The sequence below is a fragment of the Pristis pectinata genome, chromosome 10, assembly GCF_009764475.1.
Source record: "Pristis pectinata isolate sPriPec2 chromosome 10, sPriPec2.1.pri, whole genome shotgun sequence".
NCBI classification, from domain to species: domain Eukaryota; kingdom Metazoa; phylum Chordata; class Chondrichthyes; order Rhinopristiformes; family Pristidae; genus Pristis; species Pristis pectinata.
This window is the reverse complement of record NC_067414.1, coordinates 47,330,707-47,396,697: the sequence shown is the minus strand read 5'-3', so window position 1 is coordinate 47,396,697 and position 65,991 is coordinate 47,330,707. Positions and strand designations below refer to the sequence as shown.

Genomic DNA, 65,991 nt, shown 5'->3' with positions numbered 1-65,991 from the left:
TCGACTGTTTCCAATTCCCTGATCCTAACCGTTTACATTTACCATGGATGTACAATCCCTCTACACCCCCATCTCACATCAGGAGCATCTGAGGATCCTCTACTTCATCCTTGAACAGAGGCCTAACCAATTCCCCTCCACCAATGCACTCATTCACTGAGTTGAACTGATCCTCACATTGAGCAACTTCTTCAACAGATGTGGCAATGGGCTCTACTGATACCTGCCTTTTTGTGGGATACGTGGAACAGTCCTACTTGGGCCCCCTCCCCCAACTCTTTTTCTGGTACATTGATGATTGCAATGGTGCTGCACCTCACCTCACAGCCCCTCAGCTTCCAGCTGGGCACAATGCAATGTGCAGGATGCAATATTAAATTCAATTTTGGATAACCTCCTCTTCCTTTCTGTTTGTATTATAAGTGGCCATTTCTACCTAACATTATTTTGATTAATTTTTTCCTTTTCTTGTATAGTCTGGCCTGCTGGGCACGTCCCACAGCCTTACAATAACCAACACATTACACACACAAAAAGCTGAATCTGATCTTAACTGCTCTTTAACTGCCACATTATGTCATTTGACCTTACCCTATCAAAGATATTCCCTTTGTTCCACCCTTCTTCCACTACCTAAAATAAACTTGTTTCCTCTCAGTTATAAAAGTGACCTGGACTCGAAATGTTAACTGTTTCTCCATCCACAGGTGATGTCTAACCTGCTGAGTGTTTTCAGTATTCTGTGTTTTTATTCAGCATTCTCTGTTTTTATTTCAGATTTCCAACATTTGCAGTTTTTTTGATTTTCATCACAAAAATCAAATTCATTTTTATGTGCCTGCATGGTAGTAAAACTGGAATCAAATAAATCCCTGTAAGTTCAACCCCTTCACAGGGCTCCTTTTGATGTTACTGACCATGTTTGTGCTGAATTAAAGTTCCATTTGCCTCTAGCCTCAGCAGAAATTCAGTAGCAAGCGAGGTTTTGGAGTAGTGACCTCATGTTCTTGGATCCAGAATTCCCAACTCTGCAGGATGCTTTATACCCACAATGTGTCCCAGGATTTCTAATCATGCCAATCATTTTTGGCCACTGCATGATTGATTAAAAAAAAATCACAAGATACTTCATTCAATCTGTTTAGCACTGAAAAGAAAGGAAAAAAATCAGAAACATCTTTAAAGATATGGATTCACGCATTGTTACAAATTCACAGCCTCAATCACGTAGTCATATAGACACAACAATATTTAAACCTTACAACACACTGAAGTTCCATTTTAGAAAATAGTTTTGAAAACAGCTTTACTAGGCCATGATATGATTTCTAATTTTCCCTGAATTGACTACATTAGTATGCTGGTTATTTTGTGCTTCATTTCACATGCAAGTTTAAGGAAAATATCAGAATCAGATTTATTATCACTGACATATGTCGTGAAATTTGTTGTTTTGTGGCAGCAGTACAGTGCAAGATATGAAAGTTACTACAAGTTACAAAACTTAGTAATTATACAAAAAAGTCACTGCCTCAAGAATATGCCAAGCCTCATGTTTTGCACGAGATTAAACAAAGGATGGCACAATGTGCACCTCTGTGCATTGTGTAGCTGAATAACAGCAGCAGAATAAATGGATACTCTTCTTTCTCTCCCGTCTTTAATCTGAAATAGGAGAATAGACTGTCTGGTCGGGAGGTAGGATGGTGAGTAAAAGTTGAAGGTAATGAAAAAACATTAATGCTGTGATACAGAAAGTGTTGAGAGAGAGAAAAAGTGTTTCTAAACATCCACACCCTTAATATGGGAAGGGGTCAAGTAAAAATTTGGAATGGTCCACATGCATTCAAAGATCTTGTCCAAAGTGCTTGGCTTGCTGCTGCATCTGGAATTATGCAGGTCTTAAAACTGTACAGCTCATTGCTAAATGGAGCTTGGGGTGGTAACAGGAAAGCTGCCCACTTACTTCTGTGGAACAACATGCACTGAAGTTTAGATTAACCAGGGAGATGCCGATGACAGGTTGGGCATATGCTTCAAACTGAGCTCCAGGAAAGTTCTTGTGGCCATCAAGGGCACTTCAGTCCCAAATTTTACCATATCTGCTCTTTTCAGATTGTCAAGGTGACTACAAGTAGCAGCAATCATCAGGTTGTTTAACACCTTGCAAACTATCACCCCAACTCCAACCTCTTATTCCCATGCAAATTTTCAAACACTTTCTCCCTCCCAGATACATTTTTCCCTCATGTTTGAAACGTTCTAATTCCAGTCTCTTGCTTTTATTGCAGCATTGAAAATGAACAAAAAAAATTACAACTGACATAAATCAAATAATATGTCGGAAACCTGAAATTCAAACAGAAAATGCTGGAAACGTTCCCAGCACAAGTAGCATCTATGGAAAGGTTTGAGTTAATATTTCAGGAGATTTATTGATAAGGTTAAATTTTAAAAGTGGGAAGAGGCTCATCCTGAGCTAAATATTCGTTGCTCCAGATTCCAGCATCTGCAGTTTCTTGTGTCTCCTGATGAAATATGTTTCTGAGAACTAGAAACATCTCTTGGCATTTAAGAGATTGTCCACATCAGTATTTTGGGTTCACTTGCACCATTTCCAATCTAGTGCACTCTGCTCTTTACTCACAATGTGGCTTCCCTTTCCTTGGAGAAACCAAGCACATGGGGAACATCCGCAGGGGCAACCCCGAGCTCCCAGATCCCTGCTATTTTAATTCTTTACCCTACTCCCATCTACCTGACTGTGGTCTCCTGCACTATTTGAACAAGTCCCAATGCAAGTTTGAAGAACGGCATGTAATCTTCCCTCTGGACATACTGCAGCGTTCTGGACTCAATATCAAATTCAACAACTTCAATTAACTTGCTTTCTCAGTTTGGATCAGAATTGGTCAATTCTGCTCTAGGTCATCCATCCATAACAACAACAACTCAGGTTTCCTCTCACCTAACACAGCCTGAGCATTTCACAGCTTGTAAGTACTCATTTCTTGGTGTTCTCTCTAACGTCCCTCATCAATCTATCACTGAGATGCTTTGTCAACAGCTAATCACCAGGGCAACCCCATCTTCTCTTCAGAGATATTCCCTGTGTTCTATCCATCCCTTCCCCACGCTCTGTGGAACTTAAAACCAACTTGCTTTATCCTATTCCCAGTTAGGTCTTTGCTCCAAAACATTCACTCTATTTTTCTTTCCACAGATGCAACCACAATTGCTGAGTGGTTCAGCATTTTGTGTTTTTATTCCAGTGTTATAAATTGTCATAAAATGCAAGTAGCAAAAGCATTCAAGAAATCATGAGCTGATGAGATGCAAAACAGAAAATCTAACTACAAATGTTCACATATTTATTGCAGTTCTGAAACAATGTTTCTACCCTACATCAGAAGTAAACATCTGTGCAAACTAATGTGGACGAGTGGCAGAAACAACAACAAAGAAAATGGGAGAATCTGGCACAGATCAAACCCAACCACTCTCACCCAATTAAAAGATGTAGAGAAGTATCTGACAACACCACCATCTGCCTCATGCCCACTCCTTTCTCTCCACACATATAGTAAGCCTCAAACTTATGCAAGCCCATTTATTACTCCTAGTAATATAATGGGCTGTTACAACAGCTCCAATTTATCTGGCACCTTTACCACAACAAAATGAGCCAAGACACTTCATGGGAGTGGTGATACAAGGTGAGGCATAAGGTATAAATTGGGACACAGACACAAGCTTGGCAAAAAAGGTGGGCTTTAAAAGGCAGGAAGATTGTTAAAACAGAAAAGGCTAGGGAGGTAACTGTAGTGATGTAGGGTCTTGCTAGACGAAGGTACAACAACCAGTGAATAAATTTAGGATGATCAAGAAGCCAAATATCTCTGTAATGGGATGAAGGAAATTACTGAGACAGGGACAACCAAGGAGATATCAATTGATACCAAAATAACCATATTTTAATAATAAACATGGAATGAATAAATCAGTTTGCACAGTGCACTAAGATTACTAACCCAATCCAACATTGCTTTTTCTTTGTAAAGGAAAAGAAATGGATCTGTGAATAAGTATCAGACATCCCTCTCCCTTAACATAAGGGACACCAACCCTTCCACCCACTAAATCTCAGGACTCATAGTTCCTTCCCTTGCTCACCAACCACCCTCACCCCCATGTAGCCCAAACTGTACATGGCTGATAAATATTTTCATTAATTAAAGTGTTGACATTTTTAGGGTGCCATAAAAACATCAGAAACAGAAGCAGAATTTGGCCATTCTGCCTCTTTTGTCTGCTCAACCATCCAATATAATTAAAGCTGTATGTTTCTATCTTACTTTCCTGCACTAACCCCATAACACTGGATTCCCTTAATATTAAAAATCTATAGTATACATCTAAAAGTCTTGAATATATTCAGCAACTTGAGCCTCCTTGGTTAGAGAATTCCAAAGATTCACTACTCAAGGTGAAGAAACTTGAACCTTGATTCTCCCTGCACAGTCACTACCTGACTTGCTGAGTATCTCCAGTTCTTTTGTTCAAGATTTCCAGCATCCACAGATTTATTTTCTTCTTTTATCCTGATCTCTATTCAATTGTACTGAAAGTGTCTTCAGGTTTTATTCATTGTCTCTCTGCTCTGAAAAGTTTGAGATATCTCAGCCAGGACCAACATTGTCTTGTTCAGTAAAGGTTCTTAAGAATTTTGTATATTTCAATGGGATTACCTCTCATTCGAAGGCCCTGCTTACATTTCTATCTCCTCATAAGACAAATTCCCCCATCTCAGGAATCTATTTTCACCACCTTACCATCCACTTTGTGAATTTCAGCACCCTCATCACAATGAATAAAACCCGAAGATACTTTCAATACAATTGAATAGAGATCAGGATAAAAGCAGAAAATAAATCTGTGGATGCTGGAAATCTTGAATAAAAGAACTGGAAATATGGAGCAGGTCAGGTAGTGTCCGTGAAGGGAGAATCAAGGTTCAAGTTTCAGGCAGATGACCTCTATGGCCCCAAATTAAATTTAAGGCTTGTATATTTAATGACCTGTTAGTGGGTTATGACTGGTTACTTTAAATATCAATCCAATGGGTTCAATGAGAATTTCTCAACCAATGGGGAATTACCTCTGTTAAAATAAAACATATAGCCAATGATTTTCATGTACACCCATGAGGCAATGTATTTTAAAGTGTGCAAGTTCATTTTGAATACGAAGCAAATTAAAACTAATTCACCACATATCATTCATGTATTGATTGAGTTTAATCAACAGAAAATAGAATTTCACTTAAAGTGCTAACAAGCAGCATTCTTACCATCAACTGATTTGTGCATAATCACTCATACACTACTGCATTTAATCTTGAATCAAGTACTCACATCTTTGGAGTGGGATTGGAACCCATGTGTTTGACTTAGAAGTCAAAAGTGCAAAAACTGAAACAAGGCTGACATTTAATTTCCTTATTAGTAAAGAAGGCTTTCCTTCGAGATTTTGAAAGGTTTGCTACAAAAAAAAAATCAATAAATACTTGGCTTTATTCAAAGGTGAAGGATCACAAGACAAAGGAGCAGAAGTAGGCCATTAGGCCCATCGAGTCTGCTCCGCCACTTCACCATGAGCTAAACTATTCTCCCATCTAGCCCCAGTTCCTGGCCTTTTCCCCATATCCCTTGATACCCTAATTAATTAGATACCTATCAATCTCCGCCTTAAACACCCCCAATGATTGGGTCTCCACAGCTGTACATGGCAACAAATTCCAAAAATCTACGACCCTCTGGCTAAACAAATTTCTCCTCATCTCTGTTCTAAATGGGTACCCTCTAATTCTAAGACTGTGCCCTCTTGTCCTGGACTCACCCACCAGGGGAAAGAACTTAGCCACATCTACTGTCCAGTCCTTTCAACATTCAAAAAGTCTCTATGAGGTCCCCTCTCATTCTTCTGTACTCCAATGAATACAGTCCAAGAAATGACAAATGCTCCTCCTATGTCAGCCCTTTCATTCCAGGAATCATCTTCGTATATCTTCTCTGAACCCTCTCCAAAATCAGTACATCCTTTCTAAGGGGCCCAAAACAGCACACAGTACTCCAAATGAGGTCTCACCAGTGCCCCATAGAGCCTCATCAACACGTCCTTACTTTTATACGCTATTCCTCTTGAAATGAATGCCAACATAGCATTCGTTTTCTTTACCACTGAGCCAACCTGGAGGTTAACCTTTAGCGTATCCTGCATAAGGACCCCCAAGTCCCTTTGCACTTCCAAATTTTGAATTTTCTCCCCATCTTGATAATAATCTGCCCATTTAGTTCTTCTTCCAAACTGTACAACTGCACATTTCTTAACATTGTATTTCATCTGCCATCTTTTTGCCCATTCTCCTAAACAGTCCAAGTCACTCTGCAACCTTTCTGTTTCTTCAACACTTCCTGCTCCTCCACCAATCTTGGTGTCATCTGCAAACTTAGCCACAAAACTATTGATTCCATAATCTAAATCATCGATATACAGTGCAAAAAGAAGCGGCCCCAACACCGACCCCTATGAAACACCACTAGTAACCGGCAGCCAACCAGAACAGGATCCCTTTATTCCCACCCTTTGCTTTCTGCCTATCAGCCAATGCTCCACCCATTCTAATATTCTACCTGTAATTCCATGGGCACTCATCTTATTAAGCAGCCTCTTGTGCGGCACCTTATTGAAAGCCTTTTGGAAATCCAAATACACAACATCCACTGCTTCTCCCTCGTCCATCCTACTTAAGATTACCTCAAAAAATTCCAATAGGTTGGTCAGGCAGGATCTTCCCTTAAGGAAACCATGCTGACTTAGACCTATCTTGTCATGCACCTCTAGGTATTCCATAACCTCATCCTTGAGGATCGACTCCAATAACTTTCCAACCACTGATGTCAGACTAATAGGCCTGTAATTTCCCTTTTGCTGCTTCCCTCCTTTCTTAAACAGCGGAACTACATTTGCGACCTTCCATTTTTCCAGGACCATGCCAAAGTCTATTGATTCTGAAAAATCATCTCCAATGCCTCCACAATCTCTAAAGCCACCTCCTTCAGAACCCGAGGGTGCACTTCATCCGGTCCGGGAGACTTATCTGTCCTTACTCCATTCAGCTTCCCGAGCAACTTCTCTCTAGTAATCTTGACTGTACACAATTCTATTCCCCAAGACCTCTATCAGGTATATTGCTGATGTCTTCTACAGTGAAGACTAATGCAAAATACTCATTTAGGTGCTCTGCCATCTCTTTGTTACCCATTATAATTTCTCCAGCATCACTTTCAGTTGGTCCTATATCTACCTCTGTCTCTCTTTTACTCTTCATATATTTAAAAAACTCTTTGTATCCTTTTGTATGATATTTGCCAACTTCCTTTCATAATTAATCTTTTCCTTCCTAATGACTTTAAGTTTCTTTCTGTAAGTTTTTAAAAGCTTCCCAGTCTTCTGTTTTCCCACTAATTTTTGCTTCCTTGTATGCCCTCCCTTTTGCTTTTATTTTAGCCTTCTCCTCTCTCGTCAGCCACATTTGTGCCATTTTTCCATTCATAATTTTCTTCTTTCTTGGAATATACCTATCCTGCACTTTCCTCATTTCTTGTAGAAATTTCATCCATTTCTGCTTTGCTGTCCCTCCATTTAGCTTACTTTTCCAATCAATTTGGGCCAGTTCCTCTCTCATGCCACTGTAATTTCCTTTGTTCCACTGAAATATTGACACACCTGATATCAGCTTCTCCTTTTCAAATTTGAAACTGAACCCCATCATATTATGATCACTACTTCCTAATGGTTCCTTTACCTTTAGTCTCCTAATCACCTCACGTCCATTACACAGCACCCAATCCAAAACAGCCGATCCCCTGGTGGGCTCATCAACAAGCTGCTCCAAAAAGCCATCCCATAGGCATTCCAAAAACTCTCTCTCCTGAGATCCAGTACCTTCCTGACTTTCCCAATCCACTTTCATGTTAAAATCCCCCATAATTATCTTGACATTGTCTCTCTGACACATGTTCTCTATTTGCAGCTGTAACTTGTAGTCCACATCCCAGCTGCTGTTTGGGGGCCTGCATATAACTGCTATTAGAGTCCTTTTACCCTTGCCATTTCTTAACTCAGCCCACAAGGATCCTACCTCTTCTGATCCTATGTCCCTTCTTTCTAGTGATTTAATATCATTGCTTACCATCAGGGCCACACCACCCCCTCTACCTACCCGCCTATTTTTCCTATACACTGTGTACCCTTGGACATTCAGCTCCTAATCACATCCATCATTAAGCCATGACTCTGTGATGGCCACAATGTCATATCTTTTAATCTGTAGCTGTACTACAAGGTCATCCACCTTTCTCTAATGCTACATGCATTTAAGTACAGTACATTCAGATGCGTGTCTACTACCAATTTCGCTATATTTCTATTGCACAGAAAATTATCCTGTCTTTTCACCTGACTGTCCTTCTTGCCATCTTTGCTGCACGCTGTCTTTGACTTGTTTCTATTTTCCTCTCCCTCAAACCTAACACCCTGTTTTCCTTCCCCCTGCCAAATTAGATTAAACCCTCCCTAACAGCTATATTGAACATTCCTGCCAGGATATTGGTACCCATTGAGTTCAGGTGTAACTCATCCTTTTTGTATAGGTCATACCTCCCCCAAAATAGATCCCAATGATCCAAGAATTTCAAGCCCTGCCCCCTGCAGCAGTTACTCAGCCACGCATTCATCTGCCTGATTCTGCTACTCTTGCCTTCATTAGCAAGTGGCACGGGCAGTAATCCTGTAATTACTACCCTGGAGGTCATGCTTCTCAACATTCTACCTAACTCTCTGTAATCTTCCTTCAGGACCTCCTCCCTTTTTTATCTATGTCATTGGTACCAACATGTACCAAGACTTCTGGCTGCTTGCCCTCTCCCCTCAGAATACTCTGGACCCGATCTGAGACATCCCGTACCCTGGCACCATGGAAGCAACACACCATCCAGGTATCCTTATCAGGCTCGCAGAATCTCTTGTCTGCTTCCCTCACTATGGAATCCCCTATAACTACTGCATTCCTCCTTGCTCTCTAGACCACGGCACCAGGCACAGTGCCAGAATCCCAGTCACCGTGGTCTTCCTCTCCCAGGTCATCCTCTCCAACAGTATCTAAAACGATATACTGATTTCTGAGGGGGACTGCCAGAGGTGCTCTCTACTATCTCTCTATAGCTCCTGTCAATCACCTCCTCACTTTCCCTGATTAACCGAAGGTCATCAAGCTGCAGCTCCAGATCCCTAACATGGTCCCTAAGGAGCCGCATCTCAATGCGCCTGGCGCAGATGTAGTCCTCGGGGAGGCTGGAAGTCTCCCAGGGTCCCCACATCTGGCACTCCAAGAAGGATAATCATTGAAAATTTATGACAGTGGAGTCTGCCATTTAGTCTATCTTGTCTGTGCCAATCAAAAAAAGAGCTACCCAATCTAATCCCAACTTTCAGTCCTACATTGGTGGTCCTGCAGAGTTACGGTACTTCAAGTCCACAGTCAAATATTCAAATGTGATGTAGGTTTCTACCCGATCGCATATCAGGCAGCAAGTTCTAGATTCCTGCTACTCTCAGTGAAAAAAAATCTTTCCTCAAGTTCTCTCATATCCCTTCTACCAATTACTTTGAAACTGTACCCCATGACATGCTGTGGGAAATAGGTCCTTCCTATTTACTTTATCTCAAGACCCCTCAATTAAATCTTCCCTCAGCAAGGAAGCCAAATTAAATTCCATACAACACCAGTTAGGCCCCAGCTGAAATGCGAATTTTTGCATTTTGACAGATGACAAGTCCTTTACAGACAGGGTGCTGAGGAGATTGACCTCATTTGTTGTCAGGGTTGCAAGATTTTATTTGCATGGAGGGATTAGAGAAACAGAGGGCTCTTAGTAAAAAAAAAAGCAGAAACGGTTAAGGGGTAATTTGATAGTTATGTTCAAAATCATGGAAGGGATTTTACAGAGTAAAATAATGAGGAAGTGTTTTAGCAAATACCAAACAATATGGATTTAAGATAATTTAGAAGATCAGAAGTATCTTAAAGTAAACAGCTAATTGTGACCTGGAAAGTAATCTGGAAGGATGTTGGAAGTAGATTAAAGAATAAATAACAAAAACTAGAGAAAATTCCAATGTTATTGGGAAAGTGAGAATATTTAGATTACACTTTAGACAGCTAGTGCAGTCACAATGGACCAAATAACCTTTTTCCATGCATTACGTCGACCCCAACATCCAGAAAAGAGAATCTACAGTTGAAGCTACAAAAAAAAAAATCACGTTAGGGGCAAAAAAAAAAGGCACTAGATTAAAACGAAAAGAAAGAAAATCAGAATGTTGGAAAGATACAAAGGGCTAAGAATGTACACGATAAAATAAAGAAGTGCAAATTAAATAACTGAAAACAAGTAAAATGTAATAGCTTGCCAGAAAGTAAAAATAACAATTTTCTTTTAAATTTAAGTGGTGCACAAAGAACTCTTATTGCTTTATATAAAAATTTCCCCTGAAAATGCCCTATTTTAGTCCCTTTAGAATGCAGTGTGTGTGTGAAGTGCTATCTAAATACCTTATAGCACATATCTGTTTCACCTTACAAAGGCCAACACATTTCTTGCTTGTATCATAACTGACCAAGTAATGGTTATAAAACATACGAAATTTCTCACTTTGTGACGTTATGAACTGATCAGTTAAATCATACAAACACTGTGGTTGCAAATCTTTAATGCCATAGGCTAATGTCATGATGTATTCCAACTTCCAGTCAGGCTTTTTCTTCTCATTTGCTTCTGTAAGGTTCAGGTAATACTGCCAGAAATCCTGCAAGAAAAAGAATATTTCTTCACTGTGTTTTCTGGCAGACAGGTGAAAGTTTGATCTTAATAGATTTGAAAACTCTGTTTTGACGAGTTTCTCTCTCTCTCTCTCTCTCAAACACAACTCCAGTCCAACTGACTTTTTTGAATGACAGCTTTACATTCACACCTGGTAAAATATGTACTTCTCCCCCATCACCACCACACTCCCTCCCTCCAGCACCAATCAACCCCTGATGACATCCTTTTAAAGAGCTAGGGCTATCCCAGGGGTATGGCTGCAGCAACCAACATGCCAGGTATACTTTATTTATCTTTATTTTTATGGCTTTGTTAATACATCACTATCATTAAAACTTTACTGGCCCTCTGCAAATCTTTCCTCATTTAACAGCAAGCAACTCGGCTGATTTTCTACCCGAATACATACAATGTATGTTGAACTATTCAATTAAAGCATTTCTGAGCCTAGAAGCCCCAGTTTTGAATTGCAACTTCTCACTGTAATTGGCAGCAATTCAAGCTAGCTGGCCAACAGGGCTGCTCTTTACCCCTGCTGTGACTGCAGGTACTTGTGCTCAGCAATTCACCACATTGGTTCTACCTCTTGGCTAAATTTTACAGTACTCAAGGTATCAGTAAATGAGTGATAGCAGCTGCCTTCTTTGCTGTCTTGTTCTCTAACACATCCTGACCATGCTGGATTTCTCAGGTACCTCAAAGGAGAAGAGCACAGGGTAGAGCTATGAGGAGTGGAGGTGTAAAGTGAATGAAGTGTCCCTCCACCATCTCCAGCTTGTAAACTGGAAAAAGACTAAGACAGAGGCAGTAAAGTGCAAGAAGCAGGGCAACGTATAAGCATTGCCACAATGTACAAATGGTCATCTTCAATGGCCTCAACCCAATCACTGCCACTCCTCAGCAAATCAAGCAATCCATTTTACATACAGCAAGACCCAAATATTCAGGCATGGGCTTATAATGTGGCAATAATATTTGTGCCATGATGGTGCCAAGCAATAACCATCTTCAACAAGAGAGTTTCAACTTTCAATGGTATCACAATCACCGTGACCCTGACTCATCCCTCCGCTTCCAACCAATATACTGGGACTCACCATTGATCAGAAACTCTACTAGACCATTCACATAAATATGTTGGTTACAAGAGCAGGTCAGAGGCTTGATACCCTGCAGCAAATGACTCAGCCCAAAAAGTCTTCCCAGCATCTACAAGGCTCAAATCCCCTCCATTTGCTTGGATGAGTGCCAACAACTCTCAAGAAGCTTAACATCATTCATGACAAAGCAGCTCACTTAAGTGGCACCCTGTCAATCACCTGAACATTCATTCCCTCCATGATCTGCACACAATGGCTGCATTATGCACCATCTACAAGATGTACTCCAGTGATTTGCCCAGGCTAGTCCAACAGCAGCTCCCAAGCCTGCAGCCTCTACCAAGGACAAGGGCAGCAGACACACAAGGACACCGCAATCTGCAGTTTCCCTTGCAAATTGTACACCATCCTTGATGGCGCTGGAGCGTGGCAACTCATTGCAAGCTGCTCTCTGCAGATCTACTCATTACTTTTACTGTAATCGTTCTACATCCTGGAACTCCCTGCCCAACACCACTCTGAGAATACTATCATCAGAAGGACTGAAGAACTGCAGCTGTTTTAAATTTTGTTCCCCCCCCCACTACCCCACCCCCACCCCAAAGACAACTGGGGATAGGCAATAAATTTTGATGCCCAAATCCCCAAAAAATAAAACAAGAACTTTGTCATGATTCTTTTAGTTACAGCCCACACTCTCCCATGCATAGGCTAATATTTTGTAGTTTGTATGTTCCTTGATTGTTAGTTACCATTGTCATGCTTTTTACATGTCAACATGTTTTACAAGAAAGGACATGTCAGTGACTGCTACAAGTCTCCGGATGATATGCCTCTCACTGTTGAATTGTTGGAACGCCATGGAGACATGGCGTGGGGGTGGGGGAGGAGAACACATACAATGTTACTCCTATTCTTTAGTGATGGAGATTGCTGGCAGGGACAATTTTGTAGTGTTTGTGGATATTGATGCAGTTATTGAGACAAGGTATTTAAAGATGCATTGACTTGACCTTGATCATGTGCAAGTCCACCAAACTGGGGTTGCACTCCCTGAAGTCTGCCTGGAGAACCATCGGCAGCAGAAGTACAAAAGGGATGTGGGTGTCCAAATACAAGAATCACTAAAATGCAGATAGCATAGAGTTACAGAAAATAATTAGGAAGGCAAATGGAACACTGGCCTTTATTGCAAGGGGCATGGAGTACAAGAAGTGCAGAGGTTTTGATGCAACTCCACAAGGCACTGGTGAGATTGCACCTGGTGTATTGCTTACAGTTCTGATCTCCACATTTAAGGACATACTCACATTGGAGGCCGTGCAGAGAAGGTTCACTAGCTCAATTCCTGGGAAGAAAGGATTGAGGTTTGAAGACGGCTTGAGCAGTTGAGCTTGTATTCACTAGGGTATAGAATCAGGGGTAATCTTATTGAAACATATGATTCTGAGGAAAATTGACAGGGTGCATACTGAAATGTTTCCCCTATTGGGAGTATGCAGAACTAGAGGGCATAGTTTCAGAATTATATCCTGAGCCGTGGCAGGGCCTCAAAGGATATAATGCAGTGATGTGGCTGGGCTAGAGCAAGAACCACCCATGAACTTCCTCTGTAAGTCTTTGATAGCTGTCAAACTCCATCCCTAGCTTTCATAGTTGCCAAAGCTAACATCCAGAACATCAGAAAACTCTTAAAATAAAATTAAGATAAATAAATTGAAAACATAAAAAACATTCAACTAAAAATATTAAGCACACTACAAATATTTTGTCCCCATAAAAGAAACTTATCATTCTACCTTCCAGCCCTACAATTTCCATTAAAATCAGTGGGCACATGGATGTGGTGTTAGGTTTAACCATGAATCTTTCCTCAGCATCTCACATCTGTAGAAATGCTAATGGTAATTAGTTTATTATTGTCACATGTACTGAGACACAGTGAAAAGTTCTTATCTGCATATCATCCAGACAGATCGTTCCATATATTAGTACATCAAGGTAGTGATGCAGAATATAGTGCTACAGTTACAGAGAAAGTGCAGTGCAGGTAGACAAATAAAATGCAAGGACCATGAGGTAGATTGAGAGATCAAGAGTTCATCTTTATCCTACAAGAGGTCTGTTCGAGATTCGGGGTAGAAGCTGTCCTTGAGTCTGGTGGTAGGTGTTCAAGCTTTTGTATCTTCTACCGGATTGGGGTGGAGGTGGAGGAGAAGAGAGAATGACCAGAGTAGGAATGGTGTTTGACTGTTGGCTGCTTTCCAGAAACAGCAGGAAGTGTAGACTGAGTCAATGGAGGAGAGGCTGGTTTTTGTGATAGACTAAATGAAAATAGTTTCCCTCTATCTACCCCATGGAAACCAGTTATGATCTTATGCACCTCTATCAAATCTCTTCTCAACCTTCTTTGGTCTCAGAAACACCACAGTTTCTCCAACCTGACTTTGCAGCTGGAATCCCTGAACACTCTTGCAACCTCTCAAGAACCTTCACATCCTTTCTAAATTATGATGACCAGAAATCATTGCTTGCTCAAGTTGTGGCCAAACCATTTTTTGTTTTAAATAAATGGTTCAAATAACCCGCCTGTTTTAAATTTTCTCTGTCTCTCTTTGTGAAGCCCAAGATCCCATGTGCTCTCTCAGCACATCCTTTGAGATCAGTGTTAAGTTCCTCTCAACACAATTACTGCCTGACCTGTTGAGTTTTTCCAGCTTTTGCAATGTACTGTATCACAGTTACAACACTTTTTTATTTTTTTACCCTAATCTCATTCATCTTTGAATCACTTCTCCTGCAGATAGATCAGCCATGATTAACAAGTCCTTACAACTCTCTCTCAGCTGACATTACCACCATTTGTCTTGTTCAGTGTTTCTTGGTCTCCACCTACCACATTCTTCTTGTTCTATTCACTCCTCTCTCTTCTCTGCAACTTTAAGCATGTTCAATTACTAACTTTTCTCAGCTCAGATGAAAGGTCATCCAAATGAAACATTACCTCCGTTTCTCTCTCCATGGAAACTGCCTGACCTAATAAGCATTTCTAGCATCTTCTGTTTTGATGCCCTTCCAAAACTTACTTCGTCCATTTTCAGCCAAGAATGTGCTTTTGTATTATCATGCAAGAGATACTCTTGCTGGATCAGCTGATATTATGGACCTGTAAAAGCTTTTGTTTTAAGCTGAAATGTGTCATCGTACCATTGTAAGCAGAATCAGTAGAAAGTAAAATTTAGATAGTTGTGATCTTTGTACGTATTTTAGAAAAAGGGAAGTGAGTTACAAAATATTCTTAATTCAGGAAAGCGTCCCCATGGTCTGTCTGCATTATACCCTTCTCCATAATGGAACCGTTTGATTGATTCACAATGGCAAAGGAAGAGAATTATTTCTGAAGTGTAGAGCAAACACATCCAGCTGCCTCTCCTGGCCATCTGAGATTCCATTTCCAATTATGATCAGCGCAATCTGCACAGAATCAGCCAAACCAGCTCAAAAATACAGAATATCAAATGCGAGAATGTTACAGCTGAATTTAGTCACCACAGGGTTTTCTAAAATCTACAGGAAAATGGGCATATCTCCCCCCATTTGAAACAATGAGATTCTGCCAATGACACTGGTCCCTGAAGGCTCTTTAGTTGCATACATTTTCTTAAGAGCAGTGGGATGTCATAAAAAAAAATTCATATCAAGAAAATATTTATTTAACCAAGAAACTGACTTATGTACAGTGATAAAACTGAAGTGATTGAATCTCGGTTTTCACTTAAGTAAATTTCTCGTCACTTTAAATCCAGTTTCTCACATGGTACCCTCATTAAAATATCTATTGTCAAGGATAAATCCATTTTCAACCAGATTAAAATTGTATTAGGTTAACATTCAAACACAAAGTACGTATTTTAATGGGGAAACAAATCTACATTCCATTCAGCTGAAAATTATGCTGTTTCATAGAAGTTTATATTTTTATAAATGATTTTTTAAAATCAGAAGATTGAAACTGAACTCAACCAGTGCAAATTTACCAATACAGACACTATTTCCTGATTGCACTCACTTCAGAATGCCAATTCACTGATTTCCAAGTTCTTGCTGGCAGCAGACACTTACCAGCAAACTGTAATCACTTGTGTCATACTTATACAGGCGCAAGCCTGGGTTGTTGGTTACTTGCTCCAAAAATCCTCTTTGAGGGGTTACGGCAGGTGCCACAAACAAAGAGTTGATTGGATTCCCTAGTTGAGAGATGAGGAAATAAAATTTCACCACTGATTTAGCAATATTATCAGCTACATTTCTAAAATATATTCCTTCCTATCACTAGCATATTTTTATAAATTCATTTTATATAATTCATTTAAAAAAAGATAAAAATAGACATACTATAAAACGTAGAACTTATAACCAAAATATTTACATTAATTACATAAACTAATATTTTTAACTTCATCTCTGTTACCAGAAAATGCATCAGTATCACTGTCAGTTTGGCTCAGATGAAAATATTTTACTTCAGTCAGAAGGTTAAGTTTTAGTCCCACACAGGGACTGATTGTAATAACTTAATATTACATATTGGTGGAGTGTTGAGGGACTTCTGAATTCCTCAAAATGCCATCTTTCTGCCAAGACACAAAACCAAAGCCCCAGCTGACTTTTCCAGTGGACAAAATATGAAAGGAGAGTTTTCCCAATATACCACTACCATACCATAACAATCATCTCCAAAACAGACAAAAACTAATCTTTCATAACTGTTGGCAGGACCTGAATAAATTGGCTGCCATACTGGTTTATAAAAACAATAGTGACAAAACAATATGTTAATTCACTGCAAATATAGTAGTATTTAGGTAGATATTAAGGCATGAAAAATGTTACTGATGTCTACCCTTCTTTCAAGTGACATCTCCTTTGCTGGAGTGCCTCCCAGATCTTCAACAATTAATTTCTTTATGATGTTTACAAACATATACGACAGAAATATTACACAAAGAAAATGCATAAAGTAGACTTCATCCAACCAGAAAATCCCCCTTCACCAATCTCTTTCTACCTAACCCACCATATGTTGTCATTATTTTATCTTTGCCAATACAGTGGTACTTCTCTAAACATTTTACTCAGCTAAAGTGCATACCACAGTGTATGTACTTCCTAACATTCCCAATCTTTTAAAATCAAAACTCAGAACACTTTAATTTCTATCCCAGAATCTCAAAATTAAAACTTATTTTCTTAGCACTTCCTATCACTAGGAACTTCACACATTAATTGTCCTAAAATTACATCCATTGCTAGATCAAGGCCATGCTGAGGTTTGGAGCTAAGCAGTACTTCTTATCTCAGAAGTAAAGGCTGGCAAGTAGGTCGTTGGTGAACTGAGACTGCTCAATTACATCATTAATTCTGTAAATTAATAGTGATTAGAAATAACAGAATAAGGTACATTTATCTGATCCTGCAACTTGGTGAATACACAGATAGAGCCCAATGTTTCCACAGTCATTTTTACTACCGTTTTATAACTTTTAAGTTATTAAATAGATTTGGGAAAAGGCCTCGTATCTACCAATATCTGCAGCAACATATGGAGTTTACTTTCTGCACACCACCCCAATATAATTGAAATTGTACAATCCTGAGTCAATACAGCATAGATTCATTGATTTGCAAGGGGAAATTAGTCTATGAACAGAGATCTGGCCTTTTAAGATTGGCCTTTTCTCGCTGGGGTCCAGAATAGTAAAGAGTGAACTCACTGAGATGTACAGAGAGGGTTGATGGTATTAACTAACAGTATTGCTGAGAGACTGCTTCCTCTAGTTGCAGACTCTCTGGAACTAGGGGATACATTTTCAGAATTAGGGTAAATCACTTAGGACTGCAGCGAGGAGAAGCTTCTATTTTCAGAGATGGTCATCTTCAGAATCTACCTTCTGTCTCTAAAATCTGTATTAGCTCAGTCAGCTGGTAGTATGTGCAAGGCTGAGATAGTTAGAATTTTGGACACTAATGAAATCAGAAGGTGATTTTGGGATTGGGTGACAAAGTGGATGAACATGGGATCAAACTCAATTTTATTTAATGACAGAGCAGACTTGAGGATCATATTAACTACCACAGCTTCTACTTTTTCTGCCTTATGTTCTAATTGTTGAAAATCCCATCTAGTGTTTGTACGAATTCTGAGTTGTTGGTGATTATCAAACTTACCTTCGAAGTGCAAAGTGTGAAAACTGTGTCCTGAAAATACTAGCTCAGATTTTAAAATAAATTAAGTTATTCTTGGGTAACTTTGTGTTTATTTGAGCCAAATTAAGACAAAATATAATTCCTGCTAACTCACTGAAGATACAATATTGGTCAATAAACCAATGTGCATTAGAATATAAGAATAATAATGGAGGAGTAACAAAAAAAAATGATGAAAATAGGAGAGTATTCCAGCACATAATGTGAAAGGGAATCAGAAGGCATTTAAGTAACAAACAGGTAGTATGAGAAGAGGCTGACTAGGGACCAAAAAAAGGAGATCTACAAATGAAGGAATGGCAAAGATATTGAATGAGTACATTGCATTTGTCTTTACCAAGCACGATATTGCACCAAAATCATAGCAAGGAGGAGGTATTTGATATAATGGATAGACTAAATGTTGACTAATGAGTGGTACCCAAAAGGTTGGCTGCATTTAGATTAGTAAATGGCTAGAAGGAAAACAAAGTCAAAATTGAAAAACTACCAGCTGTTCCTCCATGGGAAGCATAGTGGCTGAGCAGAGTGTGGAGAAATCAGAGATTGCACAGATGTCCCAAAGCATAACAGCATATGCACGAATGTGTCCTGGCAGTAGCAGCACGGAAACACAATTGGGTTAAGGTCTGGAGTTGCAGTGAACAATTGTTTCTCAGACTGGAGGAAGTCATGCAATGGTATGTTTACACATACACAAAATGTGTGTATATGTATATATTTTTTTCTAAATGACTTGGACACACCATTTTGAAATACTCAGACGGCAAAACCTGGAAGTGTAGCAAACATTGGAGGAGAACAATGATAACCTCAAGGATAGGGGCAAGTTGGTGTAATGAGTTGACATGAAGCAGAATGCAGATAAGCCTGATTTGCTATATTTGGGTTGGAAGAATGAAGGAAGGCAATTTAATATAATGGATATAATTTTAAAGGGATGCAGGAACAGAGCAACTGGAGTATGTGTGCTCAAAAGATTGAGAAAATAGTTTAAAAAAAATAAGGAAAATATTACCTTGATCATCCAAAAGGACCATTATGCTATCCTTGTGAGTGTGGCCAAAAAATTGTCCAACAATGATATCGCTGTACTTGCGAAGAATTTGCACAAGTCTTTCATTATCCTTCTCCCTCACTGCAGTGGTACTCAGAGAATCTGGCAAATAGCCTGGAGGAACATGTGCTATGAGATAAACCTAGAAGAAAGTAAGTTAATTAATTTATGGGAATAGACTAATTGGCTAGAACTCAAATCCTTTTTGGCATAATGTATGTATTTCTTCATTTTCATTCAAACATCCTATTTACCTTCAAATATGTAAGAGGCAGTTCCAGTACAACCATTAAAACTATGGTCTTTAGAGAAGATGCTCTCTAATTATTCTTCACACATCCTCACCACTATTATTAAAATATCTGAGAAAATCCAAATTTCTGTTTGTACCTACATTGTTTTTCTGTAAAACTATTATCAGTATGACACTACAACATAAATTGAGTCTAATGCAAAACATAAGCTAATAAAAAATCAAATAATTTACGAGTCTCTGGATTTTATGCAGGGCTTCATCCAAAGTTCAGCCCTAACTTTATGGTAGTCAGAGGGTTAAAACAGTTATCACAATAGAAGAATGGGTAGTGTATATAACATAGAACAGAACAATTACAGCATAATTCAGGTCCTTCGGCCCACAAAGCTGTGCCGAACATGCCCCTACCCTAGAAATTACTAGGCTTACCCATAGCCCTCTATTTTACCCAGCTCCATATACCGATCTAATAGTCTCTTGAAAGACCCTATCGTATCAGCCTCCACCACCATTTCCAGCAGCCCATTCCACGCACTCACCATTCTCTGAGTAAAAAACTTACCCCTGACTATATCTACTCCCCAGCACCTTAAACCTATGTCCTCTTGTGGCCACCAATTCAGCCCTGGGGAAAAGCCTCTGACTATCTACCCTATCAATACCTCTCATCATCTTATACATCTCAATCAGGTCCCCCCTCATCCTCCGTCTCTCCAAGGAGAAAAGGCCGAGTTCCCTCAACCTGCTTTCATAAGGCATGCTCCGCATCCCAGGCAGCATCCTTGTAAATCTCCTCTGCACCCTCTCTATGGCTTCCACATCTTTACTGTAGTGAGGCGACCAGAATTGAGCACAGTACTCCAAGTGGGGTCTGACCAGGAACCTATATAGCTGCAACAATACCTCACGGTTCCTAAATTCAATTCCCCGATTGATGAAGGACAATACACCATATGCCTTCTTAACCACAGAGTCAACCTGCGCTGCCACCTTGAGCATCCTATGGACTCGGACCCCAAGATCCCTCTGATCCTCCACACTGCCAAGAGTCCTACCATTAAGACTATATTCCGCCAACATATTTGACCTACCAAAATGAACCACTTCACAATTATCTGGGTTGAACTGCATCCGCCACTTCTCAGCCCAACTCTGCATCCTATCTATATCCCTCTGTAACCTTACAGCCCTCCAAACTATCCACAACACCCCCAACCTTCGTGTCATCTGCAAACTTAATAACCCACCCTTCCACTTCCTCATCCAGGTCATTTATAAAAATCACAAATAGTAAGGGTCCCAGTACAGATCCCTGAGGTACACCACTAGTCACCAACCTCCACTCAGAATACGACCCCTCAACAACCACTCTTTGCCTTCTGTGGGCCAGCCAGTTCTGGATCCACACTGCAATGTCCCCTCGGATCCCATGTCTCCTCACCTTCTCCATAAGCCTCACATGGGGTACCTTATCAAACGCCTTGCTGAAATCCATATACACTACATCTACTGCTCTCCCTTCATCGATGTGCTTAGTCACTTCCTCAAAAAATTCAAATCAGGCTTCTAAAGGCAGGACTTGCCCTTAACAAAGCCCCATGCTGGCTATTCCTAATCATATTATACCTTTCCAAATGTTCATAAATCCTGCCTCTCAGGATCTTCTCCATCAGCTTACCAACCACTGAGGTAAGACTCACCAGTCTATAATTTCCTGGGCTATCCCTACTCCCCTTCTTGAATAGGGGAACAACATCCGCAACCCTCCAATCTTCCGGAACCTCTCCTGTCTGCATGGACAACACAAAGATCATTGTCAGAGGTTCCACAATCTCCTCCCTTGCCTCCCACAGCAACCTGGGGTACATCTCATCCGGTCCCGGCAACTTATCTAACTTGATGCTTTCCAAAAGTTTCAGCACCACCTCTTTTCTAATATGGTCACTGCAAGTCCCCACTACAATCACCCAGATCTTTTTCCGTGGTGAATACTGACATAAAGTATTCATTAAGTACCTCCACAATTTCTTCCGGATCCATACACACTTCCCCACTGCTGCACTTGATAGGCCCTATCCTTTTGCATCTCATCCTCTTACTCTTCACATACTTGTAGAACGCCTTGGGGTTTTCCTTGATCCTGCCCGCCTAGTCCTTCTCATGTCCCCTTCTGGCTCTCCTAATCTCTTTCTTCAGTTCCTTCCTTTCAGCCTTGTACTCGTCCAGATCTCTAACATTACCTAGCTCTCAGTACCTTTTGTATGCTTTTCTTTTCCTTTTGACTAGATTTATTATAGCCTTCATACACCATGGTTCCGTATCCTATCATGACTCCCGTCTCATTGGAACATGTCTGTTCAGAGCTCCACACAAATATCCCCTGAATATTTGCCACATATCTTCTGTACTTTTCCCAGAGAACATCTGTTCCCAATTTAATCTTCCAATTTCCTGCCTGAGAGCCTCATAATTCCCTTTACTCCAAGTAAACACCTTTCTAGCCTGTCTGTTCCTATCCCTCTCTAGTGCTAACGTAAAGAAGATAGAATTATGATCACTATCACCAAAATGTTCACCCACTGAGAGATCTGACACCTGACCAGGTTCATTTCCCAATATCAAATCAAGCACAGCCTCTCCTCTTGTAGGTCTATCTACATACTGTGTCAAGAACCCTTCCTGAACACACCTAACAAACTCCACCCCATCTAAACCCCTCACTGTCTGGAGATGCCAATCGATGTTTGGGAAATTAAAATCCCCCATCACCGCAACCCTGTTATTCTCACACCTTTCCAGGATCTGCTTCCCTTTCTGGTCCTCAATAACCCTGTCACTATTGGGCGGCCTATAAAAAACACCCAGCACCGTTATCAACCCCTTCCTATTCCTAACCTCCACCCACAGAGACTCCGTAGACAATCCCTCCACAATGTCCACTTTTTCTGTAGCCGCGACATTATCTCTGATCAACAGTGCCACTCCCCCACCTCTCTTGCCTCCCTCCCTGAAACATCTAAAACCCAGCACTTGAATCAACCATTCCAGCCCCGGAGCCATCCAAGTCTCCGTAATGGCCACCACATCATAGCTCCAAGTATCAATCCAAGCTCTAGGCTCATCCGCCTTGTTCACAACACTCCTTGTGTTAAAATAGACACATCTCAAGCCTGTCTGAACACGTCCCTTCTCTATCACCTGCCCACGGCACCCACTCCTAGCCTCCTCCACTCGAGTGCCAAACACCTCCTCCCCAGTCTCCCCAATACAAATCCCACCCTCCAACAATTCTAGCTTAAACTCTCCCCAGTAGCCTTAGCAAACCTCCCAGCCAGTATGTTGGTCCCCCTGGCATTCAAGTGCAACCCGTCCTCTTTGAACAGGTCATACCTGCCCCAAAACAGGCCCCAATGATCCAGAAAACTGAATCACTGCTCCTTACTCCAATCCCTCAGCCACACATTTAACCTCCTCCTCATGCTGTTCCTATACCCACTGTCGCTTAGCATAGGCAGTAATCCAGAAATTACTACCTTTGAGGTGATAACCTTAATATTCTTAATATTCATTTGGAGCTTGGCACATACAGTGATTAATGGTCTTAGATGTTTTCTGAGAACATTTAGGAAAATATAAGAAAGGAGATTGAAAACAACTTAATTCAAAGATTGAACTTCCAAGATTGATTGATCTCAGGATGAACCAAACTGGCAAGAGTAAAGGGATAATGCTCTAAAGTAACATACCCTCAACTTCACGAAGCAGAAGCTAAAAATTGATAAATTAGCTCACATTCTTACGATTATAGGCCTAATAAACTGGAAGCAACAAGAAAGTGATCTGGTTGTAGTGAGATAAGAAATGACGGGGACACAGTATGCTGGAATGTGGAGCAACAAACAATCAGCTGGAAGAAACACAAGCAGCACCTGTGGAGGGGGGAGGAATTGTCAATGTTTCAAGTCGAAACCCTGCATCAGGACTGAAAGTGCTACCTATCAACCCAGGCCTGGATATTGCACAGGGTTTGCTGCATCTAGTTGTGGACTGCTTCATTATCTGAAGAGTCGTAAATGGTGCTCAAAACTGTGCAATCATCAGCGAACACCTCTACTTCTGACCTTATGATTGAAGGAAGGCCATTAATGGAGCAGCTGTAGACAGCTGAGCCTATGACCGTAATCTGAGGAATTCCTACAAAGATGACCCGTGGCTGAGGTGATTGACCTCCAACCACCACCCTTTGTGTTAGGTATGATTCCAACCAGAGGGGTTGATTCTAGTTTAGCCAGGGCTCCTTGATGCCATACTTGATCCAGTGCTGACTTGCTGTCAATGCAGTTATTCTCACTTCACCTCTGGGGTTCAGCTCTTTAGTGCAAGTTTGGACTAATGGTGTAATAAGGAGAGGAGCTGAGTGACTTTGGTTGAACCCAAACTGAGCTTCTGTGAGTAGGATGTTGCTAAGCAAGTGCGGCTTGATAGCTCTATCGATTATCCCTTCCATCAGTTTGCTGATGATCGAGAGTAGACTAACAGGGCAGTAATCGACTGGGTTGGATTTGTCCTGCTTGTTGTGGACAGGACATACCTGGGCAATTTTCCACTTGTCAGGTAGTTATATCTGTACTGGAACAACTTGGCCAAGGGGACGGCATGTTCTGGAGCACGTCTTATGTACTACTACTGGAATGTTGCCAAAGTCCATTGCATTACATAATTACATCCCTCCAGCCTGAAAAGGACCCATTTATTCCAACTGTTTTCTATGTGACAGCCAGCTTTCAATCCAACACACTTCCTCCAATACCTCGGGGTCTTAACTTATGCACCCCTTTTAGAAATCTAAATACACTACAATTACAGGTTCCCCTCTATCAACTCTCCCTGTCATACTTCAAAAGAACTTGAGCAAATTTGTCAATCATGATTTACTTTTTATAAAACCACATTGACTAGGTTTGATTATATCCATCATTCGATACAGATGCTAGAGTTATAGTCTTTAAATGTAATGCAGAAGCTCTTTATGGGGGAATATAGTGAAATAGAACATGAATCCATTTGTGGTATCAAATAATCAAAGTCATCATTGGGCTATTTTGGATCAGATCTGCTCCTCAGCAAGGATTATGGTATTTTTACTTTAGCCTGACTTAACATCATGTACAATTTTGGTTACCCTGTTATAGGAAAGACGTCATTAAGCTGGAAACGTTGCCAGGACTTGAGGGCCTGAGTTATAGTGAGAGGTCAGGCAGGGTAGGAACTTATTCCTCGGAGCAATAGGAAACAGGGGGGTGACAAAGAAGCGTACAAAATCATAAGGGGCATAAGTAGGGTGAATGCATATAGCTCCCCACCCCCCCCCCCCCCACCCGCCCAAGGAGAGGGAATCAAAAACTAGAGGCCATAGGTTTAAGGTGAGAGGGCAGAGATTTAATAGGTACCTGAGAGGAACCTTCTTTACATAGAGGGTGGTACATATATGGAATGAGCTGCTAGAGGAAGTGATTGAGGTAGGTACAATAAAGATATTTAAAAGACTTTTGGACAGGCACATAAGTTGAGCCAAAGGGCCAGTTTCTGTGCTGTATTACTCTATGACTCTATGAAATTATAACTTCTAAATTGCTCTCTGCTTAGGCCAGTAAAGCATCACAGTTTTGTTTCTTAAAACACATGGCCAATTTTCAACTGCCATTAGAAAATGATATTACACCATTTATTTTAATGTAACAATATAAAAGGGGAGACAATGCAAAAAAAAACAAAACTAAAGAAATTGCAGGCATTTACAAAACAAGATATAGGAATGCAGTATTTTGGGAAGTTTATTGCTCTTTATGCCGTGAAACATCTTGTGTTGTGACTCATTCTCAAGTTAAAAGAAAAAAAAGGAAGTTCATACATGAAGGCCACCAACTTGTAGACAAAATAGGGGAGATCATGTGCATTCTGCAGCTGAAAAAGCTGGAAGAAAATACCCACTTTCCCACCAACTGATTGTACATAGATACATGTAAATGAAAAAAAAACATGCTTAATGTGTAACTTTTAAATAATAAAATTGCAAAAAAGATACACTGCCTTAGTGTCTTCTGACACTAAGTACTGTAAAAGGGTTACCAATTACACGTCATAGGTGATTTTGTATTCACAGCAACCAGACACAATGACAACACCTCAACACAACAAACGTCAATAACAGATAATGCTCAAATTCACAAATATGCTTTAACCCATTTGATTCTGAGAAGCAATGGTGCCACTAACTCTGGTGCCAGCTGAAATGTTAGGTCCCATAAATTCCAGTAACTTAATTTTCTAGAAACTATTAAAGTCTTTGAAAGGTCTAAATCAAAGAGAGTGTGGCTTATACAACAGAGTGTACGATCAGTCTTTCCACACTGTAGGTTGCAAAATTAACTGGGCTACGTCCAGCCTGCCACATTGCCTGAGATGAAAACCTCATGTCAGGCTGTCCTTATCCTTGGGGTGGGGGATGGGGGGGGTGGAGTGCAGGAGGAAAAAGAAGAGAATAGGGAGAAAGGTGAAAAGAGAAAGTAAAACAAGAGAAAAAAAGGAAGAAAAAAATGAGAAAAAAATGATAGGGAAAGAGACAGAAGGGAAAGGGATGCAGATGGAAAAATGCATCTCTCTTTCCCCCTCCCTCTCCTCCACCATTCACTCTTTCAAACCTGGACTGAACTCAGCTATCTCATTGCTCTCTCCTTCCATTTGCTTCTGTGTGCAACTCTCCAGGGTGTATTTTACTCCCAGTATCTTGATAGTGAAGATCCACAGACTCCAGGTTGAGGTGTAAATTTCAAGCTTAACTTTGAAAGCTTCACAAAGCTTGTAACCTGAACATCAGGTATTCCCATGCTTTGTGTCACTTGCAAAGTGAACATCACATGTTCACATGGACAGATAAGTTTATGAAAAGGTGCTAGGCAGTTTTCAATGTATTTTCTTAATGTCGAAGTCCCATAAAGGTGGAGCAATTGAGACACTAGATTGCACTGTACATAGTGAACTAACTTACAAAAAAAAATGTAACCTCCTAAATTACATAAAATGAAATCAAGTTAATTTTAGATTATAAAGAATTTGTTATGCTTTGCTTCAACAATTATCCTTTCTGAAGATTAAGACATTGATTTACCTTCTCTTTGTTTTGTTGAGCTTTCTTCAGTGTTTTTTCCAGCCACACATATTGCCCTGCAGGATCTGGCAGTCTCTCAGTCACTGTATTGGGACTGTAGTACAAATTTGTATTCAGGCTGATTATCCGGAGGGTCTGCTGAGTAACGTTACAACTAAATATCTGGGTGTAGAAACCACCTATAGGAAGAGGAAAGAAAACTCAGAAATGAACAGATTTTATAACTAAAGATTAAGTAACTAGTTTCCAAAAAACAATTTGATTGACAGATGCAGTATTTTTTTAAATGGCAAAGAAATAAAACGAAACTATTCTTTAACACAAGTCAGTAAAAGTTCGGGTAGGATGAACACTGTTAATGCTATTTTCTGATTAAATCAATTTGGAAGGAGTAATTATTGTGGATGAGAAAAAAAAACATTGGAATTATAAATGTAGATGAAATTAACAGAGTCATTTTCCCTTTCTTTCAAAGAAAGATTTAGACCTTAGCCCCAAGGCAGGAGGAGGTATATTTTTGAAGTTGGGAAACATTAAGAATGAATTCCTCAAACTTTCTTTTTAGCTTTGCTCATATAGGCGGCCTGAAAGTCAGAGTTCACAGCAGAGAAAGTTGTGGGGAGAGGAGAGTGGTGGTTAGGAAGTGGTAGCATCAGGTCACAGTAACAGAAACCTGGGGTCATAGGATGGTAGTTACTGGTTAGCATGCTCTTTCTACAGGAAGCAGTGAAAGGTGATGACTGTTTAACCTGAACATCTTAGCTGGGCGTTATTGATTAAACACACACATTGTTGCTCAATAAAATTGAGTCTACACCTTGCTCCCTTACAGGCTTGCAATCTGCTGCACACTCAAAACTGTAAGGTGTTCTCAAAAAGGAAGATGCACAATGTGTTCTTAAAGTGGACACAAAAACAGAATAACAAAACTACTAAGAACACTGATCAGGGAATTACTGGATGATTTGTTGGACTTGGAAGGAACACTTTTGCTCTTTCTGGTCTGCAAATAGGACTGTAAATGCACTTAACTCATGGATTTAGCAGTTTATTTTCTCTTTCAATGTTAGATTCTCCCACAACCCCTAACATACCAAGGTCTAATACTGGCTGTTAAAATGATAGCAGATCACATCCTATAAGGGGATTGAAGAACCCTTAAATGGACTTAAAAAGTGTCTCCAAATGTTATTAAAAAAGTTAACAGAAATAGCTAAAATGCCTATCTAATTAGCACAATTCAATATAATTTCATTAACTGTTGTGCTTATCTTGTACTGAAGGGAAATTAGTTGGTAAGTTTTAAGTTTTAATTCCACGTTGTAAAGAGCATGGGGGGGTGGGGGGTGGGAAGAGAGGGACTTATTAAATTTAACAAGGCTGGATATAGATTCCATCCCTAGGATGCCCACAAAGTCTATTATCATGGGATACTTTAAAGTGAATTCTAAGAAGCAGTAGTACACCAAGTGGTTTTGAGTTTATAAAACAAATATGGAATATAAATCAGAAGAGAACCAAGAATATTAAAACCCACAGGTATGGGACCCCTTTCACTATAGCTCAGCTAATTAACATTCAATATAACTTGAGTTTTGAATCAAACAATTGTATAGGAATGTGGAAATGGCTATCCTATTGATTAAACATCTGCTAATAGAACTAATGTGTTTCAGTACTGTTACACAAATAAGCCAAACACCTTCAGCCAATTCCTTAAGACATACTATTGGTGCAAATTAATTGATTTAGACAGATGCTCTGGACTGTTTGATTTCTATATACTACAACTTGAATCTATTTCATATGTACTTTATGTAAATCGCAAGGATACAAGATCAAATTATTTTTTTAATACAAGAAAATGAATATGGGCAAGTTTAAGATGCAAACTGTGAAATGTGGTTTAATTATTAATTTTTCTCTTTTCAATTTAAACATTATAAGCAACAACAATTTTACCTTGGAGTAAATCCAAAACAAAACAAAAAGCTGGATGCTCTCAGCAGCATCCATGGGATGAGAAACAGAGCTGACATTTCAGGTCAAGGATTCCTCATCAGAAATGCTGAAGAGAAAACATGTTTTGAGCTACAGAGAGAGGGAGAGGTGGAGAGAATGCCTATGATTGGGGTACAGAACACAGTTGTCAAGATAACAATTACTTTAAAAGCCATCAGTTAAGAGACACAAGGGAAAAAGAAACACAAGAGGAAAAAAAAGAAACAAATTGAAACTGAGACACAACTATATCTGCACAGAGAGAGAAAAAAGGTGGTTACCTGAAATTACCCTAACCTGAAATTAAGGCCTAGGACCTGCAACATACAGTATAAAATACAATCTTCTGGCATGCTTGGGACTTTGGTAGTGTCAGGTTTGCAGATTTTCCAGACTATTTGATATTATTTCTATTAATACCTCAACACATTTTTAATTCACTTTCTTTTAAATTCACCTGAAAACATGCACCACCAGGCTCAAGGACAGCTTCTATCCCACTGTTATAAAACTGTTAAATGAACCTCTTGTATGATAAAGATGAACTCCATCTCTCAATCTACCTTGTCGTGGCCTTTACACCTTATTTGTCTGCCTGCACTTTCTCTGTAACTGTAACACTATATTCCGCATTCTGTATTGCTTTTCCCTTTGTGCTACCTCGATGTACTTATGTTTGCAATTATCCGTCTGGATGGCACACAAAACAAAGTTTTTCACTGTATCTCAGTAAATGTGACAATAATAAACAAATTACCAATTTTAAAATGTTACAGAAAATGCCAATTGTCTAGTGAACCAGGTAATTTGAAAAGGAGTACAGGAACTAGGGCCCGGGTGAGTAGGTAGAGACGCAGCGAACATTACCTGGCAACCCAGATGCCAAATCATCAGGATTTCTGAATAGTCAGGTAGCGGATTATCGGAATTTTACTGAACCCAGTCCCTCAAGCTCATATTGGGAACCACTGAAGCAATGCAGACAGCTTAAGACAGAGTGAGAATGGGATGGAGAATTAAAGCAACAGGGAACTGGGGGCACAGGCTCACTCTTGCAGGTGTGTTCTGCAGTCTCCTGATCTACATTTGGTTTCTCCAATGTATGGTAGACCACACTGAGCACTGAATGCAACAAAATGAATTGGAATCCTTGTTCTGGCTGAGAAGCAAGTGGGTGAAAGTACAAATGCAGGAAATAGAGCAGAAGTGATTGAGACACCCATCATCTATGATAGTGGAGAAACCACAGTTAAGGACAAAGGAAATATCTTCAAGGCACTTAAATATAAACAAGAAACTCTGGAAAAGCAGGTCAGGGAACATATGTGGAAACAGTGTTAATGTTTCAGATCAAAGACCCTTCATCATAGCTGGAAAAGGGAAAAAGAAGTTAGTTTGAAGTTGCAGAGAAGGCAAGGGAGTGATGAATAGGACAAAGGGCACATCTCTGAGAGGGGGAGGACAGGATTGCCCAGGTGATCCCAACGTTTACAGAGCCATCCAGTCAGCAGGTTAATGAGGACAATTACAGAGAAAACTAAGGTCAGGTTAAAGCTGGAAACGCAGGTCAGAATTACTGCAGCAAAGGTAATGAAATTTGAGAGTTCGGAACTTGTTCTTACTTTGGACAACTTCTCCTTCATCTCCACACACTTTCTCCAAGTCAAAAGTATAGCTATGGGAACACGAAGGAACCCAAGCCGTGCGAGTCTCATCACTGGATATGTGGAACTGTCCTCATTTCAGTCCTATTCATGCCCTCTACCTCAACTTGTTTTCCTTTCTGCAAGGACTCCATTCCGTTCTTCCAGTTTCTCTATCTCCACTGAATCTGCTCTGATGACAAAACTTACAATACCAGTGCCTTTAGGATATTTTCTTGTCTCCTTTAACTATGGCTGCCCCTCCACCATAGTTGACAGGGCATTTCTTCTGTGACTGCATTGCCTGTGTTTTCTGTACTCCTGCTATCCTCCCAGCTAGAACAAAAATAGAGTTCCACTTAAATCCCACACCACCAGGTTCAGGCACAGCTACTGGTTATAGTTTTCAGGAAATATACAACCAGTTTCTTGAACCTACCTGCACAACCCTAACCCTACCTCTTGCATTATCATGGCCTTGTCTTCGATTGTGTCTTTTTTTTTAAAACACTGTCTTGTTTCTGCTGTTTTTTCTCTCTCTGGTATAATTTTATGTATAATTTATGTATAATTTATATTCTGTGTTTTCTGTACCTATGTGCCTGTGATGCTGCTGCAAGTTTTTCATTGCACTGTACTTGTGCACATAACAAAAAACTTGACTTGAATTGACTTATCCTCTTCTTCTACCCCACCAGCCTCTATATTCAACAGATAGTCCTCCATAATATGCACCACAACATGCACTTTCCACTTCCCTCTCCTCCAAAGGTGCCCTTCCCACTGCAACTCCCTGGTTCACTCTTCCATTTCTACCAACCACTCTGTTTCTCACATCACTTTCCCTGCAACCGAAGATGCTGCTACATCTGCCTCTTTTATTTCTTCCCTTTCCACTGTCTAGGGACTCAAATAGACCATCAAAGTGAAGCAGTACTTCACCTGCACTTATTATAATTTAGTGCATGCATTTGGTGCTCACAACATGCTCTCCTCAACACTGGAGGAACCAAACACCAGTTGAATGACTGCTTTGCAGAACAACTCCGTTCAGTCCACAAGAGTAACCCCAAGTTTCCCATCACTTTAATTCGCCATCCCATTTCCACACTGACCAGATGTCTATATTGCTTCATCACTGTCCAACATAAGCTTGAGGTAAAGCACCTCATCATCTGTCTGGGGATGTTGCAACCCTTGGGACCTAATATTGACGATAATATTTTCAGGTAACCAAACTTTTTTCTTTCTGTACGAGTGTGGCTGTACCCATTTCAATTTCTTTCTACTTTCTTCTTCTCTCCAAATGCAAGCTTTTAAAGCAATTCTTTTGACAATATTGGTCTGCACTCTTATTACAGACATCCCTTCTGTTGTCCCCGCTCTGTAAATTAAAACACACTTATCTTCTCACTTTTTCATTTCTGATGAGGGGTCCTTGACTGAAACAATGACTTTGTTTCACCCTCCATTAATGCTGGTTGACCAACATTCTCTACTTTTGTGAGCTGTTTTACCTTTTTGCAGAGTACTACATGCTTCAGGTGTTAACCACTGTTTCCACATGTCAGCTGCAGCACTGTAAACTTCACTCACATTAACAGGAAGCTGGTCCTAACAACAAAAAGAGATAATTGTTTAAAAATAACAGATAAACTTAAAGTCCATTTTCGAAGTAAATTCTTGTTTTATTTTCTCTTCTGTTGTTTAGCTCTTCTACTCAAACTGCCGTCCTTTGCTAGTTTATATTTCCATCAAGAAGTTACTCTTCTTCAAAGATGACTAAGTACTCAGAAGACATTGTAGCTCAATTCAATTCTATTATCAACAAATGTTCACACACCTATGCTTTTTGGCAGGACCCACTGATTAGGAATGACCTACTACAAAGCTGATATCCTCAGCCTACTGTTCCTTAGGAAAACCTGCAGATATTACTGTAAAATCAAACCAATAAATGCATGCAGAATTTTTTTTGCAGTTGCTTTGTTCTCATTCAAGCCAACAATGGTGAATGGAATATTTCCATTTCAAACACCCAGCCTCAGCATTAAGCACAACCAGCTCAGATACAATAAAGTGAAGAGGGAGCTAAGCTCTACTTTAACCAACATTCCATACCACCATTAGCCAATAAAGTGCCTGCTTGGATAATCAGCCTTGGAGGTCAGCACGCCTGATCTGCAAAACATGTGATTTTTTTTCAGTGATTAGCTTAAACCACCAGAAATAAAATGCCCTAACTTCTTTGACTAACTTCCTGATCTACACTGATGTCAGACAAGGCTTTGCATATTCGCCTTGCAATATTAACCGTATTTCAATTGTAGTTGAAACTATTGTTATACAAAATTCTCATTAACTTTTTTTTAAAAAAGTCATATGCAGAAACAGGCCCTTCAGCCCAGCGAGACTACATCAACTATCATGCACCCATTTACACTAATCCTTATTTTAAAAAATTCTCTCCACTTCCCATCAACTCTCCCCAGATTCTACCATTTACCAACACACTAAAGGGCAATTTACTGTTTCCAATTAACCTATCAACAGGCACATCTTTGGAATATGGGAGGAAACTAGAACACCCTGAGGAAACACTCAAGGCCTCAGTGAGAATATGCAAACACAGCGGTAGTGCAGCGCTTAGCATAACGCTATTACAGCACCAGCAACCCAGGTTCAGTTCCGGCCACTGTCTGTAAGGAGTTTGTACATTCTCCCCGTGTCTGCATGGGTTTCCTCTCACATTCCAAAGGCATACGGGTTAGGAAGTCATGGGCATGCTATATTGGCGCTGGAAGCACGGCGACACTTGGGGGCTGCCCTCAGAACACTCTATGCAAAAGATGTATTTCACTGTGTGTTTTGATGAACATGTGACTAATAAAGATATCTTATCTTAAACTAAATTAGACAGTACCAGAGGTCAGGATTGAACCTGCGTTTCTGGAGCTGTGAGGCACTGTGCCACCTGTTATCAGTTATTTTATCAGTGCTCCTAAAACCAAATAACTTCCCAAAAATTGGGCAATAAAATAACCATTCTTTAAAGTTGTCAATTACAAATGCAAAATCACTTGTATTTTGCTGACTTATAATAAAACAAAAAAATAAATTGAAGAAAGTCTTCTTCCCTCCTCCTCCCTCCCACCCCCACCCCCCCCCCCCCCCCCCCCCCCCCAATTTCTAATGGTATTGTTCTGACAGATTCTGGATAATGAAGAATGTTAAATTTGAACCATCTGCTTAAATTTCCTTGAATCACTGATTTGTTTTGAAAAGTGCAAATAATAGGGCTTGTGAAATCCCTTAAGCACATAAATCCACAAAATAATGCACATGCTTATGCAAACTACTACATGAAATAAACACCACGTTTCTTTCACTCTAAACATAAATTACGCTACTACCTGTGGCCAATAGTCATGGTTTCCCAACGCAGGAAAAACCTGTAGATCTTTGAAGTAGTCCAGAATAGTCTGTGTCATGTTATGGAGGATGTCAAGCACAATCTTTGTAGAGAGTTTTGCAGCTGGTACATGGGGAGGACTATCCCTGAATTAAAAGAAAACCAAATGATCGTAAACAGACATGGGAAACACTGAGCCCAATTGCTTTGCTAATCTCTCTCTATGGAAACAATTAAGATTTAATGCTCTTTCCATTAGCCAGGTACAGGAACTTTGTAGAAAAACAGAAGGTGATCATTTAGTCCATTGGTTCTATTACAGCTCTTTTGAAAATAATCCAGCTGGCCTTATTCCTTACTCGTTCTCCAGATATAAAATCTTTTCTACTGCTCAAGATGCATGGAATAGCAAAAGAGAAGTAGATGTTCAGCTTCAGCAATCATGTGCTCAGATTTGGTACTTATGGGTGAGCTGTGTTAGGGGTCATTTGGGTAGAAAAAGGAGAGAAATAAGAACATCGGAGACTATGATTCAAGGTGATGCTTGGATGGGATAAGAATGTTCCCATTTATTCAAAGTTCTTAGTCTTAGTCCCAGTCTCTCAAAATGCTATCCAAATGTTTTTTTTAAATCTGACAGTAGAATAAGTATTTAAATGTCCTGGTCTGATAAATATTTAAACCAAAACCTTGTAAAAGAACCAGTCACAGAGATGGAGAAGCTAGGCCAAAGGTTGCCATCTTTACCAAAATATAGGGGGCATCATTGCTCTAATGATAACTTTTCAATCGTTCCTGTTGCTGGAGAATTGGAAGTCTAATAATGCTTACCACTGTTTAAAAAAGATGGATAAACCAAGTTATTGCAGGTCAGTTAGCTTAACTTTGGTTGCGACTTTAATGTAGAAGGTATAACGAAGTTTGCAGAGGATGTAAGAATTGACCATACGATTGATGAGGACATGGAAAGTTTTAGAGTACAGAGATGGTCTGATCAGGTGGGCAGAAACATGGCAAATGGCACTTTATGCAGAGAAGCGAGAGATAATACATTTGGGAAGGTGGAATAAAGCAAAGAGATATACAATAAATGGGTGGATGAATATCAACTGATGGACACAAATAAAGCAACCTTGAAGTGTATGTCCACAAATGCTTAAAGGTAGCACGACAGGTAAATAACGTGGTTCCAAAAAAAAAGACAAGGGCTGCTTTCATTTATTAGTCAAGGCACAGAATACAAGATAATGGGAGGTTATGCTAGAATTGTGTGGAGTACTCATTAGGACAAACTCTTGACCTCTTCCACAGGGCAGTAAGCAGATTTCAACAGCACCTGCAGGTTTCCTTTCAAGTCACACACCATCCTGACTTTGGCTAAGCTGGGACCTGTCCACATCCAAACGCAAGGTCACTAATAAACCCACACCCAGCAGCAAGGAATCAAATAGCACACACCCTTTATCAGGTGGCCACTCCAGGAACCGTGTACAAGCATTGCATACTAACTAATGGTCTCCATGGTCTTCCCGTGACAGATCCTTCTCCAGTAACTGGTCTGTCTGGGAAGATTTGGAAAACAAAATGACTAGAATCAGAACAGACAGTGCACAATGGTACAAGAGCCTCTTACCATACAAATTTTACGGTCACCAATGTTACTGAGGCTGCCAGTGGGTCCCACTCCACAAGGACAAGAGTGATCACAGCATCAGGCCTGGATTTTGGGAATCAATATAACTTGATGGTGGTTTCTGTCACTCTTGAGAACACACTGAATGTACACGGGAACCAAGTAGTGACAACATAACAGCAAAACATTTCCAAGCCAGAATGCGTATGATGCATGACTTGGAAGAGCTTCTCGTGATGGCATACCCATAAACCTGCTGAACTTGTCCTCCTGGAAGCAAAGGTCACAGATTTCTTTGAGAAATGTTCTTCAAGAAACCTTGGTGAGTTGCAGCTGTTCATTACACCGATAATACGTACTACAGTCACAGTACTGGCAGAAGGAAAGAATTTTCAGAGTGCCAATCACATGAAGTTTTATATAACATAAAACTTACCCAGTCCATATTACAAAGGAGGGTTGAACTTTAGCATCTTTCATGAATTTAAAAGCAGATTGGATAAGATTATATGGTGAATCACACAAATAGTCTCCATAAGGTCCTGCATGCTTTGCTGGGTAACCCTTTGATGAAAAGCAAACTTTGGTAGGATCAGCTGTCAAGTGATAGGTAGGATCCAAATGCAAGTCAGTCACATGCCAGAATTCTCCTAATAGAAAATAAAAGGCAAAAAAACGCTTGTTACAGAAAGATCTGTGCTGCATAAAGTCCAATCAAACTTGGATAAGTCAAGCTATAAAAATATTTCAAGTGCAAGTTTCCTGACAGTTGCTTACTAACATTTGAATCACTGCTAGACCTTTTTGAAATGCCACTGTCAATATCTTGGTAAACATTGCACCCGAGAATCAGGGTTTTTAAATATTGATTCTGTTGCAGTTCATTCTTATCCTCCATAAATTTGCTCCTCTTGAAATTACGTCCTGTGTTTTTCCCCCCGTTCTTCTGCATTGTTCAGAATTAGCTCTAAATATCTAATAGCTGCACCTGCAGATTAAAAGTAAATTATGATTAAATCCCTTAAAATACAACCAAAAGAGAAATAACAGATGATTCAATAAGGTTGCCAAAACCATCTGAGCTCTGATTTATATCCAACTGTATGAGATTACCTGGAACAGAAGTTGGCCATTTGTCTCCTTTAGCCTGCTCTGCTATTAAACAAGATCATGGTTCATGTTGTACCTCAGATACTATTTTCCTGACCTGTCCACATATTTCTTGATTCTTGCAATATCCCCAAAGCTATTGATTTTTGTTTTGAATGCAATGACCGAGCATCCACGGTCTACCAGAGTATGGAATCCCAAATATTCACCACTAGTGCAGTGGAGAATTTTTTCTTCATTTCAATCCTAAATAGCCTACACTATAATTCCAAGCAAACTCATCACCAAACTCCAAGACCTGGGACTCAACACATCCCTTTGCATCTGGATCCTTGACTTCCTGACCAACAGACTGTAATTAGTAAGGATAGGCACAATTATTCTCAACGATGCCTCACAAGGCTGTATCCTCAGGCCCCTACTCTACTCCCTATGCACTTATGACTGTGTGGCCAGATTCTGCTCTAACTCCATCTACAAGTTTGCAGTGATACCACCGTAGTTGGTAGTATCTCAAATAACAATGAGTCAAGAGTACAGGAAGGAGGTAGAGCCTAGTGACATGGTGTCATGACAATAACCTTTCCCTCAATGTCAGCAAATCAAAAGAGCTGCTCATTGATTTCAGGAAGGGAGGTGGTGTACATGCTCCTGACTACATCAACCGTGCTGAGTTTGAGAGCTTCAAGTTCCTAGGTCTGAACATCACCTATAGCCTGTCTTGGTCCAACCACATAGATGCCACAGCCAAGAAAGCTCACCAACACCTCTACTTCCTCAGGAGACTAAAGAAATTTGGTATGTCCCCTTTGACCCTCATCAATTTTTATCAACGCATCATAGAAGGCATCCTATCTGGATGCATCATGGCTTGGTATGGCAACTGCTCTGCCCATGATCACAAGAAACTGCAGAGAGCTGTGGACACAGCTCAGCACATCATGGAAACCCCTCCGTGGACTCTGTTTATACTCCTCGCTGCCTTGGTACAGCAGCCAGCATAATTAAAACCCTACCCCTAACATTCTCTCTTCTCCCCTCTCCCATCAAGCAGAAGATACAAAAGCCTGAAAGCATGAACACCGGGCTCAAGGACAGCTTCTATCCCACTGTTATAAGACTATTGAACAGTTCCCTAGTACGCTAAGGTGGACTCTTGACCTCACAATCTACCTTGTTATAACCTTGCGCCTTATTGTCTACCTGCACTTTCTCTGTAGCTGTGACACTTTATTCTGCATTCTGTAAAGTCTTACCTTGTACTACCTCAACGCACTGTGTAATGAAGTGATCTGTACAAATGGTGTACAAAACAAGTTTTTCACTATACCCTGGTACAAGTGACAATAATAAACCAATTCCAATTCCTTATTTTGAGGCAATTAAGCTCAAAAGTAACAGTTAATATTTATGTTCAACATTGATTAAGGTGCTCAGTTACTTGACAAATGTGCACAAAAGGCACTTATTCATATAAAAAGACAAATGAGAAGATTAAAATACCCATGCTTAATGTTTGCTATACAATGGGCTTCCAGGGTTATTCATTTGCACAATCACAGAAATCAACATCAGGAAAAGTGCAAAGTTCAGAACTTCATGCAAAGTACAAAAGATAAGACCTAACTAGTCATCCTTCTTGAGTGAAAGGAGAGGAGTTGGAGTAAGTTTCTCTCAAATCTAGCTGGCTCCAAAATAACCATTATATAGAATTACAGAAAAGGTAGATGGAGATTATTTTTAAAAAAAAAGAGCGATCCAAAACTGATCATCTTCCTGCAATTGGTTTGTAGCCCTGCAGGTTGCCTCTCCAAGTACAGGCCCAAGTTCTTTTTAAATGTAATGGGGGTTGCGACCTCTAATATCATTTCAGGCAGCAAGTTCAAGACCCTTACCATCCTCAGTGAAAGAGAAAAATATTTTCACTGGCTCATTCACCTATCAATTATCAACCGATGCAGAAGATTAAGCTGCATGGGTTTCACAGTGACTTGGTAGTTTGGATTCAGAATTGGCATGCCACAGAAGACAGAGTAGTGGTGGAAGGGTGTTATTCTGGCTGGAGGTCTGTGACCAGTGGTGTTCCACAGGGAATCAGTGCTAGGGCCTCTGTTGTTTGTGATGTATATGAATGACTTGGATGAAAATGTAAATGGGTTGGTTAGTACGTTTGCAGATGACACAAAGATTGGTAGAGTTGTGAATAGGGTAGAAGGCTATCAAAGGATACAGCAGAACATAGATCAGTCACAGGTACGGGCAGTGAAGTGGCAGATGGAGGTTAATCTGAGCGTTAATCTGAGCAACAAGGGTTAATGTTAATGTATACAGTTAATGGCAGGACTCTTAACAACACTGATGTATAGAGGGATCTTGAGGTCTAAGTCCATAGCTCACTGAAAGTGGCCACACAAGTAGATTGGGTGGCAAAGAAAGCATAGAGCAGGCTTGCCTTCATTGGTCAGGCAACTGAGTATAAGAGTCAGGAAGTCATGTTGCAGCTATATAAAATTTTGGTTAGGTAGCACTTGGAGTACTGTGTCCAATTCTGGTCACCCCATTATAGGAAGGACGTGGAGGATTTGGAAAGGGTGCAGAAGAGGTTTACCAGGATGCTGCCTAGATTAGAGCACATGAGGTACAAGGAGAGCATGGACAAACTTGGGTTGTTTTCTCTGGAGCGCTGGAGACTGAGGGGAGACCAGATATAAGTTTATAAGATTCTGAGAGGTATAGATAGGGTAGGCAGTCAGAATTCTGTGTCCCAGGGTAGAAATGTCAAGTACAAGAGGACATTCATTTGGCTGGGGGGGGGGGGGGGGGGGGGAGGGGGGCAGGCACGGAGGGGAAGAGATTAAAGGAGATGTGTGGAGCAAGTTCTTTTTTTCTTACACACAGAGTGTGGTAGGTCCTGGAACAGGCTGCCAGGGGTAGTGGTAGAAGGATATATGAGGCTTTTAGATGGACACATAACTATGCAGGGAATGGAAGGATATGGATCATGTTCAGGCAGAAGAGATTTAGTTTAATTTGGCATCATGTTTGGCACAGACATCGTGGTCCGAAGGGCCTGTTCCTCTGCTGTACTGTTCTATGTTCTAAAGGAGCCTCCAACCACCTATCTCTAATTTCCAATGGCATTATTATCACCGAATACCCACCATCACTAAACATTGACCCGAAACTCAAACTAGAGCAGCATAAATATTGTGGCTACAAGAGCAGGTCAGAGACTGCAATAACCAACTCCCCTCCAGGATCCCTGACATCTATTTACCATCAGTAAGGTACACATCAGGAATGCAATGAAACATTCTTCACCTGCCTGGATGAGTGTAGCTCCAAACTTCATGCAGCTCAACACTTCCAAGGGTGGGAAGTTCAAGGGAGATATCAGAGGGAGGTTTTTTACCCAGAGAGTGGTTGGGGCATGGAATGCACTGCCTGGGGCGGTGGTGGAGGCGGGTACACTGGTCAAATTCAAGAGATTGCTAGATAAGCATATGGAGGAATTTAAAATAGAAGGATATGTGGGGGGAAGGGGGTTAGATAGTCTTAGGCGAGGTTTAAAGGTCAGCACAACATTGTGGGCCGAAGGGCCTGTATTGTGCTGTACTGTTCTATGATTCTATGATTCAACACCACTAAGCAACATAAATACTCCGTTCCTCCACAACTAGCTCACTATTTGTCACTATGCAGTGCAAGTCATCTAAAAAACAAATGGTTTCTTTGATAGCCACTCCCAAACCCATGACCCCTACCATTATGGACATTGGGTGCATTGAAATACCACTGCCTTCAAGTGCTCCTCCAAGTCACATACTATCCAGCTTCGAAATAAATCACCGCTGGACACAATCCTGGAACCCCGACCCAACAGCATTGCAGGAGAATCTTTACCATGAGGACTACAGCTGTTCAAAGTGGCAGATCAACATTATCACCTTCTCAAAGACAATTAGTGATTGGCCATAAGTACTGGGCTTGTCAATGCTGCTCACTTCTGTGAAATATAAACGAATAAAACAATGCTAGGAGCCTTCACCATGGGGACATTCAAAAGGCCCCAAAACACAAAAAAAGAACTGGTGCAATTTGTAACAAATGCAATAATTAATGCTTCTCTGTTTTTCTGTAACGTTTATACTGTCCCATCATTACTCAGAATAAAAATAGTTCAAAAGTAATTATCACTGCAGTACCACAATATAAATCATGGCTAGATTTCTTGGTTTTGTCAATTTTTAAAATATACTACTTAAGCTTACAAATAATGGCATGGTTAACTTCGATCATTGTGGAAAACTAGGGTTCATGTCAAAGGTGTACATCATGCAGTCATTCAGCAGTTTATTACTCTGATTTTGTGATAGCAACTATGCTAATGTGTTATCTATTTCAAATAACAAAACAATCAAGGCAGCTCTATCCATTCATTTTGTTGTCTATTTCCCAATTACTATCTTTAATATTTCTGTAAAAGCTCATTTGTATTTTTACAGGACACTGACACTTAATATAAAATTCATTTGTAAATTATGTTACATCCCCATTCATTTACGAGGCACGGTAGTGTAGCAGTTAGCGTAACGTTTTACAGCGCCAGCAACCTGGGTTCAATTCCGGCCACTGTCTGTATGGAGTTTGTGTCTGCTTGTGTCACAAATAGTGTCTGTTTGTGTCACCGTGTCTGCGTGGGTTTCCTCCAGGTGCTCCAGTTTTCTCCCACATTCCAAAGACATACGGGTGAAGAAGTTGTGGGCATGCTATGTTGGCACCGGAAATGTGGCGACACTTGGAGGCTGCCCCCAGAACTCTGCACAAAAGATGCATTTCACTGTGTGTTTTGATGTACATGTGACTAATAAAGATATCTTATCTTATTTTATAATTCTTCCTAAAAGCCCAAACTGTGAATGTGCCCTCCATCTTCCAGATCAGTGCACATCGTTATATTTGTTGTATCATGAAAGTACAAATTAGGAACAGAAGACCACCACCTGGCCCTGAGAGCCAGCTCTGCCATTCAATAAAATAACGACCGTTCTGATTGCAAACCTCAACTCTGCATTCCTGCCTACCCTCTGTGACCTTTCACTTCCTTATTTATCAGGAATCTCTCCACCTCTGCCTTAAAAGCATTAAAATTCTCTAGTGCCACAGCCCTTTGGGGACAAGAGTTCCAAAGGCTCACGACCCTCAGAGCGAAAAAGAAAAACACACTTTATCTTCGTCCTACACATTACACCCTGAATCTAGATTCATCCACAAAAAGTATTTTCTACACATCCACCCTGCAAACACCCATCAGGATCTTATTTGCTTCCATTAACTTCTCTCTCGCTCTTCTAAACAATAGTGGATACAATCAGAATTTCTTCAGTTTTTCCTCATAATACAACCTGCCCATTCGACACATCAGTCTTGTAAACCTCTGAACGATTTCCAGTATGTTTATATTGTTCCTTGAATAAGACCACCACTGTATACAACACTCCAGGTATGGTCCCACTAATGCCCTATATAAATGAAGCACAATTTACTATTTTTTGTATTCAACTCCGCTCACAATAAACTACAACATTCTGTTAGCTTTCCTAGTTAATTTCTGTGCCTGTTTACGAGCATTCTGCAAATCATGCATCAGGGCACCAAGATTCCTCTGCATCACAAGACTCTACAATGTCTCACCATTTAGATAAGTTTTTTTTAAATTTTCCTGTGAAAGTGGACAATTTTGCATAAGGTTTCCCTCTTACCTACCCAAGCGATCACACTGTTCCCCAAGTGTGATAATTCCATTATGTGACCTAGAGCATTGCAACACTGCAGGGGAATTTCATAGGGAACTGATATACTTCAGTTATACAGTGTGAAACTGCAAGGTCTTCAAAAAAGCTGTTTTTGTACAGTTCATAGCTGTGAGAAGCATACATAATTAAACAAACTAGACAAGTCTGCAGTCTTAACGAGCGGAAACTGCATATATACCCTCTCATATAAATAGCAAAATCATATTAGCCATACAATTGCCAATCTTTTTCACACCACTACCGTCCAATTGCTACAGTTACTAGCTTTTCCAAACTGAGAATTAATTGTTTTATTTTTATGCTGTCTTTAACCACTCCCAGGTCTTGTGCATAAGTAAATATCTAAGCAGCAACTGAGGTAGTTTAATTGCGGATTCTTTTTGTGCTTTCAATAGCAGTTGGCAACTTTTAAGACCTCAATCCATCCAAGACCATTGTTATTTTATCAAGTTACAAATAAAACCACATTTCTGCTCATCTGCTCAAAATAAAGTCTTTAGTCTGATAGTCAACTTCATACTTTACCCCTCCTATTAAAAAAGTTTCCATTTATTCTGTTAATGCTAAAGAGATCAATATTCTGCAGGATCAAAGTAGTTCACTGTGCAAACAGATGCTTGCAGCTTACGTTTCTATGCAGGCTTTTAGCTAGAGAAATACACTCATTATCATAGAAAACTTACTTTACTGGAGGCCACTCTGTCCATCACGTCGATGCCAGCTTAATCCCACCTTCAAGCTGTAGGTTCATACCACTGCAGGTCTCAACTCTTAAAGTGCACAACCCAGTAATGTGTTACTGTGATGATGGTAGATACAGAAATCTCTCACTTAAGCATCAAGTTCCAGACCCTCACCACTCACTGGATGAAAATATCTTTCCTCATCTCTCGTCTGATCCTTCTTCTTATTACCTTAAACCTATCGCCCTGGTTTTTGACCCCTCCACTAAAGGAGGGTAAGTCCTTTCCATTTTATCTAGATCTTGTGATTTTATACTACCCAATTAAGTTTCCCCTCAGCTCCTGGTGTTTCAGAGAAAACAATTCTGGTCTATCCAACTGTTCTTCGCTGCTACAATTTTCCAGCCCTGGCAACATCTTCACATCTCCCTTGCACCTTCTCTCATGCAATCACACCCTTCCTGTAATGCAGTGACCAGAACTGGACACAGTCCACAAACTAGGGTTTGACTGGTGTTGCATTCACTTCGAGGAAAATTTCCCTCCTCTTACGTTCTGTCCTCTATTAATAATGGATAGGATCCCATGTTTCTTAAACCACCTTACTATCCTTCCTTGCTGCTTGAAAGAATCACTCCAAGGTCTCTTTGCACTGTCCCTCAATATTCTGCCATTTTTACAAAAATTCCCTTGCCTTGTTGCAACTCCCCAAATGAATTACTTCACACTTCTCAGGATTAAGTTTCATTTGTCGCTTTCTGCCCAACTCACTAGTCCACCTATATCTTCCCAAATCCTTCCTTCTGTCAACAAAACACAACCAATTTTTATATCATCTGCTCAGAATGTTCAATATCAGTTCGTATCATCTGCTCAAAGTCACATCTGTGCTGATGAGAAATCAACCATCTATATGAATCTCATTTTTCCTGCCAAATAGCTATGTTGCCTTTGAAACATACAACAGTTCCTGCTTTAACCATGGCTTTTCAAAGCATTCTATGCTTCTATTCACTGTGTAAAATTTCTCGTGACTTCCCTATGTTGAGGTCACGTTCAGAATCCACAACCATATTCAGAATAGTCTTTCCATGTTCACTCTAGCAAAATCATTCATAATTTAAAAACACAAGAAAGTCATCTCTAATGTTTGCTGCACAAGAATTAGTCTGAGTATTTCATCATAACTACAGCTTCTCAAGCTTGGTTTCACCCTGGCGATACTATGTACACTCCTTTCATGGTTCACAATCAATATGCTGCACAGTTTTAGACATCTTAAAGTAAGTGTGGCAGTATCATTATAGGAGGAGTTTGACGGCATGTAAAATCTGCATTAGTAGGATGGGAAATACACATGGGAATGTGACTATAAAGGAATGCATTATTAAAAAATACAAATTTTCCAAGGGAACACTGCCCAATATTGAACTAAATTTTATGTCTTCAACATCTGGATTTACCATGTCAAATTTTCATCTGCTTTTATCTTTTTTGTTGCCATTTAGTCACTAGTTTAAAGTGGGAGAATAGCTTATTCTCCTAACACCCAGTACATAGCAATTAGCTCATTGGCACCATACTTGATAGTCTGTCATTGTGTATTTATTTCATACACAATCTGAAAGGCTGTGCTGTTGGGCAAATACACAACATATTCAAATCTTGCTGGATCAACAGGTTTCTCTTCTTTGTTAAGATGTTATATTTGCAGTGTACCCTATTTCATAAAGGTAATTAAGAACTGCAGTATTGGGGTGTGGGGGGGGGGGTAGCCCTGTGAAACATAATAATTCAAAGTAGAGCATTTTCTACATGAAATTTTTCCTATTCCCCCCGTCAATGTGTATTAAAAGATGCAGACCAAGATGAAAGTGAGATAATACCTCCACTTTATAAATCATTGGTGCAACTGACTTAGAACTGTGTCCATATACGATTCAGATATCCTGAAACATAGAAATATTGGATACAGCATCCATTGAAAGGGGATAGATGAGAGCAGTCAGAAGGATTACGCATATATAGGGCTGGATTACAAACATTAATACAAACTGAATTAATTGTCACTGAACAAGATCGAGAGAGAACTTCCTGGTTTTAAGGTTCTAAAAAGGGTCGAGATGGAGAAGCCAAAGCATTAGAATCTGGCAACATGGCCTGCACATAAAAGTTATTCTAGAAACATATCGACAAAACATTCTGCCTCATGATAATAATGACCTATTTTAAGTATATACAAATTAGATCACTTTATTTAGTAAAGTAACATTTTGGGCCAATAACAAGTTCAAATGACTAGATGATTTTAGGCCCTTTCCCAAAACAAGTGCATTTTTCCTCTGCACTGCATCCGAGTCTGCTCCAACTAATTAATGGCGACTAATTCGGATGGAATCTGTTGCAAACAATTTGATGAACAACTCAATTATTGTTGTATCGCGTAAACATAAAGAAAACTTGAGGGACCTTGGCAGTTTGTTCGTCCATCAATTCCAGTTTTAAATCGTCAGCCACTATAAGCAATCCTGAAGTCGCGTATTCACTCGTTGTTATCACCCTGATATAGATGTATTTTCCCTTTAATGTATTTCCGGATTAGCCATGTAAAGGTTTTTCCACGTTAAGAAACGAGCGCTTTCCTCCCAATGTATTCATTCACTAATAACACAAACTACAATGTATCATTTTACCCAAACTATAATGTATATTACCCGAACACAAGCTTAAGGCACCAATATTCCTAAACTAACATTGCAAAGTAGTCAGCAATTCTTTACCAAAACTAAGGTAACTTTTCATTATTTAGATTGGTTTACTCTTACTGGAGCAACGTTTTGGGGTAGAGGCAGCAAATTGCGCAACTTTAAACGCCTAACAAGCAAGTAAACACTTCTGCCACGCCTTCAGATCTCGATCACTCGGACAAGACCAACCTGCACTCCACTTACCTGCAACCCTGACCCTTGTTCTGTCCTGATCTGGTGCGGCGGCAGCAAGCACCGCTGAGTTTGCGGTGAGCAGCCACAATCCGCAAACAGTCCACAACCACCCAACTCCCCCTCCACTTTCCATCGCTACCCTACCGCGCAGCCGCAACGCACGCCAGCACGTGACCAGCGCAGATCCAGACCACGTTCGAATGCGGTCAACCAGGCAGTGCGAGACTCCTTCAGTGAAAACACAAGCAATGCAATGCAATGACCCAAGCTTGCTCAATACTGAGGAAACAGCGTTGGTATTATAAACCTCAAAAAAGGAAGCGAACTACGTCAGTTTCAGCCTTGCAGCTAAATTCATTTTAAACTAACACACCAAGATTCTATTTTGCGTTCTGAAATCAATGAGATCATTTGCTGTTGCTTGTAATGTTGAATTTAGCCCATGAAAATCCGCTAATTCATAAATGTAAAGGACTATTCTATTTCTGTAATTTGAATTTGAACTTGTACAGGTAGGATTTGTTCCCAATTCAATTGAAGTAAACTGGAACTGGCGAAATTGTAAGCACGGACGCTCTGGTTATTTTTTTCAGTTTCAACTCTTTTAAAAAGATGTTTTCGTTTTGTGCTGTCAAAAAACACACTTTACAATGAAAATGAAAGTTTAAAATGGTGATTAAATACACTAAAATAGAGCAAGTTACATATCCACTAATTAAAATTGAAAAAAAATCAACTCCCTTATAGGCTGCCAAGAAAACAACTAAGAGCTGTCCAGATACGATGTTTCTTTCCATCGTGAACTGGCTCAACAAAAAAGCTGCCCGCTAGTCAGATAAAGAAACTACGCAAGTAAATGTGAAGTGTTTATTCGTACACCTAGACACTTTGAAAACCGGAGGTGTACATCATCCACAATGTGCATTTCAGTATCGTCCGAATAACTTGTCCTTTGAAACCTATTTTCATAAATTAGCATGCCTGTTCACCTTATTTTTTGATTATCAGAGCGGAATTTCTTAATTAAGTACTGAAGCGTTAATACAACGGTTCTGCCAAAGATTTATCCAATAATAACCTCTCGTGACCCAATGGGGCCATACATTGAGCGTGAGCGTTACTGGGGTTGCAAGGACAAACTACACCCTGTTTAATCTGGTACAATTGTCATATACAATATATGCCACTTGATTGGCCTTAGGAAGGCTAGAAGCAGAGTGTTGCGAACTTTTATAATCTTCTAATGTATTTAAACACTTTAGAGTTTATCATACTTTTAGAAATGAACTAACTTCTTTGTAGTTTGAACCCATGCGCAGCAGTTGAACATTGGCGATAATTTACACAAAAATGTTTACTGGTAGCATAAGAAACACCACAACTGTCAGTTCCAGAGCAACACGTTTATTGACCGCTTCAACTTCTTCAGTCTGACTAAAACACAGGCCTTCCGCGACTAAGTTCCGTTTTATAAAAAATAAAAACGTGGATAAGTGATGTACAGGTATTAAAAAAAGCTATTCTGTTAATTTTTACAACGTATAAGCAGTATTTCGTATCCTGTTACAAAAGAGGTTCGTAGATTGGCTCCTCGCTGGAAATCCATAGAAGTCACAGTACAGTCGGAGGAAGAACAGTTCCAGATTTCAAATACTGCCATGAGCCCAATAAACTGGACCCGATTGCTCTGACAAGGGTACAGGCCTTCCCTTGGAACGTTATGCCCTCTCATAGGTACGAACCGCAACGACATCGTCAAATGTTAGAGTCTGTTTAAACATAAGCATAATTCAATCAAGACAAGCCACTCACAATTAAGGAGTACAATAGAAATGAAATATAGTTGCAGGTTAACGTACCATAATCATTTTACCATCCTTGATTTCCCTGACAAAACTAGTTTCCTTTCCATCCCATTTCTGGACATGGACAAGCTTATCACCTTCCAATGTTATCGTTGTCTGTTGACAAGAAAAATACGAATTATCGATCTGCGAACTTACCTAGTTACAATAAACAAGAAGGTGGACATCAATTGCGGTTGTTAACATAGTTATAAATATTTAACTGCAGGTTGTAGCGTAAAGATAATGTAGCACTTTGTTAAAGCAACATTTGAAACAAATTTCTGCTCACTTCCGCACCTGCTCCTAACCTGGAGATCGAGCGGAAAAGAAATCTTATTACTTGGTTCAATTATCTACAGGATCTCAACATAATCCTGAAGCAGACGCAGGCGAACAAGTGGCTAAGCCATCTCCTGCACTTACTTTGCAGTTTCGGTCATCCGGCGTGGTTTCGTCGAACTCTTCTCCTAGTTTGAAACTGATTTCGGTGTTTTTAAAGGTGCTCAGGGTCTTCAACGCCACCGTATCCTCCTCTTTGCTGATGATAATCGTCGGTTTGGTAACATTCCCGACTTGTCTAGTAGCGAAACTCACACCTGCCAAAATACAAACATTGCATGAATTTCCACTCTGTTCAAAGCGAGAGAAAGTAGCAAAGACCAACTATATACTGCCTCGCCTTGAATGAACAATTGGAAGGACTTATTTACACTGAAGAATATCAAGCATGCCTATAACTTAGTTTCTTCATGAAATATTGATCACCTGCGTTGTTTAAATATATCGTTTATTTTAAGCACACACTTCCGTCTGGACTGCCAAGTTTAAGGTTCAGTTATTTGCCGATTTGCAACGCGTTGCTTACCCAAAGCTTTCATGTATGCATCGAAATTCTCGCTTTCAACGAGCTTCCAGGTTCCAACGAAAGCATCGACCATGGTGACGGTGCCGAAGATTGGAGAAGTTGAAAGGAGAAACTTCACGTTGAGAACTAACCTTAAAAGTTGGAACTGACGGTCCCGTTAACTGCAAAACCAGTGGTCCGGCTCGGCGCGATACCCCCTAAATACAGACCCTCGGCGAGGAGGAGTCACGGGCGGAGCATGCTAAACAGCGGATGAGATAAATTGCACCCCGTCAACTGTGAGTGAACAACCAGAAAGTTTTAGAAGGTACTCAAGAAAATAAAGTGAGAACAAAAAGAGAAAAAAAACATTTAAAAAGAACTAAACACCAGAAGTGTAAATAAAAGGAAGAATGAAAGTTTTCGTTAGGTCTATGAATTATAGCGTTTGCTCACATTAATAAATCCCACTCCTACGCTTCGACAGATGTCTTCTGACTAGGAAATAAAACAAACTTTTCTGCTCTATCAAGAAAAATCTTTACTCACGAGCACCCTATTCAAATTAACGTGAGTAAATCTCAAAGACTAGGTATCTTTCCTACTTGTACTAAAATGCACACGAATAGAGATTTTTCTGGGTCGCACCGAAAAGTTTATGCTTATTTCAAATGTCATTTAAATTCAAGTTGTATCGTTGCAAATAGGCGTCCTGCATCGTAATTGTTGACCAAGGGTTTTGTTTTCTAAAGGAATATTTTAGATGGCATTTAATTCAATCAAATAATTATGTGCAGCGTTTTATATTTGCAAGGATAGAATCCGTGCGATTGTCTCCAAGGTGATTTAAAAAACAATGTAACGAATTATTTATAGCAAATTGCGATGAATCGGGTTTAGGAAAGAAATGAGTAAATCCGTGCCCAGTAGATTTGTAATGGCGAAAGCGACACCTGTTGTTCAGGATAGATAACATCACTCTCGAAGGAAACGGTCGTGCGAAATGCTAGCGTTTATCGTTCAAATGTTTGCTTCCTATTCAAATGCGCCGATACTAAAGCTACTACACAGAAATCAAAATTGAGTAGCATGTTTTTTTAAACTAATAAGAGCATGGAGTAAAATATTCTTCCTGTCAAGCATTCCTCTGGATTTTGCTTAGGTTAGATTTCGAATTGGTCTGTCCCATTTTCCTTGCCTACGCCCGTGGCAGCGCAGATTCAGTTTTGATTTTGCGAGTTGGAATCAAGGTTGGAATCAATTATTTTCCTATCAGTGCAAACTGGGAAAGAGTGGACACTTCACCAATCATCACTGGATCTATCGCACCGTATTTCTAACATTAGTTTATTTATTATTACATGGACAAGCTTCCAATATAGCAAGTGCCGAGAAGTGGAAGCTGGCCCACTAAAAGATAGTGAGTCGGGTGCAAAAGGTTTAAAAACCTCCAGCGGTTTCAACATCAGGAACAATCTGCATAATCATTTTGGACACTATCAGGATTTGAAGAAAGGACACGAAGGATGGACATCCAGCACTGATATTCACCAGAGATGGAAATTTAAAAAAAACTGCAGATGCTAAAGATCTGAAGTAAAAATATAAAATGCTGGAAACGGCAGTTCCTAGAAGCATAGTGAAAAAGAGTTAATGTTTCTGGTCGAAGACCTTTTGTTGTAATTGGGAAATTGAGAAAACAGGTTAGTTTTAAGTTGTAAAGGGGGGATGGATAGGACAAAGGGAATGTTCCTGATAGGGTGAGGCCAGGGTTGCCATAGTAATGAGATACAAATGAGGTCATCCAGTTAATGGATTAATAAGGGCAGTTAGAGAGAGGATCCAACAAGTGAACATAAAAGTTATGGAATGAAAAAAAATTAGAGAGTGAAAACAAAAGCTAAGGTACATAATGTTGTCGTGTCTCTCCTTCAAGTAATGCCAAACTTTGGTGCTTCCAAGTTGGTTAACTGTTGGCTTCAGGACAGGACTCATTTGTTGGCCCAGAGTTTACTGGTGGTTAGCATCTCCCAGCAGTCCTTGTGTGAGACCCAACCCTGCTTTTCCCTTTGACTTAACATGCAGAGCTGTAGGACATGCCCAGTAGTTCAGGCTGTGTTAAAGGAGTAAGAAAGATGGAGCCAACGTCATGGGTGGACTGGTCAGTCCTGATACAGACAGAGAAAGTGTGTTACCTGAAGTTATAGATTTTCCTATTGTGTCTGGGAGGATGCAATGTACTTACATGAAAGTTGAGGTGCTGTTCCTCCAGCTAACATTGGGCTTCATTATAACAATGCAGGGTAGGTTAGAGTGGGACTGGGATGGAGAATTAAAGTGACAGGTAACCAGAAGCTCAAGGTTGCTCCTGTGGACTGAACATGTGCTCTGCAAAGCAATCACCCACTTTGCATTTGGTTTCTTCTATGTGGAGGAAACCATGTTATGAACACCCAATGCAGTACACCAGATAAGATATCTTTATTAGTCACTGGTACATTTGAAACACGCAGTGAAATGCATCTTTGTGTAGAGTGTTCTGGGGGCAACCCGCAAGTGTTGCCATGCTTCCGGTGTCAACATAACATGCCCACAACTTCCTAACCCATATGTCTTTGGAATGTGGGAGGAAACTGGAGCACCCGGAGGAGACCCACGCTGACATGGTGAGAACGTACAAACTCCTTACAGACAGTGGCAGGAATTGAACCCGGGTCGTTGGCACTGTAATAGCGTTACACTAACTGCTACACTACCGTGTCTGCTCATAGAAGAGGTACAAATGATTCATTGCTTCATCTAGAAGGACTATTTGGGTCCATGGATCATTCCTTTGTTTACGTTCTCTTTCTCTAACTGTTCCCTCAGTTCAGTGTCTTTATATTCCTTCTCTTCCTCTAACCACCCCTATTGGCCCATTGACAAGATGATCCCAGTTACAGGTTATTCCTACAGCCACCCTGATCTTATCTTACCATCCTCTCTGCAAATTAAAACCAACTTGTTTTCTCTCTTTTCCCATTCTGAGATGGAATCTTTGACCTGAAATGTTAACTGTTTATTGCAGATTTCTGGCATCTTCAGTTTTTTGATTAAAGTGGCAGCCAACCAGAAGCTCAGGGTTGCTCCTGGGGCAGGGATTTTCATGTACTGTTGGATTCACTCTCACTGCTCTTCCAGGAATGTCAACTGTTAGGGATTATTCTGGAGTTACAAAATGAAGAATAGCAGATACTAACAAAAATGAAAATCAATCTTCAGGAAATAAAACTGGTTCATAATTTAATTTCAACTGATACTTCAAGGCCATTGAAACCAATTCTGATTCTGTACCATTGTGACTACGCAGGGGAAGACAATAATTGAATGTTCATTTTAATTGGCACTCATTGAAACCTTCATGATGAGATCAGGGAAGCCATTAAGTGGTCATCTCCTGTATTAACACACTGTTAAATGCATATTAGAGATTAGGTGTCTTTATTAGTCACATGTACATCGAAACACACAGTGAAATGCATCTTTCGCATAGAATGTTCTGGGGGCAGCCCACAAGTGTCGCCATGCTTCCGGTGCCAACATAGCATGCCCACAACTTCCTAACCTGTACGTCTTTGAAATGTGGGAGGAAACCGGAGCACCCGGAGGAGACCCATGCAGACACAGGGAGAATGTGCAAACACCTTACAGACAGTGGCTGGAATTGAACCTGGGTCGCTGGCACTGTAATAGCATTACGCTAACTGCCGCACTTCTGTTCCTGCAGAAAATTATCATCTTCACATGGTCCATCTCTGATGGCAGTCTCCGTCTCACCCCTCCCTCTTACATCAATATACTGATTATCCTCCCTCTACAATCTTAGTCCTGATGCAGTGTCTCGATCTGAAACACCAGCCATCCCTTTGCCTCCACAGATGCTGCCTAACCTGCTGAGTTCTTCCAACAGTTTATTTTTTGCACTGAAAGTCTCCAACCCACTCCCACTCTGACCTATCTGTCTGTGGCCTCCTGCACTGTTACAACAAGGCCCAATGTAAGCTTATGGAAAAGCACCTCATTTTCTGTCTGGGCACATTGCAGCTGACCTGGACTCAACATTGAATTCTACAACTACAAGTAACTCACTTTTTTTTGTCCCTATCAGAATTCGTCAGTCCATCTGTGAAATTGGCTCATTTTCCTCTCTCCTTTGGGACAGCCTGATCTATTGGGTGTGTCCTACCACTCTGCATTTTATGTTTTCGTTCTGTCTCTAACTGTCCTCACTTCATAGCTTTTATGTTTCTTTGTTAGATTCGCTCTCCTCCCCCCCCCCCCTTCCCATTAGCCCATTGACTGGGTGAGGTAATTTGACCTCGCTTTCTCAGAATATTTCCTTTGTTCTGGCCTCTTTCCTCACAGTAATTTAAAACTAAGTTTTCCCTTTGTCCCATTTCTGACAGAGAGTCTTCAACATCAAATTTAACTCTGTTTCTCTTTCCACAGGTGCTGCCTGAACTGATGAGTATTTCCAGCATAGAACTTGATATTCAATAACATGCTTATCACCAATCCCCCACTATCAATGTCCTGGGTATAACCATTGACCAGAGGTTTAACTGGATTCGCCATGTAAATGTAATTTCATGATTGGTAATACTAGAGAAACAAAGGACTGCAGATGCTGGAATCTAGATGAAAAACACGATGATGCTGGAGGAACTCAGCAGACCAGGCAGCATCCGTGGAGAAAGGCAGGTGGTCAATGTTTCAGGTCAGGACCCTTCTTCAAGACTGAAGATAGGAAAAGGGGAAGCCCAATATATAGGAGGGAAAAGCAGAGCAGTGATGGGTGAACAAAAGAGGGGAGGTGGGGTGGGCACTGGGTGGTGAAAGGTAGGTGCAGGGGAGGAGGGGAGAGCAGATCCACTGGGAGATGGGTCAAAGGTAAGGAGGAAAAAAGTGGGGTAAAAAAAGAGAAAGAGGATAGGAAAGTGAAGAAAAGGAGAGGCATGGTTGGGGGGGGAGGAGGGGGATGGAGATTACTTAAAGTGGGAGAATTCAATGTTCATGCTGTTGGGCTGAATTCAGGTCAATAGGATAAACGAATTCAGGTCAATAGGTGCTCTTCCTCCAGTTTGCACTTGGAATTCTCCTGGCAGTGGAGTAGAGGCTGAGGACTGACATATCTGTGATGGAGTAGGGGGGTGGGGGGTTGAAGTGATTGGCAACAGGGAGATGCAGATCGTGGTTATGGACAGAGCAAGCTGTTCTGGGAAACGGTCACCTAGTCTGCGTTTGGTCTCACCAATGTAGAGGAGGTCACACTTGGAGCACCGTATGCAGTAGATGAAATTAAGGCCTATCACTATCTTTTACCTGCATCTACTTATCGCCACCTTGTGCCCACCCCACCTCTCCTCTTTTGTCCACCTATCACTGCTCTGCTTTTCCCTCCTATAAATGCGGCTTCCCCTTTTCCTATCTTTAGTTCTGAAGAGGGGTCCTGACCTGAAACATTGACCACCTGCTTTGCCTTTCTCCATGGATGCTGCCTAGCCTGCTGAGTTCCTCCAGCATCATCATGTTTATCATGCATGATGTGCAACTCAGGTTTGCTCCATTGACAACTTCTCGGATGATGAAGCATTTGAGATGGTATTAGGCAATGAAGGTCACCAAAGTGACTGAATCTAACACTTCCCCTTGATAATCAATGGTTTCAATATAAATCAAACTCAAACGATGCACATCCCAAGCATCACCATTGACCAGAAGCTTAACTGGTGCACTCACAGAAATACTGTTGGGTATAAGAGCAGAATAGAGTCTCAGCTAACTTCAAGATTCACCAAATCTTTTCCACCATCTGCAAGGCACATGTCATAGAGAAAGAGAGTCATAGAGAGCCCTACAGTCTAGAAACAGGCCTTTTGGCCTGACTTGTCCATGCTGACCGAGATGACAATCTACGTTTATCCTATTGACCTGAATTTGGCCCATATCCCTCTATTCCTTTCCTATCCATTTCCAGTCTAAATGCTTTTAGACACTGTGATTGTACCTGCTTCTACCACCTCCTCTGGCAGCTCGTTCCATATATGGAAAAACTTGCCCCTAAGATCTCTTTTAAATATTTCCCCCCCAATTTTAAATCTATGTCCTTAAGTTCTGCACTCTCTTAATGTTGGAAAAAGACCGTGACCATCTGCCTTATCTATGCACCTCATAATTTTATAAAATTCTATAAGATCACCCCTCAGTCTCTTGCATTCCAGTGGAATGATCCCAGCCTATCCAATCTCTCCTTGTATCTAAAGCTCTCCATTCTAGGCAACATCTAGCCACTCTCTTCTGCACTTTTTCAAGTGTTACTACATCCTTTCTATAGTGTGGTGATCAGAGCTGTACATGAAACCATGCTATTTGTAGTTTCCTCTCAGTATCTCACTATAACTTCACATGAGAAAGTTTTACCGCTCGTTATTGATGCTGAGTTAAAATCATGGCACCCCCAATTAATAGCACAAGGACCTTCAATGAAAGGACTGCAGCAGTTCAAGAAGGGACCTCAGCACCATCTTCTTAAGTCAAAGAGGAATGTGCAATAGCTGTAAATTATGAGAGGTCTAACTGATATAAAATTTGGGTTATGCTGTTATATTGTAGCTAGAATCTAAGTTGAATTCAATTACCTTTATAAGAACGATCAAAGATGCTTCACCCAAGATAATATCTAATGGTGTCCCAAGCTTATTAACACTGGTCAAACACCGGCATGGAGAACATTGCAGGTGAATGGAAAAGCAACAGAGGAATGATTTCATTAGTGTTGGTTATGGTGATGGCTAGTGCTGTAGAGGTGGAATTGGGAGCAGGTTATTTTTGCTTGTCTCCCAGCAAGTGGGAAGGGAAAATCATGTATGAAGCCAATAAGCTGGCTCCTCATGGATCCTTCCACATCTGGAACTTTCTGCCTTAAGTTAGGTAAATTGCGGAATAAAGCCATCATCATCTTCCTTGTGTTGGGTGGTCAGTGTTTAAAATTTCAGGCAAGATTCATTTTTGTCCTTGAAGCCAATTGCAGAGGTGGCCAGGCGCTATTTGCTTAGGTAGGTACCCAACATATGCTGGAAACCATTTTCACCCCGGTGGACTGCTGGACAAGGGACTAACATTAAATGCTTGGTGGAAAAATTCAGATTAATCTACTCTTGGAAAATCAAGTGCCATCAGGATCAGTACTATGGAGCAGAAATGAAATCTAACATTCCTGGTTTATGGCAAATTTCTGCATGTGAAAATCCTAGGTGGCACCTCTTGATGAGAAGATGACAATTAAGAAGGTCATCTCTGAATCTAACTGGTCACGCTGTTGGATTCAACCTGAGCAAGCAGCCAGGGAGGGCAATTAGAACTGATGACTAGGGTGCAGAACTCTTGATGGAAAGTGAACCAAAATGCCCTTTCATTTGAGGAAAGTTAGAAGTAATTTGTTTGGAGATGTGGTAAAAGGGAATATGAAAATAGGGGGCGTATTGAATGGTATAATGGGAGGTTTTGGGTACTAGAGGAATAAAAATTCATCTGTGAAAACTGGTATGTTATTGACTGGCTTGTGGCCAGAGCACCAAGCCCACTGCTCACTGCTACTTATCCAACAGTAATAGCCACAATGTGGCACTGCTGTGTATTGTCTGCCAAAATCTCAGTGATCCTGCTGAACATCTGACTGAATCTGGTAGTTTCTCTCTCTAATGAATCCTGCACCATTTTGGTCACAGCAGTGTTTGCAGGAGGCAGACTTCATGCATGCTGATGACATGCATGCACACTGTTAAAGGCACACCCACCAAAACAGATTTTTCAGCTTGACAGATAATGCCTGTGACCTAACCTTCCTCTATTGATAAGGCCTGTGAGAATCGTAATTCCTTCACTACAAGTTCTAGCATTCCACATCTTATGAACTACATATATGTAATCTACATAATCATAATACATAGTGATACTCTGCAGAGCTAAACTCGGAAAGTTATTTTGATGATATCCTGACGCTTCAAGTGCCATCATCCCCTCTTTGATGAGGTTTGAATATAGTTTCGCATCTGCAGAAATTTTCAGTGGCAGATTCTGGTTTGTTGATAGTGTTAATCTGTTCATTCTTTGATGGAAGTTGGCAGTCCTGTTTTTTGTTACCAGATGTATATTTCTGTCTAAGCTGCTGCTGGATGTACAGACTTAAAATCCCTAAATGAATTTATTGCACTATAAATCCTACAAACAAAAGCAAGGTCAACTTAGTGGTGACTTTATCCAGACAGAAAACATATCCTTTTGGCCAATAAAACCACAGTTGTTATCTTCAGCATTTGTATTATACAGAGAGGTAATGATGAACTCTGTCATTATTTTGTGTGCCAGGTGAAGTGTTGCTGAGGGATGTGTTGGAGAGGCCTGGCACACAGATGCCACCATTTCATTCGGAATCATCAGCTCATCCACTGCACTTATCCCAGATCATTAATCAGACTTGTAGCTCTCTTTTCATTGGATAATAAGCAGATTTGTTGTCAGTTTCAAGAACCTTTCTCATCTCCATCATTATCTTAGAACATAGAACATTACAGCACAGTACAGGTCCTTCGGACCCATGATGTTGTGCCGACATTTTATCCTGTTCTAATATCTATCTAGCCCTTCCCTCCCACGTAGCCCTCCATTTCTCTATCATTCACGTGGCTATCTAAGAGCCTCTTAAATGTCCCTAATGTATCTGCCCCCACAACCTCTGCCAGCAGTGCATTCCATGCACCCACCACACTCTGTAAAAAAACTTGCCTCTGACATCCTCCTTATACCTTCCTCCAATCACCTTAAAATTTTGCCCCCTCGTGTTAGCCATTTTTGCCCTCGGAAAAAGTTTCTGTAAATATTTCTCCAGCTTTAGCCACCTAAACTCCCCAACCAAGTTCCAGACCCAGCCAGGGACTCAGTTGTTGACAGGATCTCACTATAATGGTGCAGAGCATGGTGACTCGATGCAAGATGGCTTCAGCAGATCCATTCATTACATTTATTATAATCGTTCTACTCCTTTAAATCTATTCTGCATTCTGTTTTCTATTAGTCCATAGATCCCTCAAAGTTGCCACGCAAGTTGATAGGGTGGGTAAGAAGGTTTATTGTGTGCCGGCCTTCATTAGTCACGAGATTGAGTTCAAGAGCCGTGAGGTAATGTTGCAGCTCTATAAAATTCTGGTTAGACCACACTTAGAATACTGTATTCAGTTCTGGTCACCTCATTATAAGAAGGATGTGGAAGCTTTAGAGAGAGTGCAGAGGAGATTTACCAGGGTGCTGCCTGAATTAGAGAATGTCTTATGAGGAAAGGTTGAGCAAGCTAGGGCTTTTCTCTTTGGAGCGATGCAGGATGAGAGGCAACCTGATAGAGGTGTATAAGGTTATGAGGGGTATAGATAGAGTAGACAGCCAGCACCTTTTCCCCAGGGTAGCAATGGCCAATACCAGAGGACATCAGTTTAAGATCAGGGGAGGAAAGTTTAGGGGAGATATCAGAGGTAGGTTTTTTACACAGAGACTGGTGGGTGCCTGGAATGCGCTGCCAGGGGTGGTGGTAGAGGCTGATACAATAGGGACAATTTAAAAGACTCTTAGATAGGCACATAGAAGAAATAAAATGGAGGGTTACAGGCTGTGTAGGAGGGAAGGGTTAGATTGATCAGAGAGTAGGTGTTTATATAGGTCGACACAACATTGTGGGCCAAAGGGCTGTACTGTACTGTACTGTTCTATGTGACAATAATAAACCAATACCAATAACTTCAAGACTCCAACTCTGACCTGCCATCTTCTACCTGGCCATTGCCCTCAATGATCTGGCTGACCCATCACCATTCCCCACCTCTCCCCTATCCCAACTTCCACCCCTCCCTGATCATTTGCTCAACCAACTTTCCTGATCCCCTCTCAGAAGCCCCATCCTTCCACCATTCTCACTATGAAACCCTTCGAACCTTCACTGTCCGTCTTGTGGTAAATAAAACATTTCTCCCTTTGTAATGTGCGCAGGTACTGGGATAACCCACATGTTATGTGAAGATTGTATAAAACAATTTATTATTCTTGTGCATGCATCTCCTGAGTGGAAACACTTAATCATCCCATCCAACTTTATCTCCAGTTAAACAGAAATCTGAACAAATGACCTTAACAGCACCTTAGGGATCTTGTTGTCCAATTTTCCTCTATTTGCTGCATCTAGTGAAACAATAAAATAGCCTGTTATTAAAGCAAAGTTGTGTTTGAAGTGCCCAGTCTATTCTGTGAACCAGAATTCGAAACATTTTCTGCTTAACCAACCTTTATTTCTCGAGAGGTGCTGTATATATTCCAAGGTCCTTTGGAGGGTAACAAAAAGCAAAAAATTCTGGAAGCAGTCCGCAACATCTAAGAAGTAGGTAACAGCTGAGTCTTCATCAGAGTTGGAAAAAGAAAGCAAATGAGTGTGTTTTAAGTTGCAGAAAGAGGGAGGGGTGGAGAGAACAGAAGGAATGTCTGTGAAAGTTGTCAAGGTAACAATTACATTACATTCCAACAATTAGAGACAGAAGTCAAAAGAAACAAAGGAACAAATTGAAACTGAAATATCCAGCAAACAAAAAAGACAGCTATCTGAAATTGTTGAATTCAATATTGAGTCCCAAAGGCTACAACCTCTTCAGACAGAAGATGAGGTGCTGTTCCTTGAGCTTATGTTATGTATCTTTGGAACAGTGCAGGAGGCCACATACAGAGGGGTCAAGAGGAGGATGGAGAATTAAAGCGACAGGCAACTGAAACTCAGTCAAGGGTGATTCGCAGCTTCTAGTTGCCTGTCATTTTAATTTCTTGCTGAGTGCCATCAGCAATTTTTTTCTTTCCATTTCAAATCTATCATTCTCAGTTTTTGCTGCTTCGGAGGCTAATTGTTCATAAGGAAATTCTAGTTTAGAACCAGCTTGAAAACAATACTCTCTTTGCTTCAGGATGTGTTTTAGTTAAGAACGTCAAAACAAACTATTAGGAAGTGCCTGGTTTCTCTTATTTTTATTGTTCAGGATGTAATATTTATTGTGAGTCATGGAGCCATAGAATCATACAGCACAGAACCAGGCCCACCATGTCTACACCGACCATCAAGTGTTCATCTATATTAATCCCATTTACCAGTACTTGTTCTGTAGCCTTCTGTGCCTTGGTACATTTCCTATCAAGTAAATTAACTTGTTGTCACCACCACACAATAAACAGATAAGAGGAGAGGATCAGAGGACATGGTTTATTTTAATTGATCGTGGATTCCTGTTGTCCTACCCAATCCTCCCTCATGTGGACAATCCCCTGGGTGAATGGATCTTGGATTCTGCCAGTCTTAATCACAGGAGCCATCGAGTAAAAATTTAAAATTAAATTCATTTCCTCTGACCCCTCACTCACCCCACCCCTGCTGAGTCCCAGACTTAGCCAGAGACCCCATCCCACCCAGGATCTGAAGCACAGTGGCAGAGCAAGTAGAGCAGCCGCCTCACAGCTCCAGTGACCTGGGTTTGATCCCAACCTCCGGCACTCTCTGTGTGGAAATGCTCCCTGTGGCTGTGTGAGTTTCCCCATTTTCCTCCAACATGCCAAAGACTTGCGGGTTGGTAGGTTAATTGGCCTCTCTAAATTGCCTCTATTGTGTAGGTGAGTAGTACGATTTGAGGGAAGTTGGTGAAAATGTGGGGAGAATAAAAAAAAATGGGATTAATATAGGATTAATATAAATGCGCTGTTGTTAGTCAGCATGGACATAGTGAGCTGAAAGGCCTTTCCATGCTCTATGACTCCATGAACATTTGCCTCCTACCACTCAGTGGTCCAGGTGAACCAATAAATCTCTACAGAGTCTGGATCGTTGCGAGGGGGGGGGGCTTCACTGACACAGACACGGGAAGGTGCCTCATTGTGAGCAGCTTGGCAAGAGACCAGTGAGCAGATCGTCAGAAGGTCATTGGCTATGAACCTTCCGACCTGAGCAAAAACCCAATTGGCAATGAATGAAAAGCAAAAGAGAAACCCGCAAATGCTGGAAATCAGAAATAAATTCAGAAAATATTGGGGGTTCTCAGTGGGTCAGACAGCATCTGTGGAGAGAGAAGCTGAATTAATGTTTCAGGTCAATGATCCTTTGTCAGGTCAAAGGTAATTGGCAGTAACTGTCAGTGGGTGAGATGACGATCTGTCCAGTGATCTGTTATGATGGGAAATTGATGTGAAGAAAGGTCGCCATCCAGTGGCAGACTGGAATAGTGAACACTGAACAATGAGGAGTACCAGCTGCAAGTGAATAATTGACTGAACCCTCCTGTACCCAAGTATAAGAGAGACTGCATGGTGGCAATGAAGATCAGAAGACTGGGTCATTGCTATGGATATTAAAGGATTCCACCCATGTTCCCTATCTTTAAATGAATGTTCTATGATTGGTGGGCTTCTTTATGCTATACGCATTGGTCTTCCTGATGTTCTAATATTTACTGCATCTGGACAATCCTGATGCTAGGCCCAACAAAACAAAAAACTGAGAACGAGTTAGAAATTGTTCCATTTGCTGGTTTGATATTCCTCTGACACCTATTTTGTCATTGAACCTTTCCAAACTAAAACCTTAACATCCCTATTAAAGTAGCAGATTGAAGTACGGGCTGTGGATATGGGTATGGTAGTGACAAACGGGATACATTTCATATCTGGCCTTTCACCTTTATGCCTGGCATATGTAGTGTGCCCCCTTACATTTGAAAGGGGCTGCCAATCTTCATTTAGAAGTTAATTTTAGGTATGGCTGTTTTACTTTACTTCATTGCATGCTTATGATTTTAACAAATGCATGTTAAATAAATGTATCACTTTTTAAAATTGTTATTTTTATTTTTTTTTAATCTATCTCCAAATCTTGATGAGCTTCAGAGACATTGCAAAGGCCATTTGATTGAGTTGTCAGGAGGCCATCAAGCTGGTCTGTAGGTGTGGCCTTTTTATGCTGCAAGTTGTACCTCACTGCACCTTGCAGAAGGGCTGTGCCAATGGCACCAGACCTGCATTGCGAGTCACAGTGTCACAAGGATTTAGTGCAACTGCATGACTGGTGCAAATAGTGATTGCAAGGCACAGGCCAGGGATCAGTGCAATCTGGCTCATTAGCTTACTTAAATGTTTTAATTTCTTTAAAAGGCTTTAATTTAATTTTTAATAATTGCCTAAATGTTTAATTAAAAAAAAATTCATGTTGCAGAATATTCACTTCAGGATTTCTGTGGGAGGATTGTGTTTTGGTTCCTCCACATAATGGGATTTAGGGTGGAAAGGCCCAGCCCAGCACAGGCCTGGCTGCTAAGGATCAGGATTGTTTCCACAATGTCAGAGACATCCAGAAATGTTCAAAGTTTTTGATAGTTTTGAAGGAGTGTGCCTTAGCCGACTGTCAAAGCTGTCTGTTTTTGTGGGTGGGGCTTGTTCTATCTACATCATGTGATGGAGCATCATACAAAGCGCTGGAGGAACGCAGCGGGTCAGGCAGCATCTGTGGAGGGAAATGGACAGTCGACGTTTCGGGTTGAGACCCTTCATCTGGACTGGAAAGAAAGAGTGGAGATGGCCAGTATAAAATGGTGGAGGGAAGGGGTGGAGCAAAAGATGGCAGATGATAGGAGGATCCAAGTGAGAGAGCTGATAAGCAGATGAGGACGGGAATAATGTCAGAAGCTGGGAGGTGATAGGTGGAAGTGCCAAAGGGCTGAAGATGATGGAATCTGATAGGAGAGGATGGTGAAACATGGAATAAAGGGAGGGAGGTGGGGAGGGGGACCTGTGGGAGGAGTGTGTGTGATGGGCAGATGGAGACAGTGGGGGGAGGGGAAAGAGATAGGGATAGAGTGATGGGGCCAGTTGGATCAGGAGGAGAGAGAAAAAAGAAAAAAATGGGGGAAAAGGGACAGAGGGGAGCAGTTACCATAAGTTTGAGAATGTGATTTTCATGCTGCCAGGTTGGAGACTGCCCAGGCGGAATATGAGGTGCTAGTCCTCTAATTTGCAGTTGGCCGTGACCTGGCTGTGGAGGAAGCCGTGGACAGACATATAAAAGAGGGAATGGGAAGTGGAAATGAAATGGCTGGCCACCGGGAGACCCTGGCTGGCACAGCAGACGGAGCGAAGATGCTCGATGAAGTGGTCTTGTCAAGAAGGCCCAGACTTCACATCCCTCACTGATAAAGATTGGGAACTGGTAATTCTTTACAGACATAGCAGGTAAATATGAGTGAATCACCAACTGGGAAATATTTTTAAAAAATAATTATTTAAACAGGTCTTGTGGACAGCTGGCAAGTTCAGCATTCATTTCTCTTTGTATTCAGGGTCACTTATATCAACACCTGCTCTTTAATTCATGATTTGTTTAATTAATTGAATTTACGTTTCCCAGCTGCCATGGCAGAATTCAAACTCAAGTCTCTGGATTACAAGGCCAAGTCTCTGAGTTCCCAATCCAAAGCAGCAATGAATGATGCATAAGGCCAGGCCTCCTTGTAACCAGCACAATATCCCAGCCACTATGCTACCTACACTGCTGCACTGAATGTAAATAAGGAGAGTATATTAAATTTCCCCAAGGACACTGCCTTGCCCTTTCGGTTGATTCGGATTCGGTTGATAATGTGAACAAGGAAGCAACAAAAAGAAACAAATCTGCTTAAGGTAGGATTGGCTCAGATTTTTGATGAATTAAAAGTACTTCTGCAAATAAAGAGACTATAAAGGTTATTTAAGATGACTGAGTGTTGGTGAATGACATTAAAGAAAAAACATTGCATGTACATATTCAGTTGGTATATGACCTTTATAATTACATTCATAGTTTTATGACATTTTTAAGAATGACACAGAAATAGCAGAGTTCATTTCAAAAGGAAATTTTATATTAAAATAATCACATCTAAAAGTTTTTTTTAAACAAATGCCATACAAACTAACAGCAGTTTTTATCAGTTACTGTCCAGTGAAACATTGGAGGCTGAAATTTAAGAATACTAAAGACAGTTCAACACTAGCTAGGACAATAAGTAGCAAATGGCATTAAAATAGGTTTATCAGGCATTACTGACATTTTCAGGCAACTATTGCTAAAATTCTGATCGGAAAGTAAACCTTCTGAGACTTTAAAAAATTACATTGCAAATCCCACATTCTACCCACATCTCTCAGATATTGGGTTAGTTATATAAATATATTTTGAATAGATCATATCAGCGTCTTGATAAATGGCATGAACAAAAAAGATATAGAAATTAGAAGCAATGGGTCGTTCAAATTTTATTTGAGTATTCAATCTAATTTCTCCCTGCTGACACAACAGAATTAAATATCGAGGTTGCTTCAACTTCAAGTTGCAATCCCTGGTTTTAAGCTTTTGTTTAAATCTGGGCTCCTTGGTGCCCCATGAAAATCATTGCAGTTAGCTGATCAGTTACAATGCATCATTCTTATCTTCACATTCTGGGGATTTGGGTGGTGCTTCACTTGGAGATGTCTTTCTTTCTTCTCCTTCATCTGGGATCAAACCAAGAATACAAGGAATAATTAAAAAATACTTAAGTTGTTTATTGCTTCAAATATAATTCTGACTACTGAATTTGTAATTTGAAAATGAATAATGTGCTTTGCTTTCAATATGACTGAATACTGATGCAAGTTCTGTTGACGAAACTTTGAGATCATCCACTATTTCAGAGCGATGTTGGCATGCCCAGTGTTATTTTTACAAAAAAACATGCTTTTTACATGTAAGGATTTAAACGAGATGACAAAGAGTATTTGTGTTGAATGTATTATGGGATCATTGATTTAGAAGTATGTTAGTTCTTTGGCTTTCTGATGTAAGGAAAGCTTTCATAAAAGAGGCCTTCTTTTGTATTTTGGCAAAATGATCTGTGACAAAATGGTCATGTGTATCTTAACAAATTTGTAGACAAAGAAGCTAATGTGAGAAGTCTTTATATGAACAGAGGCCTTATTACTTCTCTTGGTCCACCAGCTCTAAATTTAATACCAGGTGGGATTTTTGTTGCCGGCCTTATATCATATGCATGTCACTACACTGAACTCATACCAGCATAAATCTGGTGAAAAGATTATGGGACAAATTTGTTGAATTAAAGGTATCACACTTGACTTCAATGAAATCCATCAAGATGGTGTGGAGAACAGCAGAGATGGCACAGAACTTTCCATTGTTCATTTACATCTAACCACCTCCTTGAGGGCATTGTAACATATGCAATGTCTATGTAACATATGCAGTCAAAGTACATTGGCCTGTGTTTCTATAGTACAGCTCATCATTAAGACTTCTGCAAGTATCTGTCCAACCTGTGGTTCACCAATGGCACATTTGAAGAAGTGCAGCATGTGTTGAAAGAAGCCAGAACACCCACAAGTGTGTGGCTCATATGCTGTAAACAGGCAATTTAAACTCCATTGTACCAGAAAACTATTTTATCAGAAAATCCTCAGTACAAAGACAAGTACAATAAAAACATTCAGATGTTGAATTACTTTGATCATGTCAATCAGAGGGTGAAAATATATTCTTACAGATTGCTGTATTTGTTTGCTGAACTTATGAACAAAAGTATACCAGGAATTATATGGCAATTTCATCACTTCACACCTTGATTTAAGTTGTATGTAGAGAGGATTATAGAAGCATTCACATGCTATAGCATGAATTAGGGTCTCAGAAACTCTGAGCAGTGCAAATCCTTTTTTTAATTCAAAGAAGGAAAACACAACTGAACTGCTTCAAATATCCATGTCCAAGAGGCTGACAAATAAGGAATTTTGGAAAAAGTATTCCCTGTTCAAACTTCTCCCAGTTTATTCTTGGGTAACTCAAAAGTGAAGTGGGGTATGCATGGAAAAATTCCAACTTTCTATACTTCCCTGTCCTCCCTATAGTGTGATTGAAGTTTGAAATCATAGGCATAAATATACTGCATTGGAACACCATCACAAACCTAATTGCATCTAACTCTTCCTCATGCACAAAACACATATTCAAAGTAAAAACATACCTGAACTATCTGTGACACTTCAATAATATAGTTAAAGACTTGGTAGCTGAAAATATTTCAACAATGCATCATATTGTTTTTTATAAATGCACTCATTCACGGGTGTGTACTAG

At 40.4% G+C, this 65,991-nt stretch overlaps 3 protein-coding genes across 4 annotated transcripts in view; all 3 read right to left on the bottom strand.

The window, feature by feature from the left end:
- Nucleotides 1–5,278: 5,278 nt before the first annotated feature.
- smpdl3a (sphingomyelin phosphodiesterase acid like 3A) lies at nt 5,279–46,206 on the bottom strand. 2 transcript variants are annotated; one of them, XM_052025059.1, is made up of 9 exons: nt 46,044–46,197; nt 35,920–36,133; nt 33,852–33,996; nt 31,956–32,052; nt 26,795–26,973; nt 21,327–21,416; nt 19,332–19,512; nt 16,169–16,293; nt 5,279–10,929 (listed from the first exon to the last, which is right to left on the bottom strand). In XM_052025059.1, exons 1-9 carry the CDS (start codon nt 46,165–46,167, stop codon nt 10,624–10,626), a joined length of 1,461 nt encoding a protein of 486 aa, XP_051881019.1. In that variant the 5' UTR covers nt 46,168–46,197; the 3' UTR covers nt 5,279–10,623. The 2 variants fall into 2 exon arrangements, with proteins under 2 accessions (XP_051881019.1, XP_051881020.1); XM_052025060.1 differs by lacking the exon at nt 21,327–21,416 and having other exon boundaries at nt 46,044–46,206.
- Nucleotides 46,207–47,422: 1,216 nt separating this feature from the next.
- fabp7b (fatty acid binding protein 7, brain, b) lies at nt 47,423–48,921 on the bottom strand. The gene is made up of 4 exons (XM_052024901.1): nt 48,747–48,921; nt 48,305–48,477; nt 47,894–47,995; nt 47,423–47,803 (listed from the first exon to the last, which is right to left on the bottom strand). Exons 1-4 carry the CDS (start codon nt 48,817–48,819, stop codon nt 47,753–47,755), a joined length of 399 nt encoding a protein of 132 aa, XP_051880861.1. The 5' UTR covers nt 48,820–48,921; the 3' UTR covers nt 47,423–47,752.
- Nucleotides 48,922–63,626: 14,705 nt separating this feature from the next.
- The window catches only part of pkib (protein kinase (cAMP-dependent, catalytic) inhibitor beta), a 2,857-nt gene continuing 492 nt past the window's right edge, over nt 63,627–65,991 (bottom strand). The window contains exon 2 of the mRNA XM_052025093.1: nt 63,627–64,355. Within this exon, the coding sequence (XP_051881053.1) occupies nt 64,273–64,355 (83 nt within the window). The 3' untranslated portion in view covers nt 63,627–64,272. The remainder of the gene's footprint in view (nt 64,356–65,991) is intronic.

What these genes read in the sequence shown, in the direction of transcription:
- smpdl3a (XM_052025059.1), bottom strand. Translation starts at nt 46,167, where the DNA reads ATGGAAAGTGGAGGGGGAGTTGGGTGGTTGTGGACTGTTTGCGGATTG. An exon ending in CTCAACAAAACAAAGAGAAG is followed by an intron (nt 21,417 to 26,794) that starts GTAAATCAATGT and finishes TTGTCCATGCAG; the next exon opens with ACAGGAGAGGTTCCGGAAGA. An exon ending in GGTCCTTTTGGATGATCAAG is followed by an intron (nt 16,294 to 19,331) that starts GTAATATTTTCC and finishes TCTCTCAACTAG; the next exon opens with GGAATCCAATCAACTCTTTG.
- fabp7b (XM_052024901.1), bottom strand. Translation starts at nt 48,819, where the DNA reads ATGGTCGATGCTTTCGTTGGAACCTGGAAGCTCGTTGAAAGCGAGAAT. An exon ending in TGCATACATGAAAGCTTTGG is followed by an intron (nt 48,478 to 48,746) that starts GTAAGCAACGCG and finishes GTATTTTGGCAG; the next exon opens with GTGTGAGTTTCGCTACTAGA. An exon ending in AGGATGGTAAAATGATTATG is followed by an intron (nt 47,804 to 47,893) that starts GTACGTTAACCT and finishes ATGTTTAAACAG; the next exon opens with ACTCTAACATTTGACGATGT.